Genomic DNA, 72,089 nt, shown 5'->3' on the forward strand with positions numbered 1-72,089 from the left:
CCTTTCTTACTGTAAGAAAATTGTTGATCAAAGATTCAGTGGTGAGATTTGAGCAAGGCTTTAGGGGAGAAGGTAGAAGAATGAGCAGGAGAATGTTTTGGAGGGACCCCACCCCAAACAGCTAGCCACTGCTCATTTCCTGATTTTGAAATAGGGAAATAATTTATATTGCCATATAAAGAAGGGAGGGTTCCCTTGAGACCATTCTGCCCAGAGTCTAAAATGGCCATAGAATGGGATTTTGCAGTGATTTAAAATCTTGCAACTCCTGTTTGAGCTGTGTGCCACAAAATAATGTTTTTCTCCCAAGCTTTGTGGGTACACATTCTTGATACACATTTTTGTACAATTTTCAAGTATTTACCAGCATGGGGGTGACACTCAGAAGCTTCTGATAGAATGCATCTTGTTTTTCCTTTCCTTTCTTTCACTGTGCAAAGTACCAGTCTTCCAAGGCCATGGAGCAATGCCTGTGAGTGGATTACTTGGAACAGTTTAGAGATATAGGAGGATTCTGGGAGGCAGAACAACAACTGGGAGATACACTTGGATTATGAATTTGTCAAGTATCTGGACAACGAGGTGCAAATCCTTCTGATAAGCACCATTAATATTAGCAGAGTCACCGGGATAGAGCCAGGAGCAGGCTGGGAGAGAACACTAGAGACAGGCACATGGATCTCCGTGGGAGGAAAAGTCAAGATTGCCCCCTTGGTTTTCATCTGTGCAAGCTGCCTGCAAGAACTGGAACCTAAACTTGCAACTCCCAAGTGCGTCTGCATCATCCCATGCAACTCAGAGGAAAGAAAATGACAAGGAGAAGAGTGTTCATGGGGAAGTCGGAATCGGTGATGCAAGCCCTAGCCCAAAAATTGCACTTCTCCTTCCTGATTTTCACTATTCCTCTCCCCTTTTCCCCTCAGTTTTCGTTTGCTGTCACAGCGGTACGTGCACATTTCCAAAATTCATGTTGTTATAATACCTTGATTAAGCCAACCACATCACAAAAAACTGTGGAAGCTGTTAAGATCAACAGCTTCTTCTTCAGATGAGATGTTATAGGCAGTGGGATGGAGGATGTTTCTCCTTCCCTGTGCATGTTCCTGGCCACCCGAGTCGTCATTTGAGGCCCACCTCCACTGGCCCCCACCAAATGGCCACTAGCTCAGGTGGCTATTGTACAGACGGCATCCCGTTTGTGGAATTGTGTGTGTATCATACTGATTTATATGAACAGATGCCAAACAGATGGTGTAAATTGGTGTGTACCCATTGCACCCGATGGCCTTCATGGCCCCTTCCAACTCACTATTCTATGATTCTATGAAATTAGGAATAAGTAGAATTTTAACAAATCATACTAGATTTCAGCATAATAGTGAAGACCAAGGGATGCAGTGGCACAGTGGGTTAAACTGCTGAGCTGCTGGGCTGGTTGATCGAAAGGTTGGCAGTTCAAATCCGCAGATGGGGTGAGCTCCCGTACTCTGTCCCAGCTGCTGCCAACCTTGCAGTTCGAAAGCATGCAAATGCAAGTAGAGAAAAAGGTACCACTTCGGTGGGCAGGTAACAGCGTTCCGTGCACTTCGGTGTTTAGCCATGCCGGCCACATGACCACGGAGACTGTCTATGGACAAAGGCTGGCTCCCTCAGCCAGGAAACGGAGATGAGCACCGCCCCCAAGAGTCAGGCATGACTGGACTTTAATGCCATGGGGAAACCTTTACCTTTTCTAGTGAAGACTGTGACAAGACAACCTCCATGCCATGGTGTTCAGCCTATGGTCCAGGTGGTAATTGTTAATGTGAATGAGTTGTTATGGTTTTAAATCAGAATTGGACCAGACAGCCCCTCAGACAGAGGATGCCTTCACACGGAGCACATGCTTTTAGCTGTCCTCAAAATGGCCACCCAAGTTTGGCTTCGTTTTGGCTGTTTGTGCTGTAGTGATTTTACTCTTTCTGCTGTTCTTATGTTGGTTTTTATTATTCACTGTTCAACTGTTTATACTTTATGATTTTCAGGTATCGTACATCACTGAGAGCTGCTTCACAGTAAAATGCGCACATACACACAGCTTTAAAAGAGGGCCAAAGATTGGCAGTGTGCCCTTATCTTATGAGAGGAGCAGTTGGGGAAATGCTTTGCTAGACTTGTGCTAGAGGCAGAAAGGCAAACAGACGCTTCAGAAAGTTCCTCCAGGGCAGCTGAAGCCGTCAGATTGTATGACTTATTTGGCAACAGCCACATGCAAGGACTGGTCCATTGGATCACAGGAGCGAGTTTCACAATACTCCAGGGCCTGACCCTTCTTCCCTTCCTCCTGCCATCAGTGGGGTTTGCACCCCTGCTTGTAGAATCCAGGGCCACGTTAATGGGCATTTTTGTTTAAGTCACACATGCAGAGGTTCTCGTGACTGACGTGAGGAGATTTCTTATTCAAGATAGGCCTTGCTTCTTCAGAAATTTCACCACCTCTTGCTTTTCTTCTCTGCTGCTGCTTGCATAGTGCAGCTAAGGACCTCGTCTGCCTCCCTCTGGGACAGAAGTAAGAGTAATCATGGTAGGAAATGTAGCACTCCAAAGCATTAACAAGTTGCTCCAAGTCTTGTTTCTAAACACTGATAAGAGACGGGCCCAAGAGGTAGCCTTGAACTGACGTGCCTCATGTTTTAAGCTGCTGCTATAAACTGCTGGGGCTCTCAAGATATCTAAGAAGATTTTTTGTGTAATCTCAGTTTCTATCAATGTTCTGAACCAAAGGGATGTGCCAGTTTCCTGAATCTGTCTTTGGTTGTGGTCATTGTCTCCTGGTGCTCCTAAAAATGTGCATGTCAAACAGTAGCTGTTAAAAGTGCAAGAGCCCTGAGAGGTGACTACCAAGGGAAGGGTGGCCAGGTGTCCTCCTTGACTGAGGACAGCCTTTCTAAAGGCTGCCCGAGGACTAGACTCTGTTTGAAGCCTTGCCTGTTTGAAGGGCTGCCCAGTTCAATTCTAGTTCAAAGATAAGGGACTATCAGAACTGCTGCCCACCCATAATTACTACCTGGATAGCAGACTGAATAGGCGGGCTCAAAAGACACCTGGTCACAGTCTTGCACACATGGTGAAATGTACCCTATTTCTATCTATTTGAATTGTACCGATTATTTGTAAATTCACATCAGTTTGCAGACATCAGCATGAGCGAATGTTATGAAAACCACAGTCTTCTTTTGTCTTCTTTTGTGGTGATGTATTCCTCCTCCTCCTCCTCTTTTGTTTTGTTATTTTGGCAAATCAGAAGCAGCTTCCTTACCGAAAGGGCTGAGGAACTGCCTTGAGATACAGCTGGCTTGATCGGACACTGAACATGGGAAGACGAAATCTGGTTCAGATAGAGAAAAGGAAGGTGTGTCAAGGTGAAAAGGGAAAAGAGGAGAGAAGATTGAAATGTATTGACCAGCGTGTGGTGGTGGAGAAGCGGGAAGAAACACCAGTATATGCCCTTTTGCTTTGCATTCCACTCCTGTCTTCTTGAAACACATTCAGCCCTTTGATCTTTGCTTGTTTCACAAAATCTAAAGGCCATCATTGTGGGTATGATGTTGGGTCAGGTGTAAGCACTAGTGCAAAGCAGGTTTCAACATATGCATAATTTTGGATCGTTCTGTTGGCACAACTGTGGCTCATCCAGACGTGTGTCACTTACAGCTTTGGTTCTGAACTCAGTTAAACTCACACTTCCCCATCTCAGCTCTGTGATCCTTTTAAATGGGAAAATGGAGCTGTGAAATCACTACGTGCATAAGTGTTTGAGTGTGTGCGCGCTTCAATCCTTCATGTTTTCTTGAGCTGTTATAAAAACAGTAATTTCCTGACAATCTGACACTTCAGCTTCTCACACCCAAAGACAATGCTTCAACAGCTGGCCTTTAAAACAAAATTGTGAAGTGCAAAAATAAACCAAAAAAGTCATGTGAATCTCTCTTATTTATTTTTGAGGATAAACTTGGTTTGGAGTAAGTTCTGGAAGATGGTCCGGGTCAGTTCTTGTTTATTCACACAGGCTCATGTCCATGCTCTGTACACACGTATTGTGCTTGGGACGGGGAGGGGAACGGCGAGCGCGCGCTCGGGGGCTTTCTCTCTGTGATCCACCAGCAGAGGAGCCCATGCGCTTTGCCAGCCATGGAATGCACTCTTGTCCCGAGAATAGCTGGACATTCTCCAGTGATAGCAAGACCTTCCTTGGGTGCAAACATAGCATGGCTGGCCAACCTGCAAGACTCCTCCGCCTGCACTACACCCTGGGACAACTCTGAACTTGCAGGCAATGTGACTTCACCATCATTTCCCCCTCTCCTTAGCTTCCCAGACATGCCTTTTCCAGCATCTAATGGAATGCAGAGCTTTTCTGGATCATAAAAGCGTGTGCTGTTTTTTGAGGGGTATTCCTCTGGTTGACCCAAGAAAGCTATTACAGCGCTTGGGAAAGCTTTGCTTGGGTAGGCTGCTCAAGCCGCATTCAAACTGCAACAGGACTGCAACATGTGGGTGTGTGGATCTGCAACAAGGAAGGAGTGGTTTCCCAGATGTTGTTTTTTCAGATAGAAGCCCCCTAGCCAGCACAGGGAGTGGCTGATGGGAGTTGCAATCCAACAACATTGGAAGGGCCACTCATGTATGGAAACAGCACATTCCAGACCAGGGTTGTTGGACGTCAGCTCTGCAAGCCGGGGGTCCCCGGAGGGCCTTCCTCCATTCCTGGCCGCATCTCAGCCCAGACACCACACTCTCTTTGAAGTATCTGCAATCCCAGGACCACGCGTGGCTGATGGGCATCCACAAACATTCCTTAAGAAACATGCCAATGGCAAGGTAATTTAATCAATGGAAACTTTTAGACAGGTCAGTGATACAGTGATTCTTGTCTCTCGTTACACCACAGGAACTCCTGTGCAAAGGATATCTAATACCCCATCACCCCATTTTACTTTCTACCACAGATTTCTACCTCTTAGACCCTGATCTTCCTAGGCATACTGATTTTGGAGAACAGGTCCTACAGCTTAGTCAGTTCGTGCCAGTTTTTACAGGCAAATTCTCCTGTGCTCTAATGTTGTGATCGCACTGGAGACATTAATGTAAAGCCGCTCGCATGCATGCAAGCCCACATGGCATGAGGGCAGGCTCCCTGAAGGAATGCCTGGTCTCATATGTACCAGCCGGACCCTGAGGTCATCTTTGGAGGTCCTCCTCAGGGGCGGCTTCCACAGGAAGTGAGGTGGGTGCTTACCAGGAAAGGGCCTATTCAGTTCTGGCACACCACCTGTGGAATGAGTTCCCCAAATGGGTCTACCTGGTGCCTACTTTATATTCTTTTCAGTCCCCAGCTTTTTAACAGCTTAGCAGTCAACTGTTAAACTTTATTTTTAACATTGCATTTTATCCTATACTGCTGTTATGCTTCTGTGCTGATTCAATTGCAATTGCTGTGCTTTTGTTGTTTTATGTTATTGTTTGTATCTTTTAAAACAGGGGTGTCCAACCCTGGGCCTGTGGGCCACACACGTGGCCTAGGATGGCTATGAATGTGGCCCAACACAAAATTGCAAACTTCCTTAAAACATTATGATATTTTTGTTTGCAATTTTTCTTGTAACTCTATAGTGTGGTTCTTGAGCATGAACTTTGTAGATTACAATGTTGTGTCGCATTGCCATGTAAAGTAAACATTGGTATGTTCTCTTAGGATTATTATGTGAGGATTTTTTTGCTTATCTGTGGTGGCGGATATCACAAAAATTATGCACAGAGTGGATGTTGTTTGGGTTTTTTTTTTTTTTTTGCTCATCATTTTTTGTTAGTATTTGTGTATTTAATGTATGGCCCAAGACAATTCTTCTTCTTCCAATGTGGCCCAGAGAAGCCAAAAGGATGGACACCCATCTTTTAAAACTTGTTAACCATGCAGAGAGCCTTGGCTAGTGGGTGGACATGATCCATCGGATGGATGGATGGATGGATGGAAGGCGGCGGCAGCCACTTCTGTATTTGCGATTGCACTTTTTCCTCACTGCTGTCACTGCAAAAGCTGTGAGTGTATCACTTCCATGTCCATCTACCATTTTCAGTGGGGGAGATCACCAGGAACTTACATCTCAGGGGAAAGTTGAGCTGCTCAACTCCATTCCCTCTAGATGTGTTAGTAAGAAGATTTGTTAGTTCCAAAGCAGCTCCCTGCAACCTGGTACCTTCCAAAATACTTGGGACTCCAAACTGGGGCTATAATTCCCTGCAGTCCTGACCATTGACCATGCTGGCTCGGACTGATGATAGTTTTAAATCCAGAACATCTGGTGGCAGCAAGTTGGGGAAGGCCACTCCGAACGATCACTGCAGCTTGCCCCGGTTTAACACCTTCCAGGTGTGATGGTTAATGGCCATGCTGGCTGGGGAGGAGAGCATTTCAGCGAGGCTGCATTAGCAGGTCTTGCTTGTGCCCATTGCCTGAGGGTGCTCTGGAGGCTCTTGCTGCAGTTCTTCTGCTTAAACTAAGCGAGTCTGACTTCATCTGCTTGAACTTAAAATAGACTTCATATACCACATGGATACGTGAGTGTGGGCTTTGCTACACAAGGCATTTATTGTGCACTCATCCTTCCCTACTTAGGGTTGTTGACAGGTTCTTTGTGACCCCACCTACCAGTTCTGCTGCTGGGTCAAAGCAGCATTTTCAGTGCTTTTTTTAAAACGTGGCATTTCATTCTGAAAATAAAAGAAAGTACGGTTTCCTTTTCTGCATGTGCTCTATTCCACTATGCCACAATCTCACCTAGGGCAGAGGAGGAAGAAAGAAGACACCCTTCATCTCGAGCACCAATCCCAAACCTGCATCACAACTAAAGTAGGCACAGCAGATTAACAGAAGAGTTGCAGCCTCTGTAGAAAAGCTCCACTTGAGAACAGCACAAAAGCCTCCCTGAGCTTTTCTAAAGAGAAGTTGGCCAGATGTGTGATACAAGAGTCACTTGGAAGAGCCACTGCTAAGAGGGAGAGAAAGTCAAAGATCATAAAGACAAACCCAAGATGCTAGACCAGAAATATAACTTTATTATGAATAACAGTAGCTTCTCGGCAGCAGCAGGACTCAAAACTGAGAAATAAAGGTCTCTGTTCTGCAGCAAGACAGACCAGTCCACCCACCCACACAGCAGCGGCAGCAGCGGCAGCAGCACTGAGAGCTTTTCTTTGAGGTTTCCGTGAGCGCAAGCTTCATGAGCAAACCAAAGCTGGACAGAAATGGAGGCTTTGCGTCTTTTCTCTCGGCTGGCCTCTTGCCTTTCATCCTCAACGTGAAGAATTTGAACTAGTTTCCTGATTCTTTATCCCTTTCCTCAGGGCATGGTCCTCAATGCTTCCTCAGCATGATGTTAGCTTAGGATTCCTTAGCAAGCAACATAGGAAGCTGCCAGGTGTTCCTTCACCCAAGCAAGGATCTCATGGTGGCTCTCCATAGAGGACACTTCCTTCCATCCATGCTGTGGTGCACCCCTCTCAAAAGCTTGGAGAAGGTCATTTGAAGGCCACCGGGCATGTGCTGCTACGTCACCCTAACCTATAGGAGATAAATCAGGGTGGGCAACATGCCCTCCAGATGTCATTGATCTGTTACTCCCATCAGATCTGGTCAGTATAGCCAGGGATGAAGGCTCTTAGTGGCTACAGCCTAACAAGGCTGTACAGCAACATTCCCCAACTGAGGGACAGATCGTTCGCTTCCCAAGGGCAGTGTATGTAACTGTGATGACCAGAAGAAGCCGAGAGGAAAGAGCCAGTTGCATTCCAGGGCAGCCTTCTCCAACTGATGCTCCCCAGTCATGTCAGACAACAACGCCCATCATGCCCATCATGCATGCCCATCATGCGTGCTCTGGCCTGATACACTGGAAGGTGGGGAGAACTGAGCAGTGTCAGAATCCCAGCGTGTCTGCACAGGCAGCCTTTGTACCTCAGTGGTGTTGCCAACTCCAGAGGACAAACATGGCATCTGAATGCTCACATTTGAAAGCAACCACGTGCATTGCTCTTCCTGATCATGTCTGTCCCGGAGCAAAGGGTTCATTAATTTCCTTCTCTGCAGAAATGAAAAAGGGGTGAGCAGAATGCAGCACAAGCCTTTCTTTGCTTGAGAAGTATGGAATCGATTTAGCTTCCTAAGTGAGCCCCTTCCTCTTTCTCTCCCATCCCCATCACCCTCCAAAAGCTAGAACGGTGCAAGAGAAGGGGCTGCCGCGCTCACCATTTCCTTTCTAGAAAGGCCTTGAGGCCAGCCTTTCCAACCAGTCACTCACTGGGTGTGTCGAGCCAGGACTCCCATCATCTTCGGCTAGGAATGATAGAGGCCTTGGTATGACATATCCAGAAGGTGCCAGGTGGGAAAGGCTGCTGTGGGGTTTCGCTGATCCCTAAGCAGAGCACTATCAGGAACTCTTTGTACTAGACTCTGCACAAGATGTGAATAGGCAACCAAAGTAACCCACAAGAGTACAGTAAACTCTGGGGCGTGCATCCAAGCGCAAGGCTCTGGGCATCGATCCGGTGAGGGCAAGGCACCTGCCCCACAGGAAAGCACATACCAGCATGCCCTCACCAGAGCAGAGGTCTTTGGCTGTGCTCACACTTCGAGCGCACCAGTAACTATCCTGGACCTCTAAACCATCTGAGCAGAGGTGATTAAGGGCTTTTCAACAAAAGGCATCTATCATGCTTCCGTCTTTTCCCTGCTCACAGTTGTTTATTGGTTCTTTGGGGAGAGTTGTGTGCCTCCAGCTTCGCTCCTGTAGCTAAACAGCACTTCCAGGGAGCTGTGTTTTTGTGTCTAAGAGTAGGGAAGAAGAGCATTTAATTCTAAATGTGAAAGAAAGCATTTTTCACTTGTGCATTTGTGCTAGTCTCCTTATACTACAGTGCCACCTAGAGGTTATGTAGTGGAAAAGCAGGAAAAGAAAGATCTGTGTAGTGCTTGGATTTTAATTCTGCAACAGAAGTGACATTGGGTACAGTGAGTTAACAGCCAATTAACATCCTTGTGTAGGAAAGCTCTTAGTACCTGGCACTGGCGGCACCTGCCAGTAACCATGGAAAGAGTATAAATCTCTAGGTAACACCACAGTACAAATGGTATATACTGCTTGTGTTAAACCTCATTAAGGAGTTCTGGACAGAAGTAGATCATGGAGACTTGATTTCCTCTACCTGCTTCCTACTATCATGATCAGGACCAGCAGAGTTGTCCCTGGAACAGTTCTGCCCCCTCAACTTAGTGCCATTAGGATGTTGGGACCACAACCCCCAGCATTCCTTGCCCTTGGCAATGCTGGCCGGGGATAGTAGGAGCTGAAGCTCCAAATACCAGGCTGGAGAAAACTGGCCTAGAAGGCATTAGCATTGTTGCCTGGTGTAGGGCGCCATTTTGGTTCAGGCTCTGTTGCGCTGCTTCTGTTCCCCCCACACTCACTTCACAGTATATTGCGCTGAGCTCCACAAATGAACAATTACGCAGCGAATTGCAGCCAGTGCTTATTAGTCAAGCATTTGCTTCATCCTGGAGGAATTCTTCCCAGACCGAGGGATTAGAATTGGCGAGAAGGTTGTTCCAATCAGATAGTGGAAGTTCTCTGTGACTTGCTCTGACTCAACTTATTGAAATTTTGAGAGCTCATCTTACCATCAGAATATTGCGTGGGTCGGCATGCTGAGGTTTGTACCTGTCTGAATTCACTTAGGAAACATGGTTAGAGGGATTCTTGCCATAGCAGGGAATCTAGAATGGAACCGTTCATCTCCCTGACGCTGTTGCAAAATTATTGGAACAAAACAAAAAAAGAGAAAAAGCAAAAGGAAAGTAGGGGGCTCAGAATGGTACAGTGATAAGTAGGGGGCATGAGTCATGCAGTAAATTCCACAGTGCAATTTGGCGGAAGCCTTATTTGGGGCACAAGGACTCAGCGTGTGGAGTGATTTTAATAAGGCAGCATCTCTCCCCTTTTTTGCTATTCCCCTTTGGGACTGCTCCCCCCCCCCCCCCACAGCCTTGCAAATTGAAAGGCCACATGGCAACAGCACTAAGTATGTTTACCAAGGAGTATTAACCTCTGCAGGACTTCCCTTGCATAAACATGCTTAAATTGTTCTGTGCATTTCACTAGTATTTGCAATTCCTAAAAAAATAGAAGGCATGGGAACACGTATTCTCTCCCTCTTTCTGGCTCTTTAAGTGGGACATTCTCGTGTGCAGTGTGCATATTAATTGCCATAACATGGCACTGCGTTTGCCTGGTTCATACCCCTTGGAATTAGTAGAAAAGACACTTCCACTGACTCTGGTTGAAGCTCCTAAGGCTGCAATTGTAGGCATGTTTAGGCAGAAAACACTCCTCTCATGCCCAGGATCTTGCCCTAAGCCTCCTTTCCTTTTTCAGTACAGTTAGTCATTGAAGAAGCCTCCCCCGGCCCCTCAGCACACGGGCAGCAACACAAGCCCTAAAAGAAACCACGCTGAAGTTATTGGCTCGAACGACACAGTGGCAAGTAGCCACTGGAGGAAGCCAATTTTGCAGTTGCACGAAAAGGCATCGGCAGGGTGGATGAAGGGGAGCCGGCTCCGTGTTTACGCTAGCTGATAATGTTGAGTGCGTCAATTAATGAGTGAAGCTCGTCTCGCACATTCTCCAGGGAGTGGTGGATCTTCTGCGGGTGGTCCAGGAGCTCAATGCTGTACGTGTACGGATCATACTTCACAGAAAACGGACGCTTGATATGTGATGCGTAGGCCCTGCAAGGGAGAGGAGGAGAAGCAAAGGCAGCTAGCCTAGATGGACCAGAAGGAAGGCAGAGGAAGGTGCATTGTGCCAGCCCATTTCCCCCACTCCTCTGATGTTTTGGGCCAGGGATGCGCAGAATGCAGATCTCTGGGTGGTTTGCTCCCAGCATTTCTGATCACTGGCCCTGTTGGGACAGGCTTCTGGGAGGGGAAGTCCCAAAGCCCTGCAGAACAGCTTTCTGCCCCCCCCCCCTCCATTTTAGATGGAAGCTTCCAACATCTGTGGCCATTGACCCTGCTCGCTGCTGCTGAGGAGAGCTGCATTCCAAAGCACCCCAAGGGGGGCTGCACTGGGAAAGGCTGGCATGGGCATTCCCATCCATCTTGGGATCAGACCTGTGGCTCCTCCAACACATAGTCTCCTTGCCTACGTTTTGCATTTAAAATACACATCAGTTTCAAGAAAGTTAATGTATCCTTCCCATCATTTAAAATGAAAAGGTGGGATTCTGGTTTTTTCTTCTGTAAGTTAAGTGGTGCATCTTTGAATATGAAAAAAAAAATTTTTTTACACTTCTAGTGATGGAGGAAGCTGCCTTGTACCAAGTCTGACTGGCGGCAGCTGTCCAGCCTTTCCAGTACCATTGAATCTGGGACCTTCTCCACACCAGGCTGACGCTCTGCCATTGGGCCACCAGTTCCTGAGACTTGATGGGATGACCTGGGATCTCCCTTCTGCAAGAGGAAAGCCCCTTGTTCCTGGAAGGTCCTTCTGCCCCCTTTGGGGGAAGCCCCTCCTGCCCCACAACCTCACCATGCTCAGCAGCCTTCCCTGACTCTCTGGACTGGTTCACACGATTTCCAGCATGGTGGCTTCTTAGCCATGCCATGTGGCTGCTTGGCTTAATCGCCCTTGCCAGCACAGCATACTGTGTTGCCTGAACATGGTGAAAGCGGGTCTCTTTGCCCTGGTTAACAGGCCATCCACGAGTCATGGGCTGTGTCTGGACTGTGGGTGGTTTGTTAACAATAGCAATAACCCACCTGTATTGAATTCCCACATCAAACCACAGGGATCGGAATATTCAAGGAGGCCGAAGGGGCTAGCATAGGAAATAGGAAGCAGAGGGTCTGCTTCCATCCGTGCAGCTGATGGATCCAGGCGTAGACTAGTAGCACTGACTATATCACAATTTTCCTTTATGCACATTACACTTAGAAACATCAAAACATAGCATCAGAGTGAGTCAGAAGGGGTCTCCCGGGCCATCTAGTCTGACCCCTGGGCCCAGCCAGCTCTGCTCATGACATGCCTACCATGTTCAGGTTTAGAAACTATCAACAGTTTCCCAAAATGGTATTATTCACTGACACTCAACATGGATGACATAACCATTCTATAAGGTACTGGCTTATGTCTAAGCAGAATCTTCCTAGGTTCTAGCCTACTTTTTGCAAGAAGTAGAATTACAGAACCCAGTAGCATCTGTGCTTTTGTGTGTGTGTGTGTGTGTGTGTGTGTGTGTGTGTGTGTGTGTGTAGAAGTCTGAAGTTCCCATCTATTGTCAGGAAGGAAGGACGGATGGATGGACGGACGGACGGAAGCTGCCACTACCTAGGGCTGAGCAATTACACCACAAATGCAACCTGTCTTGGCAACATAGATTTAGGAAGCAGTGCAGCAGCTGAAGTTCTAGCCTCCATTCAGCCATGACGCTCAACTGGTGACCGGGCCAGTCGCAAACTCTTCGCCTAATTGACCTCCCTGGGGTCTGGGAAGAGTAGAATGGAGAGGAGGAGGATCAGGTTCATTACTTAGGTTTGCTTAAAGGAAAAGATAGAATGTCCATGTGAACGAATAAGTGAATAAATAAATAATAAAGAAACGACAATGCTAATTAAAAGGAGGGAAGTGAGGGCTAGAAAGAGAAAAGTGGGCAGTTGCTGTCTGTCATACGCAGCACAGAGTGTAGAAAGCAAAGAGGCTGAGTTAGGTTGGGAAAGTGACCTGGAAGCCAAAGTCTCCCTATTATATTATGTGCAAACATACCAAACCAGACCTTTGGTCCATCTAGCTCAGTGATGTTAACTCTGGCAGGCAGCAGCAGCTCCCCAGGGTTTCAGGCAGGATCTGCAGCCCTACCTGCAGATGTCTGCGATCAAGCCCGGGATCTGCAATGCATGCAAATGAGTTTTGACCTCTATTCCTCCAGCCTCAGCTTCCACGGTGCACTGGCTTTTCTGATAGGCACTTGAGCAGGTGGAAGGGATTTCTCCTACCTCCCTTAAATAAAAACCAATTCCAGATGATGAAATGACAATCCTGACAACCCATGAAACACAGATTGTGATTAGCAAAATCTGTACATCCTTAAGCATGACCACGGAGGGTACCTGCTCATAGAAGGATGTGCTAGCCCATGAAAGCTCCTGTGGCAACAGAAGCAGCCATCTACCGCCTCATTGCTTATGTTATAGCCCCCTCTAGTGGCAAGTTTAATAACATTCGGCTGCAATGCATATGCAAAGGGAAATGGCCATCGTTCCTTTCCTGGCCTTTGTTCCGTCAAGGCCTTTACTTGTAGTTCTTATTGGCACCCGTATTTAGCAGACTTTTGGGTGAGAAGGGACACATTGTGAGGGGTATCCTCACCTTCTGGGATCCTGCTACAAGTGAGAAATAAGGTGGTGAGCGGATTCAAGGGGTGTGCTATACCTTACATGCAAGCAACATGAAGCCAGTTTGCCCCATTTGTGATAAGAAAAAGATTCTGCAAATAATGAAATCTGTCTCCTCCCAACTCCAATAAAGGAAAAATAGGAATATATGCAATATTGGCTTTCTTATCAAATCTAAACTTATTTCACTGCTTAGCAACATAGAATGCATAATTTATAAACAGTGTAATCCTATATATTTCTACTCAAATATAAGTCCCATTGAGTTCAGTGAGGCTTTCCCCCAGGAAACTGGGTGCAGGTTTGTTGCTTTACTTAACATATAACATTGTACTACTTGACATACTTATGATGCTTAGGGCCCAAGCCAGTGGGAATGTCTATAAGCCTCCAAATTTGCCTTTCCACTCCTCCCACTCGCCAAGTCAACTAGATGGCTAAAAGTGGCTGTTTAGCTGCAGTGCTTCAGGAGGGAAGAAAAGGACATGAGGTATCCTGGCAGCCCCAGTCTCCTCCCCGCACCCACCCCCCTCTTTTCCCCTTCTCCGAGGTTTCTTTTATGATGCTGAAGAATCATAGAATAGCAGAGTTGGAAGGGGCCATGAAGGCCATGGGGTCCAACCCCCTGCTGTTGCAGGACACCAGCTTACACCATCCCACTCAGATGGCCATCCAGTCAGTTTTGGAATGACTCTAGTGTGGGAGAGCCCACCACTTCTCTAGGCAGCTGGTTCCACTGCCTCGTTGCTCTGACAGTGAGGAAGCTTTTCCTGATGTCCAGCCTGAATCTGGGTTGTTGCAACTTGAATGGATTATTGCATGTCCCGCACTCTGGCATCAGCAAGAAGGGATCGTAACCTTCCTCTTTGTGACAGCCCTTGAGGTATTCATGCTCTACTCCAGGCTGAACATACTCTCTTACCTGAGCTTAGCTTTGGCATCGCTGAAGCTCTCCGATACAAAATAGACTGGTTGGTAGGTCTGATCTTGATAGGGTTGCACAGCGGTAGAATCAGGGTCAAAATCCCGTAGTTCTGGTTCGTCTGACAAAGAATGCTGAATGAAGAGTAGAGGAAAGCCAAAACGTTTTGCAGGAAAATCCTGAACATGACCACCCTGGATTAGTCCATGGGACAAGCTAAGTGAAGTGCTGACAAACCAGTCAAGTCAAAGTTATTTCTTCTCTAATTTTTCCAGAGTAAAGTTCTTTCTATCCCATTTCCACATCAGCTTGCAAAAACTATTTATATTTTATATCTGCATGAAAATGTGTATGGATTTTTGTGCCCATTTCTCAAAGCGTACTGATGCATGTTTGCATGCGCTTTTCCAATTGTACATATTTTTGCAGTTGGTGATTTTCTGCTAAGAAGAGGAATTCTTGTATGCACTTCTGTGTATACAAGAATGCACTTCTGTGTATGCAAGATACAAAATCTTGTGTGCATTTTTCTGTTTCAAATCAGTGAACTTTGGAAGATGGAATCAGCAAACTTTCCAGTGATGGAAACGTATGAATATGGATGCTTAGCTGCATTTGGGGGCTTGGTTTGTGTAAACTGGGAAAGTGGGGATTCATGCATGTACTGGGAAAGCAGGCACACTCATTAATCCAGTTTGGAGAAGAGTTGGGTGGAATGCATCAGGACTTACTATCAGCTCCCCATAGGAGGAGAGCAGACCAGCTCCATAGGCTTTGATCATTCCATTCTGCTTGCAGAGCCCAAACTCCACAGTGAACCAATAAAGCTGCAAGAAAAAGGAGATTCCAAAGGAATTCAGATACTCATTATGCTGAAGACTTCATTAACTCAACCCACACACCTCCGAGATGAGGGTTCCACCTGCTAATTTTTGCACTGAGGATGGCAGCTTTCCTGCTGAACTGCAGAATCTGCTTTAAAAATATAGCCTGCCCTTCAGAGTCATCAGGAAATGCGAATTACCTTATTTTAGGGGGTTTTCTAATTCATTTCAGAGGGGTTCCCCCCTTTCTTTGCACTCTAGCTTTGACATATTTGAACACTAGATCTTATTGCCTCATTTTCTGCTAGTGTTCAGATCTTCTGGGACGTCCCAACTCTTATCTGCCAGCTCTTTGTCATCTATATTATTTATTTATTTATTTATAAAATTTGTATGCCGTCCATTACTTCCATCTCTGGATGGCTTACAACATGAATTGGAATAAAATAAACTAACTATTCCATGCTAGCTGAAAATCCAATAAAATACAAACAATAAAATCCAATTAATACACATTAAAATATTGATCGAATAAAAAGGTCTTGACCTGGCACCGAAAAACATAATGACGGCGCCAGATGGACCTCTCTAGGGACCTCTCTGTGTAGCAGAGAGCACTGTGCCTTTATTATAGAGATCCCCCAGGGAGGGTCTGGGGGAAGGCAGAAAGGAGGAACTTAAACAAAAGCTGTGCTGAATTAAACCAGTGCCCATCATGTCCAACATGCTGTTCATGCTTTGTCAACCAGTTGCCTGTGGAAAGTCCACAGGAAGGGCACAACTGCTCAGCTACTGGCGTACCTCCAGCTGAGAAGGATGCTGGAGGTAGTCCGTAGCCACGGAGCCTAGAAGCCATTGATAGCCTGCTCTGCCATGAATTTGCCCAACTCCTTTTTAAGGACATCCAATTTGTGACCATCACTGCATCTTGGGAGGGTCGCTTTGAAAGCAAACATCTGAGCAATGATGCAGAGCGACGGGAAGTGTGGCACTGCAAGGTGAAGGCAGAGAAGGGGAAGGAGATCTTAATGGGAGGCCCCTTGGGAAGTGCTGGAGGATGGAGCATTCGAAGCTCAAACTCCTCCTGATGTTGGTTCCACAGCCGCTCAGCAAATGTTAGCTTCTTATTTACTCTTGTGAAAATGTGTACTAGCCCAAGCTGGATCCAGCGAGGAGGATTTAATATCCTCCCACCATTTTCTTTCAAAATTTGCACACAGACAAAACAGAAAGCAGGCTTTAAAAAAATGTCTTTAGAACTCTTTTTTAAAGTCTGAAAAAGAAATGGCATCAAGCTATTTTAAGCCTTTTGGGCTAAAAAGCATCAACCTTGTCCAGATTCCCCAGCAGGTGAAGTTTTTGGTGACCACCAGGCATCTTTCTCATTCCCCCAGCACAGAAAAAAAATCAGTTGGGAACAAGACTGGTGTATCTAGAGGTTGATCTAATGGAAACAAAGGCTATTTTTAATTTTTAATTCCACAATTAAAGCCTTACTGTTGCAAGTTTTTCAATCTCTTCATCAGTTGCTCCCAAAGATGCAAGTCCAATATCCTAGGAGGAAAAGGAAGAATACTTACTCACAGTTGATCATATGTGAGAGGGCATGCTGAGGACGGAGAAACTGGTGATCATTGTAGCTACAACATGAGCAAAATCCATTGAGAATAGCTAGCTAAATCTACTATCCAACTTCTGTGCCTCCCCTGGCCTGCTGGCTTCATCCTGTCTTACCACATCCTTCTCATTTGCAGTCCTGCAATACACTCCAACCGGGAAAAGTCAGGACTCATGTGTTCTCTATACCAGGGAGGGATAGAAGGCCAGTCTCTGGATGGTTTGGCTTCTGCCCGCATGACCAATATTCAGGAATACTGGGAACAGAAGTCCAGAACATCTATGTTCTGCCCATCCCCACTCCATGCCAGCTTTTCCCAACCAGATGTCCTCCTCATGTGTTTGACTACAACTCACATCATCCCCAGGCCACATGTTCTGCAAGGCTACTCTGCACACACATCCATAGCTCCTCATCGCAGCTCTTCCCTGGAGGATGCGAGGTCTCGGCAGAAATGCACTAGAAAAATTCCCATCAAGCATAGACTGAACTTGCTGCACATGGTGATTCACACCTTGCTCACCTGGGAAAATTGTGCAAAGGTCTTGTCTGCTAACATCGGTACATGTCCCAGAAGTTCATGGCAACAGTCGCTTTGCAGTGAGAAGAAACAGAACGAATCAGCTGTGGAGTCTGACAAGCAAGCCAGATACGAACAGTTTCTTGTTCAATGAAATGAAAGAAGTCAGGCAAATAGTGCTTACGGCTCTGGGGAATGCATGGGAGAGGAGGCATGGCGGATGTACTGTGTACACTGAAACACCCGAAAGGCCAAGCTGCTTAGGAAGTCGCGAGCAGATAGAAGACCAGCTACAGGTCGGAGCTGGAACCCAGTTCTCTCTGAAACCAAAAAACAAACACAGAACAGAACACCCTTTGGCACTGGCTGCATTTCAGCACTATTTCTTAGAATTGCACAGTCGGTCCCAACTCAAGAAATTATTTTCTGTTCCTAAACATGAGAGCGGGAGTGGGCAGGCTTAGAGTTAAGAAGAAAAGTAACTTTTCCAATCTATCAATTCCCACAGAAAAGAGTATTTTAAAAAGTTTGCAAACAGAAATGCCTTCCAAGCTGCTTTGGAACACCAAGCAGGTAAAGATTAGCTCGTTTGCAAGCTAATACTGTCCCTTTTATCTCCCATAAAGCAAGTGTTGACTCCTTGGGGACTCCATAGCAACTCTGAGTGCGGCCTTGCCTCACCTTGCCTCATCACACCTTGCTTCTCCCCACTCATTTTCTGCACCCCCATGTGGTGGGGGCAAAGATGGCTTCCCACCCCCCCACCGCTGTAGCTGGAATTTTCCACCCATAGCCATTTTCCTTCCAGACTGAGATATGCACCAGATTTCAATTTGTAGCAGACCAGGTGATAGCATCCTCAGCGCGACTTCCAGATTTTGGGGGCTTCCCTAGGCAGGATTCCTCCAATGCCTTCAGTGGCCCTTTCTGCCGGTGGGTCTCCCTTCTCACCGCCGTGGTCCCAGTTGCTGCCGCTCATCCTCACCCACATCATTGCTCCGGCTTTCTTGCCCGACCAGCAGGGAGCCAGGAGGAAGGAGCATCTGCTGCTCCTCCGTCTCATCACTACGTTTGCCTGCGCTGGAGCGAGAGGCTGCTGAGCAGGCCGGTAGCGCTGGGGAAGCGGAGGGGCGAGTCCGGCGGCGCTTCCCTGCTGGAGCATCACCCCCCACCCAGTGCTCAGCCTTGCCCACCCTTGACACTTCTCCCAAACTTGTTGTTCGGGGTCGCTATTTGCTTTGCTGTTGAACAAGCATATACTCCTAAGGGCATTCTCACAAGTCAGATATGACATTATGATGGAGCTTTTCTTTTTAAATGATTTGCCCATATCAAGTGCCAAAGAATCTACTTTTTATTTCTTTCTATTCAGTGGTCTGAATATACCATTTGGCAATGCAAGCTAACCTTGCCATTGCAATTGTTCCTGATTCTGTTGTAATATTACTGTTGTTATTAATTATATTTATATACCTCTTTTTTCTTTTAACCATCTCAAAGCAGCTTACCTCATTCTCCTCCTCCTGCTCTCAGTCTTATTCCCACAACGACAACCCTGTGTGGTAGGCTGGACTAAGAACCTTGACTGGTCCAAAGTCACCCAACTGGATCCATGACCAAGCAGGGACAGGAACCCAGATTGCCCAAGTCCCAGTCTCCCACACTTTAACCACTATACAACACTGCCTCACACTGATAACATTTTTAAAGTATATGTTATACTTTGCAATATTTATTTATTTATTTGGATGTTGATGTACCACCCCATTTCCATAGGCTCAGGATGGTTTACAAGAGATTAAAAACAGTTGATTTTTAAACAGTTAAAATTTAGACTAAAAGGAAGCCTATGAAATAAAAATAATCTGGGAACTAATCTAGAAAGACCTGCCGGAGGAGGTACATTTGTAACTTCTTCTCAAAGGTAGCAATCTGGGATACCAGTTGCCTTTCTCCCAGCAGGCCATTCCATAGTTAGGAATATTTTGAAGGATATCACTAGTTCGATATACAAACGATAAGATTTGGGGTGGGGGGTTCATGTAACTTCCTACAGGAATTTCCCAAGGAGAATCCACTTGGACAGGTCTCTGACCTACTGGGAGCTCAGCTGCAGGGTCCACTCGGCTGTAAAAGGCCTTTTGTTTAAAAGAAATACTTCTGGTTGCTGCTCAGGTGGTTTCTTGATTAGGGATGGGTAACTCAGTCCTTCTGCATTCATTAGAAAGTCAGTTCCATCCCATTATTTTGCATTTTTTTAAAAACTGAACAAAATGTATGTTAAAACACATACTTTAATGTGCTTTATTATAAAAGATGCATTCCATCCACAATTGATTTGTATATGCATTGTATAGCTTATTATTATTACTGTTATTGAAATCTGTATTGCAAGTTTCAGGGAAATGTGAAATCTGCATTCAGCATAGTTGCATTCTGATTCAAACCCTGGTCCAGATCAGCCTCACTCATGTTAGAGTTCTCAGACGAAGAGTTCCTGAAGCATTTCTGTTCCTGATAGCAATTTGGACATGTTCTCACATTGAGGACCCCTCTAGGGAGCCCCGCAGAGGCTTTCCACCAGCCTCATGGCAATGTTTGCAGCAACTATAATGGCTTCTTGAAGTTTGTATAAAGAGTGAAGGTGGCATGCTTGTTGGTCCATCCGTAGTGCTGTCTTCTTTAGCTCTTCTATGGGAGGACCTTTTAAAACCTCTTACAACCTCTGACCAAATTCCGTTTCAGAAGACTTATGGGTGGGCGGGACGAAGGGAATGGGGAGGAATCCAAAGCCCAGGGGGCAATGCCCAAAGAACCACAAAAAGCAGCAGATGTTGACATAAGACTTTCCCTGCTGGTGACTTGGGAGAGGTCTTTAGGACTGCACAAAAGCCAGAGCAGCCACCAAACGATTGTCATTGGGGGAACGAGGTGGAAAGTTGGGGAGCGGGCAGGCTATCGAGGGGGTCATGGAGGGGCAGCTTCTCAATCCTGGTTGGCCAGGGTGGTCCTGGGTTTGAAGTCCAGCACCAGTGCTATCCTAAATCCAGGTGCCCAGCGAGGGGGCGGGGGGGGGGCTTTCTGAGGCCTGCAAAAGATGTACTCAGCTCCTGAGTTCTAGCTCCTCTTTTGTACAAATTACTATATCACAGTGATTTAAACGGCAATCTATAATGATCCCATTTTATAAACATAGCCCTTGATCAAGAGCTGTGCTCCAAATGCAAAGCTTGCAGATTTGATCCTGGGTGTTATAATTCTCGGAGATGCGGAGAATGGGGAAGGCCCCTCTCTCCAGGGCCTGGAAGTGCCAGAGTTCTCACCCTTCAGGAAGCGGGAAACGTCCTCCAGCTGAGGAATGCTGTTTTCACTGTAACCGCTGTACCTCTCCAGCAGATGGAAGGCATCCAGGTGTTCCTTGCAGGCATGGGTGGGATAGAGACTCTTCAGGGTGCTGTAAACCTCCTTCCTTCAGAACGACAGAGGACAGTCACATCTCTCCAAGACATTTGCCCCTGGCATTCCCACACCCTCAGCTCTTTCCCAGTTTTCTCCTACAGTTAGGCTGGCCTTCACAATAAGGGTGTGTTTTAATGAGGAGAAGGATGATAAATTAATGGATATGATTAATGTGGAATAGTATTAATTAACAGAAAAGTAGAACACATTGATAAATCATGCAGTAATGCATAAATAATGAAAAACTGATTGTCTCAATCATGAAAATAGTGCAAAAGATTGGTGGGGGGGAGAGATTCCCCTTTTGAGCTCCACAGCCAATGGTCTACAAATGAATGTGAGATGAGATGCAGGAGAACTTATGGGGTACAGGTACACGTAACAGCCCACTAGAACATCTGGTTCGTTCTTTACCTGGAAGTGACTAGGAAGGGAACATGCATGCTTACCAGGTGGTGATCTCTTCTGCAGTATATTCCACTCGAGGAATTGGGTCGCCACTATTAGAGGAATACAGGGTTAGTCGAACCAAGAGGAAGGAATACACTATAATAACATATGCAGTTTTTTGATGGGGGGCTATAATGCATTGTATAACTAAGTCCTGTCTTTGTCCAGTCATCCCTGAGAGACATGGACACAGAGATTATCATATTCTAAGGGACAGAACAAGGTTTAAACAGATAGAATATGTGGAATTTGGAATCACAAAACTAATTGGCTAGCTAGACACAAGAAGATGGCACAATTTCACACTGTAGACCAAGCCCTGCCTTTTGGAACAATGTAAAACCCATAAGGCATATTTATGTGGGCTAAAGGCTAGTTCTGAAAGCTGGTTCTAAAAGCAAGATTCTAGCCATCATGGTTGCAGAGGTAAACTGAGACAAATAATTGTGGCCCTAAGTATTGAATAGTGAAGGATAATAGGAATGGGAAGAAAAGCCTTACTAACTTCAACATTATACCCTTTATCAGTGAGATTACACAGGGCACTTAAGGGAACATATGCCCTTCAGTTACCCCATAGCCCAATATCTGTCTCAAACTGGGCTTTTCGGGAATAGCAGCAATAGCTCTGGCATCCACAGCACACTGCAAACACAGTGCAAGAGAAAAAGCAAAGCGAAAGGGTAAAGGGTGGAGAGCAGAGAGGCCAGTAAGGACAGGCGTCCGCAAGAAATGCCACACAGTCCAGCAAATCTTACTGCTTGTAATGGAAAGCAATTTCTGCTATCATTTTCCTCCGTTGCCGATACGCTTGGTCTGAGAATCCCTTGGAGGAAAGAACAGAGTGAGAATATGACCACACAGTTTGCACTGAACAGTTTCAATCATGGCAGTAGGCAAGCCTTGGGGTTGGTTGCTCAAGGTGAAGATGCAGCGCTATATTCAGGGAGAGAGGTGAGCTGCCTCTTTGCCAGATGTGCTTGTACCCAGAATGAGCATGCCTTTGAAGCTGGCACTATATGCCTGCTTTCTTCCTCTTGAGAAAAGCCATAGTGATGGCATTTAACTCCAGTTAAGTTAAATCAAATTGATGACAAATATTCTAATATATGTTGGAGATGTGGTAAAGAGATCGGAACTTATAAACAAATGTGGTGGGATTGTAAAAATACACAAAAGATTTGGATTATGGTATTTAAGGAAATTGGAGAAATTTTAGATATACTTAGAAATGTCACCAAGAATGGTGTTATTAATGTTGATAGAAAGACAAGATATAAATGAAGCTAAGAAAGAATTGATTGTAAGTATGATAATGGCAGTTAGGCTAGTGATAGTTCAATAATGGAAACAGAATTGGGTTTTGCAAAGGCATGAATGGTATAATGAAATATGGAACATGGTAATTAACGATAAACTGGCAACAGAAATAAAAATTAAAAGAGGAATGAAAGCAAATAAATATAATGAAATTTGGGAAGATTTTGTAAAAGCAGTACTGCTAGAAGGCAAAGGCTGTAAACCCAGTCAAGATTATATGAACTTCTGGAGGGGATATGGAAATAATTGAAGCATATTATATATTATTAATTGTTATAGCATGTGAATGGTGGTGGCATTGGTCTCTGGGATGGTGGGGGCACTAAATTATTTACTTTTATTATTGCATTTTTGTTATTATTGTTGTGAAGTATTGTGTTTATGGTTTTTTTGTTTAAAAAAATAATAAAAAATGGGGGGATTAAAAAAAGAGAGAGAAGTACCATAGTTAACCTATGGCGCTGTAAGCAGGTGGGCATGGAATATTCCCAAAGCTCTGCAAGTTTTTATACTAAGCCTGTAAAAACATGTCAAAAACTGGAAAAGGGACTATCCAATGCAATTCCATCACTAAGGTGGATTACACTGGACCAGCACAGATGAACAGAACACCAACAGTGCTTTCTGGCTGGATGGCTTTCCCCAGAAGCCCATCACAAAAGCAAGTGCTGTTGGTGTCACACTAGGCATCGTTTACACTGGTGGTGTAAACTAGAAGACAGCTGAAGTGTGTTTGGGGAGGGAAAACATGCTGAGAAGAAGAGGAGTTGAGAAAGTAGAGTTCTTTACTCACTGGGTGATCCAGGTCCAAATCAGGGTCAAATTTGGTGACCAAGTGATGGCATCTATCTAACTCAGAGATTTTTCTTGGAAACCAATGAACTGCAATCCAAAGAAAGATAGAAGTGGGGTGAAAAATGAAAGGAGCCCCATCAGTACAGAAATAACGTTCCGAGCTCAATGTATTTGACTTGACTTTGAATGCCACTTGAAAGCAGCAATGCCAGAGGCTACCCATAGGCCCTTTGCAATGTGCATAATCTTCCATGTGTTGAGATGGGTGCAGTTCAGGGTTGCTTGCTATTTCCCAAATTCTTCTGGATCATGTCAGACTTAGTATAGCAAAGCACACATCTGGCCACTGGGAAGTCTACATTCCTCCATCTTCCTCACCCCTGGAATGAGATCTTTGGGTGAAAGACTCACAGCTGGAAAGTCTCATATTGAATAGAATTGAGGATATTCTATTTGAATAAATCTGGGATAAAAGCAGTCTCTCTCTCTCTCTCCCCTCCCCCCTTCTCTCTCTCCGTCCAGGAAGAGTACCCTTCCTAAAGGTGCTTTCTCCAAATATTTGTAATGCTACTTGGAAAGGGACAATTCTGGACAGAGGTTTCACCCATGGCATTTTCCCTCTCTATAGACAATCTCTGCAATGAATTGAAAAGTCAAGAGTGAAATACCCTCCATCATGTTTCATTAACCAAAGAACGAGTCCCTTACACTTGTCTTCTTTTGTGCTCCTGACATCTTCGGAAACCCTCCTGAGGGAACTGATGAGGGTGCTCAGATCACAGCTGTGGAGTTCACATCGCACAAAGTATTCCAGATCACTTGACCCCTCATGTACTTTCTTGGTGGGCCTTGTTTCCAGATGATGGATTTTGGCTTCAAATGTCTTCAAGGGGAGAGAGAAGGAAAGATTATAACGTAAAACAAAGCCTCAAGAAGATTTCCCACCAACTGAAATGGAATGAAACATTCAATTAAAAGTTTATTTTTGAGTGAGAGCAGGAAATCCAGAAATAAAGCTCCCCCATTTCCTATGCACCAATAATCAAGCATACAGTGGGCAAACTCAGCCCATTTTTCTTCCTTGGGTTGCTGTCTTCCTAAATTTGAGCAGGAGTTCTACTTCCATCATTGAAAAAAAAAATCACCAAGCCTTCCAGCATGCACAAATTATTAATAAAAGTGAGCAGAGATGATAGCCCATTGCCAACTGTCTGCATTACATTGAAGGAAAAGAAATGGCAACTTTGCAGTATTTTATGATAGGTTTTCTCTCAACCAATGTTCTTGGAAGGTTCCCAGTCTATCACATATATCGGAAGCATTACCATTTACAACTTCAGCCATCATACTGAGTTTGTGCCTGTTCACATTCTTTTCCCACCCAATTCTGACCAGCTTACACCAAAAATGAAACATTTAGGCTAAAATAGCAAAACTTGGAAACATGGGGCAGAATATAAAAATAATTGTAAGAGAAGAGAAGATGGTACTGATGGATGACCTGCCAGATTTGTTGTTGTTGCCAAAATGTCATGATGGAAGGGGACAGGAAGATTTCCCTGTGCAAGGATGTCCATTTTCTAAGGGTCAAAGCAGGCCTTACTTTAAATCTGTGTCTAGCAGCTACATCATTTTTCCTCTTTTTTCCTTTTTCTTTTGGTTTTCAGAAAAGGCACAGGGACACTGATTCCGATCAGCAGCAGGCACATGGGCGCAAAAGCACGGAGTCTAGCATGGGGAGTGACTTGCTTTGGATTAAGCTTTCTGCACCTACTCCAGAAGTTGGCTTGGGTTTTTTGCACATAGGCGCTTGATACATGCTTAAAGTGATGCCTGATTTGGCCCAAGGTGCAGCGACAGGCAGAGGTGCCCTGTGCATTCCTGCAAGCTTCTTGTAAGGCTTGGAGATATAATGTATACAGAGCCCCTTCAAAATGTAAGGGGAAGTGCTACATGGATGCTAACTAGTCTTGTGACATTAGTTACATGAAAAACAGCCACAGAACATTGCAAGCCATTAAAGGTTTATGTTCAGTATTTTTGTCCCGATATTTGCTGCAGCATTTTCTGTACAGTTTGCAAGCAGAGGTTCCGCTCTGGCCAAGGTGCTGAATGCAACATGTCACAAAGAGGCTGGAGCGAGATGTTCCTCCTCCCTCTTGAACCCCTCAGTGCTATTTCTCTGCAAAGCAGCAGTAGGAAGTGGGCAATTTGAAGGGCCACCATTTGGAGAGGGATGCTAAGCCTCCCCTGAGACCGAAGCTCGGCTGATGATGAAGTGGTCGTGATGAGAAGTCGGGAGGATTCTTGGAATAAGTGGTGGATGAGGAAAGAATTCAGAAGCTTTCCTTCCACTTAGTGCAAATCCATACAGCCATATTGGGCACAAAACGTCTTCAGAACTATGGGTAAATCTCCGGGGGATTTGCAGTAGATCAGCCAAGGGTTCCAAAATCCGATTGTGGAGCAATAGCCCCAGCGCAAAAGCTTTTTGTGGCTGAAAAAAGGACTGGGAAGACTGGGAACAGAAGTATTTTTGTGTGTGGAGTGATTTGTGAAAACGTTCCTAGTACTGAACAAAAATTCTTGGGCTGAGCACGTGTTCAGAGGCAGTCTATCCTTTAATGCTTAGTATATTGACTCACTGGCCTGAGTCACATAAAAATTAATTATAGGTGACATGTTTGGTGGGGTGGGATGATATTGTTGTTGTTGTTGGAACTCCGGGATCCACTTATTGGAACCAGCTGAAGAGTAGTAGTAGTAGTAGTAGTAGTAGTAGTAGTAATAATAATAATAATAATAATAATAATAATAATAATATCATCCCACCCCACCAAAGATGTCACATATCATTAATTTTTTACTTGTCTTTGAAGTAAACATTGGTTGCCTCTACTGCAAAATTCCTCATGGGGTCTCTTCTATGCTGAAAATGGACATCTCGTTTCTATTTTTTAATGAGTTAAACTAGTTTCTCTTTAAAGATTCAGTAGGGAAAAAGCCAAAGTTTTCACTGAAACTAAACAACATAGGCAAAAAGGGAACAGAAGGCCATGTCAGCAGCAAATTCAATTTAGCACCAGGTTTTCTAATGCATCCCTAGGACGTTGGCCCTTCATGGCGATCAATACCTTAGCATTAATCTGACAGATCTGATTGCATTACCGTTGCTTCAGTTGTATGTAATGTAAAACAGCAGAGTGAAGCCAGCCTCCCCACAGCCTGTTTCATCATGAGGCAAATGTTATTACACCCGTCTGTTTTCATATCTTGTACCTGCAGTGCCGGAGGGATCGGGGAAATGAATCTTTCACAGTGGGAGCCTGCTGTGCACGCGTGTTTGCTTTCCTTAAGCTCTCTTCATGATGAACCAAGAGAGCTTTTCAGCTCATGTAAATTTCCCCCGCAGGATCTGAATGCCATTTGGAGCTAGCGCTGTCTTTGTCCTCAAACAACTCCGCCAATGGATTTCTCCTTCGGAGATTTTTAATATTTTTAAATTGACTACAAAATTAGCTTAATGTGCACATTCACACATACACAATCATATTCACATTTGCACACCAATTGTAGGAGTGCATGCTTGCTTGGAAATATTTGGGAGTCTTTGATAAAAATTACCTCTAATTTTGCCATATGTAGCTTGTCTGAAATTTTGGAGCTTTTCAGTGCAGGAATTCTGAAAGAAGCAAGTTTCTTCCCACCTCTAGATTACGTTGCATTAGCTTTAAGGGTATTTCTTACCCAGTATTTTTATATAAAGTATGCAAGGATCCAAGGCTTGTTGATCAGCCTCATATTCGATGTAGTTTATTAACCTTTTCTCCCCACTTCCATCCCTTTCCCATAATTTTCTGCACAGGTTTATGACTGGAACACTGTGCAAGCCCAGAGTGGTCGACTGTTAGCTTCTGTGCGGCTCCTTCTGACCCAGCCAGCAGCACTTTTCAACCCTCTTCCCAGGCTGGAAGCAAGGGGCCTCACTTGCACAGGGGGCTTTCACAGGGGGTTTCACAGGAGACTTCTGACCTGAGCAAAAGAAAAGGTATGTATTTGGCATGTCTTCACTGTCCTCTAGACAAATGGCTCTGGGTGGTTCACAACTTCTTTTAATATAAGGAAGTGTCTAGCAGTAGAGCGGTGGATCGACTGAAGAGGGCAAATTAAAATTGAAGCTTAATCCAGACAAGATGGAGGTCCTGCTAGTAGGCGGGTTAGCCTCCTGGGTAGGTGTTTCTAGCCCTGTTCTGGATGGGGTTGCACCCCCCCCCCCCCCGCAAAGGACAGGGTGCGCTTTTTGGGAGCGCTCCTTGACCCTGGAATTCCAGGCAGTGGTGAGGAGTGCTTCAGCTTTGGCTGATCCATCAGCTGTGCCCCTATCTGGATGGGCAGTGCCTGGCAGCTGTGATCCATGCCCTGGTAACTTCCCGATTGGACTATTGTAATGCATGCTACATGGGGTGGCCCTTGAAGATGGTCCAGATACATCAACTGGTCCAGAATAGAGCCGCCAGGTTGTTAACAGGGACCGGCAGGTATGAACATATAACACTGGTCCTTTTCCACATACACTGACTTTCAGTTGAAGTGCGGACCCAATTTACAGTGCTGGTGATGACCTTTAAAGCCCTAAACAGCTTAGAGCCTGGTTACCTAAAGGAGCGCGAATGCCACCCTTGGTTGCATAGCCAGAAATGTGGCTTCTAGATCGAGAGAGGTATTACTACCACTCTACACAACTATGGCGTGCCCACAACTGGAGTATTGTGTTCAGTTTTGGGCCCCTCATTACAGGAAGGATATAGCCAGGTTAGAGTCAGTGCAGCGTAGGGCCACAAGGTTGGTGGCCAGTTTGCAGGGGATGCCATGTGAGGTGAGACTGAGGGAACTGGGTCTCTTCAGCCTTGAGAAGAGGAGACTCAGAGGGGATCTGTTGGTGACATACAGGTATGTGAGGGGATGTCACACAGATAGGTAGAGACCTGTTCTCCCCTGCAAAGGAAGGCAGGATGCACTCCAATGGAGCAAAGCGCAGGGAGCCAAGGTTCCATTTGGATGCCAGGAAGCACTTCCTGACAGTTGGGACCCCGAGGGTGTGGAATGGGCTTTCACGGGAGGTGGTTGAGGCCCCATTGGTGAGGGTGTTCAAAGATAGGCTGGACATGCACATGTCATGAGCGGAGCTAGCTGGAGCTGGGGGTCAGACTAGATGGCCTGGGAGGCCCTTCTGACTCACTCTGTTTCTATGTGCCTGCCTACCCCTTAAGATCTGGGGCAGACAGCCTTCTCTGAGTGCCCTCCCTGAAGGAGATTAGGAGGGTAACTATCTGGTAAAGTGGTGCTGTCACTTTATTCTTTTCGGTTCCAGGCCAAACCCTTTTCATTTTCCCAATGTTTTAAGACCTGACAGTTTTAATTGGGGTTTTATTATTAGTTAAATTTTAGGATGCTGTGTTTTAAATTTTTTACATTTTGTATTGATAAACCATCCTGAGAGTTCGGTAATGGGACAGTCTACAAAAGTTTTAAATACATACATACACACAAGGGGCTCTAGGACTTCTGAGTGTACCTAAATAGGGGGCCAACATGAAACCCATGGGCCAAGCAGGGCCTTCCTTCAGCCTTCTCCATTCAAGCAATAACTGACAGGCACTTAAAGGCCTTAGAAGGCCTGACTCCCACCAAGGCTTTCTAATTCCACATCCTGGAGAGGAAGGTCTTCTAAGAAACACAAGTAAAGTCCTGCTGGATTAGAGCAAAGGCCTACCCAGTTCAGTACCTTTTCCCCCCTCATTGGTCAGGCCTTCCCATAATGACTGCAGAACATGAGAACATGCCTTTCTAGCACCTTCCACCAAAGTGGTTTCACTAAACTCTTCTACCTACAGGGAAAGAAGACAAGTTGTATACTTTTCATTGCTTGGTGAGAGACATACATACTCCTGATTCCTTACACGTGATAAGGCATCACTTGATATGAGTGAATTTGACTCCACATAATAATTTGTGCAACAGAGACTTCATCTTTCCTTCAACTTAATTTCAGATACCTACAACCAGGTGAATGAGGCTGTCCTTTATCACCATGAAGCGTCCCCTTGGCTTAGCCAAAGAGGCAACATTCCCTGCTCACCTCAAATACTTTAAGTGCCCGGGATGGCAGCGAAGCCTTGGATCCCTTGAGTGTGAACAGGAGGTTCAGCATGGCCATTCCATCTTTCTCTTCAAAGACAATGCTTTCAGCCAATTCGGCAGCCTCAGAGGCCGCTGCTGCCGCTGCCGCTGCTGCCTCTCTCTCCTTTCTGGCATCTTCAATGAGGCTCTGTCGTCTACCAATGAATTGTGGTGACTGCAAGAGGAATCCATGGAAAGAAAAGAGTTGTCATCCTGTCCCAGAAGGCCTTCTTCTCTTCACATCTTTAAAATTTGTCTAAATAGAAACTCAAGAAGTCTTTGTAGAGAACCAGCAAAGCCCAGTCACCACAGACTTGAAAGACTTCTATTCATATATCAGATCAGCCAGTATCAGCCTGGATGTTCCTGAGCAAGCCTAATCATCATTCAAATCCAATCATGATCTCCTATGACCCTCAGCTAATTAGTTTACTGTAACTGTGGAGCTGCCCATCCATTTTGCTTGAGATGATCTGTAGCTTTCCATTGCCTTGTTAAGTGCCTGAAAGTTTAACGAAGCATTTTTGGTTTGGTTTGCGTGCATTTATAAGTGCTTTTAACAAGAAGACAATAATAGCAACTCCTGACTCGGCTTTCAGACACCCAACAGGCAGCTGAATTCAAAAGCACTAAGGGAGGAAGTCGTAGTTAAGGCCTCCGTGGGGCTTCCCAGACAGCTCCGGCAGCTGGAGATGCTTGCAAGGACAGAAGGGGGTGCAAAACATAAAACAAAGGCCATGCCTGCCACCAGCACCTCACCAGCCATCCCCTTACAGTGACGTAAGTACTGCCCCCCGAGAAATATCTCTGAAAATCCCCACGAAAGAGGCCTCAGATGACTTCCTCCGTCACAAGGAAACAAAACGAGCAAGTAACTTTCTGGCACAGCCCTGCTAGGAGCAAATGTGCAGGAATCGTTTGCACTGTTAGTCCTGTGTAGAACAGAGTCATTGAAATGCATGGCATTTCAGTTAGAGGAACTTTGGTTGCAGGCCATTGGATACAATCCATTCAGAAGCCCAGCTCAACGTTTCCCAAATTGTACAGTCTTAGAACTGCAGTTACCAGAGCCGAGGTGGCATTTTGTATTCTGCACATCCTTTGCATCGTCGTTGTGCCAGTCGGACTGGGGGGAAGCACATACACACACATGTATCCCCCCGCAAGCAAACAAACCCCAGAACAGAATGATTTCCAACTGAACTAAGTGGAAGGCAGTACAGCCAAAATCTAATAACAGATACTGCCTTAAGTAGCTTTCAATAAAAATATGATACCAATCTCTGTTCCTGAAATCCTGCCTGACATGCTGTTTTTCAGGCTGTGATTCTAGGCACATTTATTAGGAAGAAAATAGAAAAACATCACAACAAGACAGCCATGTCACAAAGTCATAACACTGAAGAAGAGCAAGTGGATTCCATTTCAATTGAGCTTACTTTCTGGTAAATGTATCAAAGGAATTATGAAGTTTTGTTCTGCCATGCTTTTTATGATCTTACTGCTCTGCTGCTTATATATGTTTTGATCTGATGTGGCATTTATGATCTATGCTCAGTTTATATTTTCAACATTTTAATCATAAGCTACCTTCTGACAATTGGTCCTAAAATAAATAAAATAGCGTTAAATAAAAGCTCTCATTGGTGATGCAGATCTTTTCCCTAAACATCCCTCCCTGCCAACTGAATTGCATCGTTCCAGTGAGGCGTGAGAAGCTCAGCCTCAAACATAATCGGCTCCCAGTGACATTGCTCAGCCAGTTCTAAGTGTGCAGCTCCGGGTGAGAACGGAGGGTCTGCGGATATGATGCAAAAGGAGCCTGAAAAGATCCCATTTTGCTGGGTAAGTTGGGACTTCTGTTTCGTTTGCCTTTGGGGAAAGGAGCATGTCTGGGAACAGACAATGGTTTTTAAGTGAATCGCCTGCAAATCCAATCAATTATTTTTTCCTGCTCTCACCTCCACCCACCAACCTGGATTTGAAGCACCAGAAAAACTTGTGAACTTGTAAACTGCAGTGACAGAGCTGAGTGCACAAAGAGTGCCTGTTCAAGATCACTTCTGGGACAATGATGGTCAAAACGTCTCCGTCATGCACACTGCTACTATTGTGCTGTTTCCTTGATGCCTTTGTTACTGCTGCATTTGAGGATAGCAAATAACTTCAGGAGAAACTTCAGTGTTTCATATATACATACATGCAAAAACAACCTCCAGTCCTTGGTGACTTTAGCTGGATGTAATTTTCATGTCCATCTGCTCATTTGCCATGTAAAATGCCACCTTCCACTTCTCATACTTTTCATAGCAGCAACCTTTTAACATTCTTCCTCAACCTGGAAAGTTTTTAAGGACCTTCCACACACATTCAGCGGACCCATGGCTCAGTGGCAACTGTTTCCCAGGCACACTTCAGCCAAGTTGTAAACTGAGCATTAACCTCTTCATCTGGCATCAGCTGCTTGAAATGGCCATGTGGTTTGGAAGGAATGCCGTGTGGTGGCACAAATACATCAATTCATTGATTGCATGCCGTTCTCGGATCAGATACCAAATAGGCAGGATGGGCGTGTGATTTTCAAGCAATGTGTTCTTGTTCTATGCATGGTCTGTGTGCTACTGTTGATGCCGTAAGTGGGGACAAACTTTGAGAAGGGCAGGCCGTGACCCATGGACTCTGTGTACCGGCTGGCTGCTTTGTTTGGGATGCTGCTGTGGAAAGCACGGTTTGTAGGCTGGGTTTGGATCCCAGCCCTCAGTTGAGCTGGGGTCTGTAGGTGTCCACTGCTGTCCTCCTGAGGAGGGACATACCAGAGGCTCCTTGAAGGGAAAGGAAAGGGGGACTTGAGTCTGTGCTCTCGTCCTGGTGTCCCCACTTTGCCAAGCACGTGTGTTGTGGGAACATAATCAGTCACCCGCGTCATGATTGGCGAATGGCGGAAGGGTTGCCAGGGACGCTGCAGAAATGCGTTCTGGGGCTGCCGTGCTCGTTCTCTTAGCATTGCTTTGCTTTCCACTTTGCTGCTGGGATAGAAGAGGATTGTCTCTAGAAGAGGAGTCACACAAATACACTCATGTGTATTTGAGGCTACTTGTTTGGCAGCAGCATGAAGGAGATGTGCATACAAGTATGTGCACACAGGGCTTCTTTATGTAGGAGAAGATCCTCAAATGGCCAAGAACCCCCCCCCCCCCCCTGTGGAGAAGGCGCCCTGTGCAAATGCATCCGGTGCACACACCCCCTCCTCTCTTGGGCGAGAAATGGAGCCTGCTGGGTTGTGTGGCCGGGACGCAGCTCACACGCAGCAGGTGTGTCCAGCGGGCATCATCCCTCCTCCGGTCTTGCATCCAGTGATGTGTCAGCCCCCTTATTGTTTCACTGATGTAACACCAGTGAAACTAAGGCATCGTGGCCGCCCATCTGTGGATCCATAGCGTCATCTTGGCCAGACAGGGAGTTTGTTTTCTAGAGCCCACTTTCCCCATACAGTATGATTTCCTTATTATCATTATCATTATTCATTTCATTTCAACTCTATACTGCCCATAGCTGAAGCTATGCCAGGCTTTATGCTGCAACATTTCTCCCTTGCTTAACATTTGCAGAAACCAGAGTGTAGATAAACCATCCAAATCTGGTGCTATCCAGATGTGTCGGACTATATCTCCCATCAATGGTGATGCTGTGTGGGGATAATGGAGTCATAGCCCAATGCATCTGGTTGGCATCAAATTTGGGATGACTGGTATACTTCACATGAAAAACCAAAACGGCCACTCCTCAGTTCTAACCAAATATTTATTTATTTAGTTATTTTATTTAGAAAATTTCTATGCCGCCCCATTTGCCGAAGCCTCGGGGCGGCTCACAAAACATCAATTAAAATATAATACACTAAAAATATAAAACGAATTAACAATATAAATTGTTGATTGTTGATTGTTCATTGTTAATGCACATGCATGCACACACTCCAAAAAAAAAAAAGAGGGGGAGGCATATGCCACTGTTTAAAGTATGTGGAAAGTTAAGTTCCCAGGAGTGAGAGGTCAGATGTACACAAAACATTCAATGCAAAATTGAGTAAAGGTATACAGAATTGCTTGTCAATAGAAAAACACTTGGCTGTACGCTTTGCAAAATGGCGAAAGTGTACCTATTATGTAAATTCACCTTTTCTTGTATGAGTTATGTGAAGAAGGAGGTAAATGTCAAAACGCAGCCATGACATCATGTGAAGGAAGTTTTACAGGTTAGAATGAGTGACTGACTGCATCTGCAATAGTGACCCAGAAGATGGGCTATGTGTCTCTGGAACTCATCATGCCCATCACATAACAAGCTTCCCCAGCTTCACCAGCAATTGCCCACAATCTGGACTGCAAGCAGGGAAACTGAGGAAGTAATATCCCATGTGATCATATGACTAAAGGGCAAAGAAGGGGAGAATATTCACCTGTGGCTGCCAGCTCTCATAGAAAGTGTAACTTTGAGGCTGGATTCAGACTAGATAACCCAAAATACGGGCTGAGTATGGGTTATTCTTGAGATATGGGTTGCTGTTGAATATGAGTTATCATGTTTTCTGAACCCAGTTGAGCTAAGTTGTGCTGGTGTTATCGACACAAACAACCTATGAAAAGAACTCACTGTTTTGCACTTGGGTTGTGAACTGTGGGTTGCTCAGCATGGTTTTCAAAACTTATTTTCAGATTCAAAATGTTATATCAAAAGTTCAACATTTGTCTGCCTTGAATTCTGTCAAATGCTGACTCTGTCTGCATAACATTTTGGTTTTAAAACTAATGCTGAACATCCAATATAAAATGGATATTTGCATACCTGGAGAATATTTGAAGAAAAATCACGATCATTATTCTCCGTGTAGAAAATGGAGAAGAACCTAACTCTGCTGCAACCGTCTATAAATTTGTCAGAACAACATGGAAACTGCTTAATCAGTTCCATCAGATTCAAACTATGGTGAGCCTAAAGACTTTATCTAAAAGAGCCAAGTGTGGTGTGAACAAGGTTTAGAACACCACCCTAAATGATCCTAAACTGGGAGTGAGTCCTGTTGAAATCAGGGGCTTATTTCTGCGTACACGTGCATCAGATTTTTTCTGTGATTGTGTATTATTGTTGTCTGACACAATAATTCTAATCATGTCTGTGAGAAGTGATTCTCTCTGCTTTGACTGGCACTTGCTGTTTGAGTGTGTTCAAGGTTGTGACATAAAATTCTGTTGGTTTAATGGTTGCTTTATTTTAAATGTTATAAAGTGTTAAATTGGCTAGTAATCAACCTTGAGTCCCAGGCATGCAGAAAGACCAGATAAAAATTAAGCATAAAAGAATTAGAATTATAGTGTGTAAGGCACAGGTTTTGCCCTGTTCTTGGAAGGAGGAACCTTTTGAACAGAGTAGCAATCAGGGTAAAGGTGACTGTAAGTCAGCAGAGAATGATGGAGTCCCTTATAGGTTGCATTTGCAGGTCCAGTCCTAGTGCCAACTGGTCTGCAGATAATGCCATGTCTTTGCCAGATTTTGAGGCTGCTCCTTCTTTGATCAGCCTGCTTTGCATCCTCATAACTGAAAGTGCTACAGTCCCACCCTCTTCCATGAATATAAATTCCATGATTTCTTATATCAGCATTAGTATTTGAGGACAAGGATGTCATTCCCTCAGGAGGTAGATTGATGCCTGCCACAGTTAATGCAACTAGCCCCAGAATCAGCCCCCAAATCAATGTGGCATGCCAAGGGTATTTATCAGGAATGCAGCTAAGGGTGCAAGGCAGCAAAAAGTCCAGGGATGCCCAGCATTCCTGAGTTTGAGGACCTAGGTGAGAAAGGAAAAACTGGCAAACTTGGGTTCACATCCATGCTCACCCACACACCTAGCCTGCTTTGCAGGGGTGTTGTGAGATGAACATGGGCTAGCTTTCAATGTATCCTTTGAACTCCTCGGAAGAAGGTAGAGTTAGGGAGATGTGATTGAGCAGCTACTTGATTTACATTTCAGGTATCCTAACCTGGTGGCTTGGAAACTTGCTTGTTATATCTTTTGACTGTAGTCTCCATCTATTGACCTTTTTGTGCCAGTGAAAGCAAGGATCAAAAATGATCCTCTGATGTGTAGTTGTAAACCACATAGAACTGATTAAGAAATGAAGAAGAGGAGTGAAAGAATTGAAGAAGGAAGAAGGAATTGAACTGCAAATGTCTGAAATTGAAGTTAGAGCAGGTGTTCTGACTTCCATTGCACCTCTGAAGCTTCTATAAACCAGAATAGGAAGCTCCCTTTGGTGTCCTAATCAATCATTCTTAAAAGTTAAAGAATAGTCTTAGAAGAAATGACCTCCAGTATCTTTCATACAATTCCCTTCTTTTCCTAGTCTCTAGAATCATGCAGAATAACCTGAGAATTCTTTTTAAGGGAAGCTTGGTGCTTTTGAAAGTAAAACATCATGCATCCAATTAAACCCCAAACATTGAGACACACCTTTTGCATTTGTCTTATTTTAATTTTAAGGAAAATAAAAGCCACCATTTCTTCCCTGCTGCTATTCTCTCATGAAAATTAACAGCAGGGCTAACGGTGAGACCCAAAGAGCTAGTAAGGCTCTCAGAATTAGCTTTTGCTGGTCAGGTGGAAGTTCTGATGGCGTAGATTCTCCTTTGTTGCAAACTGCCTTTGAAATTTGTCCTGGATTTAAAAGCTTCTTGCCGCCCAAGTACAGGGCTGCCTGCTGTTTGGGCGAGGAGAGTGGGGGAGTCTCTTGAACAGCCCTGATGGAACTCATTTTATGGCTATTTGAATCCTAGCCCTGACTAACGCAGTATAGAACTGTCATTCCAATGTCAGAGAACGTGTGATTTCCACTGCAGGTTGTAAAGGCGATGATCCAAATTGTGCGTAATGGGCTCCGCATGTGTGTGGTGGGAAGACAACATTGACTGGCTTCCTGCAAGCATTGAATACCGTGTGTTTGTGTGGGAGCATCACATGCAGCATGAACAAAGGGCACGGTATGGAAGGGAACAGAACTGACTTTCACAAAGGAAATCAGCAGAATTGTAACTGCAGTCAGCAGAGATGTTCACCCAAGGAGAATCTGCCTGGACCTTCTTTTATCTAAAGTTCAGGAGAAAATAAGAATTCAAAACATAGGAAACTCCCTTATGTTGAATCAGAACTTTGGTCCATCTAGCCCAGTAGTTTTAACTTTCCAGGGTCTCAGGCGGGAATTTTTGAAACTTTCCAGTTTTAACTTTCCTAACTTCCCAGGGTCTTAGGCAGGGATTTTTCCAGCCACATCTGAAGATGCTGGGATTGAATCTGGGACAGTGTATACAGTAGGTATGTGCTGAGTTAGGTTCTTGTGCAGCCCCCATTCATTTAATTAGGGGTTCTGCAGAAAACATCCCAGAGGAAGCCCTCCGTGTGTCAGACCACTTACAAAAGCTGTTAAGAAGGCAGTGTGGATCACAGACAACTCGCTGAGAATCTATCCATGTGCAACTTCAGGAAAGCTATATGTGAACATAAAGATGCTGAAATCTACCATCTAAATGCCGAACTGTGCTACTCTGCTGTAAGAAAAGATAGGCAAGCCATTCCTGATTCCACACACCTTCTCTATTTTTCGTATTCTGTGCCAGGTTTTATGTGGATATCTGCATGTGTATATTTTTGCATATTTTGTATCATTTTTTCCTCCTTTAAAAATGCATCCACCCATTGACTAATGTGCACATTTTTAAGGGACTTGTGCATTTTTCTTTTCAAACATGCACATTTCATTGAGCATGCTTATTTTAATTCCATAGAATTTTACAAATTCTGAAATATATGGAATATACCAAATGTACGTGTTGGTTTCTGGGGTATGCAGTTTAAGACCACTGTTTGTAATACCTCGCAGAGCAGATCTTTCACACATCCCTACATGGTGCGTGATGTTGCTGCAGTTGCCCAGCAGCAGCAGTGTCCACATGGCGCATGGGGAGAGAGTTTAACACAGAGCTGTCCAGAGCATGGTCACTACAAATTTTGCACCCTGAAGCTTGCATTTGTTGGAGAAGGCAAGCCATCCAGGGCATCAGTACGGCATCCCTCCCATGGCAAACAGCAAGTTCTTAGAGAAAAGGGGCAATTTTCATTTGGGCTACAGCAGAGGCAGAAAACTTATGGACACAGACAGAAGAAAGTCCTGGACCTCCCCAGCATTTCCCAGCCAACATTCCCATCTGCTGCACGAGGGTGTGTGGACGCACACCTGTTGTACATGCATGGTCACTGTGCCCTCAGTCCTGGTTCCCTCTCCCTGTCTCTATTCAACAAGAAACAGTCAAAGAAGCAGGCAGAAGGCTTGTTCACACAGGCTTGCCCACCCATCACTCAGTTCCTTTGTGCTGGATGGACAGCAGCGGAGTGTGTGAACAGAGTCAGTTGAGCATACAACGAGTTCTGCTGTTGGCAGAAGACCTTTGATGACCATTCACACATGTGAGTTATTGACTGAAGCAGCAGTCACCGAGTGTTAAATATGCATGTGTGATACATCCTGAGGTCTCAGTAATATATTCATTTATTGATGTCATCTTTCTACTGCCTAATGGTTGAAGGGCTCTCTTTTGGAGAATGTGCTAGTTATGAACTATGCAGGATCTTACCAACCAAACTGAAGAATTCATGGCTATGAATACCAATGATGTCGTACTCCCAAACTGGTTGGCAATATCCGCATAGCCCTAAACTGGCTCTGGGAATTTAGCTTAACCTGGTTTAGGTATATCACACTCATCTTCATCATATGTCCCCCTCTGTTTTATCCTCACTAGAAGGATAAAAGGTAGGTTAGGCTGAGAGAAGCTGGAGAGTCACAGTCCCCAGGTGCATCTTAGCCAAATGAGGACTATAACCTGAATCTCCGTATCCCAGTCCAGCATTCTAACTACTGCACCACACGGCTCTTCGTCAAGCTGCCGTGGGTTTTTACGCCCTCTTCTACTTGCATGTCTACTGTACACAAACATCTTGAGTTAGATATGAAAATTTCCCACCACAGTAGGAGAAATGATCTGATCACAAATGGTAACATTTAGCAAGTTGGTCTGGTCATTGTCTCGTGGGATTGATGGGAAGGGAAAGGAAAGGAAAGGAAAGGAAAGGAAAGGAAAGGAAAGGAAAGGAAAGGTCACTGCTTTTGATGATACTTGCAATAACCTCTCAGTCTGATGCTTCAGAATTGAAAGACCTGCAAAGTAACTCAGCTTTAAATAACAATAATAAAAATACATATCGTGACATTATTCTAGTCTGAGCCTAATTCTTCTCATTCTTCTTGTCAGCAACCCATCATTGCCATTCTATATTATTTTTCTTTAACATCTTATTTTTGCATATAGAAGGAACGTACTCTTTTTCTTTCTCACCGCCAGCTGCATCGCCCTTGTGTACAAATTAGCAGCACAATTCTTAAAACTGTTCTAGTGGCTAGTTTTGTCCAGCCTCGGGGTCCCCCGTTCCCAGAACGATGGGCTAGAGATCACGCAAGATTTCTTCTCCACCAGCCTGCCTGCCTGTCACTGCCAACCAGCTGGAGCGGCATGGTTGGAGGTGGCAGGGCTCAGAGGGGTGAGGAGGGTCTCTTCTTACCATGATGGCCTCTGCCTGCTTGGAGTCCAGCTCTGAGACCGCCCGCCGGAAGCCTTTGGCTGAAGAACTCGAAGAGTTTGGGGTTGGCATCCTGGCTGGTGCCCTGGCTCAGCATTCAGCTTTGCCTTCCCTTCTCTGGCTGGGCTTTTATAGGGCAAGTCTGACGTCAAAGACCCTTTCTGATCCCCCTCTGCCCACCTCCCTCTCTTCAGCCTGAGGGAAGGAAAAGGGGAGGGGGAGGAAATGCAGAGGAAAGGAGCACTTGTGTCCCATTAAATCTAATTGCGGCAAAGATTGCAGGCACCCAGCTTCCAGGAGCCTCCTGCTGCTTCCTCTTCTGGACCCCGACGTACCTGCGAGGTGACTCTCGTGCCGTGGGCTTTGCTGCAGCTCACTCTTCCTCTGGGTCTGCTGTGTGCTCCTTGTGGCTCAACTCCAAGGTGTGCATCTCCACCCTGCAAAACAACAGCAGAGAAGGAGAAGATGAAATATGCTGAAAGGGGCAGTTCCCTCTGATCGTAGGAGTCTAGAGATAGAGAGGCAAAGAAAGGGGATTTCAATAGGTCTGGGGGTCAGTGGCCAGATTTCGCTGGGGAGCAGGCTGGGGCACTCGGTGAGATCCTCAGTGGCACCGAGCATGGAGCTTCTATCCACAGCACTGGCCAGTGGGGTGCAGAGCAGTCTGCCTCTGATCATCCACAGCTGCACAGGAGAAGGAAATCAGGCGCTGACAGAGCCCAGGAGGGCCAAAGCTGGGTCTTTGTGAAGTGCATATCCGGGGCTCGTTCCTCCTGATGCAGTGAACTCCCAAAGACCAGATCCCTGATGCAAAAGGGTGTTGCTCAGTTGCTCTTATTTCAGCAGGACTGTGCTGCTTTAGTGCTTCTGAACATACGGGCTCACTTCATGATTGACGGCCACTCATCCTCCGTGAAGAAAAGGTGCAGCCAACCACACTGTTGGTAAGGCTGACTCAGCCGTGGTCACCACCTCCCCCCCATTCTGGGTTATGGAATGCAATTATCCAGGGAACTTCTGGGCACCCATGTTTATTCCATTCAGCACCAATATAAGGCTTAAGATCTCAGTTCCCTGATGGAATACATCCATCTGTGGGTGTCTGCCCATGCCCTCTGGACATCTCACATCCTTACCCATGTGCCCCTTCTTTCTAACATTCAGAGGAAGAGGCCATCATTCAGTGCCAAGCACATGCACTATGTGCATCAGTGCGCAAGTTCAACCGACAGGTAGGACTGGCAAAACCAAAGCCCTGGAGAGTCACTGCCAGACAGTGTTGACAATGCTAAGTGAGTATAAGGCATTTTTCTATGATCAAGAAGACCAATCATCATGAATTGGATCCATATTAGTCACACTTAGAGCAAGCCCATTGAAATCAATGGAACGTAAGTGAGTCATGACTGAGATCCCATTGATTTCAATGAGTCTGTTTTAATTCTGAGTAAACCTGGATCCAATCCAGTTACTGGACCCTTATTACTGCTAGGGAAGCAGATGTGCCTGGTAGTTCCAATTAAACAGAACATGGTGCATTCATGGCCTTTTCTCAGTTTTTGATAGCCAGGATAGTGTAGTGGTTAAGAGTAAGGGACTGGGACTCAGAAGATCGGAACGCTGGGCCACACTCAGCCAAGGAACTCCCTGGGTGACTATTCTCAGCCCACCCTGCCTCACAGGTTTGTTGTTGTGAAGACAAGATTGAGAGGGGGAGACTTGAGCTCCCTAAACAGGAAAAATGGTTGGATATAAATATAATAAATAAATTTAGTTTGCACTATTGGAACTTGTAATGACTGAAACAGAACTGGCCGCTCACATGTTGCTTCTGTGAATGTAGGGTGTGGTGAAATCCTGGAGTTGGCCCTCAGTGTAGGTGGCAGGCCTCTTGTCCCTTCTATTCCACAATCTTAGCCTTTCAGCTGTTATCGCCCTATCAGCAGCAAGAAGGCCATTAGCAACTCTGATATTTGCATCATGTAGATACCTCAGCATGTCTCTTATCTGTCTATCCATTCAGTGCTCCTGCCAAGTGTGATCTGAGTATTTGATTAAGTAGTCTTCCTCTCCATGAAGTGACACAAGCTGGTAACAAGAGTTTGAAGGGAATTATGTATGAAAGAAGGCCACCCACTCTTTGTTCTTCCAACATCTGAACAAAAAAGATGGTATCTGCAGGAGTACAGGAGTACACACATTAAGGAATTTATCTGATGTGGTTTGTGAAACAAGAAGAAAACAGAAAACAACCCTGAGGGACTGGCTTAGCAGAACCACTCAAAAGGAAGAGAAACAATTCAGACTGTGCTCAAACAAAGGGCCAAAGGAGATAAAAGAAGTGGCATTATCAAGTACAACAATGCTAATCCTTTGGATGGCTGCTTTTCCTTCAGAGCACTGTGTAAGAGATATAAAAGAGAGAAAAATAGGATAGGAGTGTTCACATTTAGGCCTTCCAGGCATTTCCATTATGATTTTGTATCTTAAAATGCTGTAATACATGCCTTCACTGAAAAACTTTAAACTGGGGTTTATTAACTGAAAAGGCTTGGGAAATGACTTAACATTCCATGAATTTGCAAGCAATCAGTAGACTTGTAGCACAAGCAGTATTTCTTTGAGATTCCTGGTGGTGCTCTCCTGAGAACTGTCACTGCACAATATCTAGAGTAGCAAGCTTTCATCTACCTCCTCACCTGTAGCTCCTTCGACAAAAGTTTGGTTTTCACCTCTTCTGGTCCTCCATCTTGCCACCTCGCAACCACTGGGACTGTTTGTGTTAAGAAGTAGGTCAATTGGTAGGTCTTGGCATGTGAAGGAAAGACCTCAGTGTTCTACCCACCATCAATTCTTTGCTGACTATAAAAATCCCAAGGAGCAAGATGGAGATTTTGAAGACTGGGTGAACCATGCCGAGGCCATTGTAGCAGATTGGGAGGTTATAAAAATAAGCAAGTCAGCCAGGCAGAAAAATTTTCAGGACCATGGACAGCTCCCTGGCGGCCAACATGCTCTGGCAACCGCCAAGGCAAAATGCAGTCAGACGTAGCTAGGTAGGTCCTGAAAACCTCTTTCAAGACTCAGTGTGGCATCAAACTCTTAAAGAGCTCATGATCTGATTAGATACTGTGTTTCTAATGTACGTATTTCTCAACCATTTTTCAAGACCATACAGTGGACTTCTCAAGACAGTTTACAACATAAAATTTGCAGCTGAGTACAGTAGACTCTCGACTATCCAGTTCACGACTATCCGGCCTCCATACTATCCAGCCTAGTTAAAAAATAACTATCAATGAACAGTAAAATAAGTTTAAATACTTTTTGTAAGAATTAAACCTACATTTTATGTTAATGTTTTGTTTATTTTAAAAGTGTATGTATTCATACTGTACAGTGTACATGATTTTGTTTCCTGCAATTAAGTTAGACATTATAAAATTTATCTTAAAATGTGTACAATATTTTTATCCTTGGACTTCCTTTTTCTGTAATAAATTTTTAAAACGTACAGTGAAGTACGTAACAAACATTTATAAAGTACTGGCCTGTACTAAGAGGTCAGAAAATATGAATAAGAGCGGGTTTTGGTATAAAAAGGGTGTTTTTAATGGTATGAGTGGGGTAGGAAGTGAGCATTTATAGAACTCTGGCCTATCTGGCTTTTTTGTTATCCGGCCTGCCCTTCCGCCACATTAGGCCAGATAGTTGGGGGTCTACTGTATCAAGAAGTCCATAAAAATCACAAAATGCTGATAGCATATTTTATACATGATTCTTGGTAATGATATGTAAACCACTTGGAAGATTTATTATATTAAGCAATATCTAGAATTATTCTTAAAAATGAAATTAATTAATTTGAAAGGCAATTTGAAATGAACCTGTCACAAGAACAGCACATTAAAAACTTCAATTGAAAGCTAAAAGAAATGGGGGGGGAGGGGGGGTTTACATAAAATCAGCAACAGATGGCATCTCTCTTGGGAGCATGTTCCACACTGAAGAGTCCATCTCTTGAGCCCGCCAGCCTACCAGACTTACAGGCCTTAATCGTGTGACAGCAACGAGGTCTTTAAGTTACACACATGGCTGTCAGGGACACTAAGAATTGTAGTAAAAATGTATGGAGGGCACCATGTTGGGGAACACTGGCTCACATGATTCTTACCTCTTCTCATTTTATCCTCAGAACAACCCTATAAAATAGATTAGTTTGAGAGATACTGCCTGGTTCAAGCCCATCCATTTAATTTTATGATTGAGTAGGAACTGAATGAGTCACCTTCTGATTCTAGTCCAACATTAAAACTGCTACCCTAGCCTGGTTTGCAGGACAAAGTGGGAAGTAGCCTGAGGAAGTGAAGGTTGCTGGAGACCTTAAGCTGAAGAAAAGAGAAGCCAAGAAGAAAACAGGACAGGGACAAAATAACGTACTGCATAGCAATAGGGAGGCTATGTGCAGTTTGTGCAGAAAGGACTGTGAGCGAGGAATCAGCCTGAAGCCCTGACAGGGTGGTAGTATCTTCAAAAGTTATGTAGAAGTTGAATTCTGTCTGTTGTAGCTTCTGCACTCAATACCATGGATCCTCAAACTACGCCCCACAGGATGGAGCCAGCCCGCCATCACCATCCACCTGGCCCGCACTGCTGTTCGCTGGCCATGCTTGCTGCGCAGGCGGGGAGGTGGTGGCTCGCTCGCTCGCTCGGAGATGGTCTCCAAGCGAGCAAGCCGCTGCCACCACCTGCCTCTTGTACACGCGCGCTTGCCGCTGCCTCACAGCGCAGGCGGGGAAGCGGAGACTTGCTCGCTTGGAGATGGTTTTGGATTCGCTGAGAGATCTCCGAGCAAGTGAGCCACCGCTGCGTGTGCCTGATGCCGCCTTGGGCACGCCCAACGGCAACTCACCGGCCCCTTCCTCCAGGCACCCCCACCTCACTGGCCCGCAACGGTCACTGCAGCCTTTCAGCTGGCCCCCTATTCAAAAAGTTTGAGGACCCCTGCTCTATTCTGTAGAGCAGAATATTTTTGGCAGCATCCCTGAGATCCAGTGTGTGTAGAAGAATAAAGCAGATTGAATTCAGAAACTGAAGGATTTGGCAAACATTACTGTGCCATAAGCAGTCCCTTGGCTAAGCAGTCAAATGTATATACACCATGACCGATCAGACCAGGCTTCTAACAGAATGAAACCACCACCACCACTACTACAGGACATAATGAACGTGCTACTCTTTTTATACAAAAAAAGTTCAATCTAAAATGAAATTTATTTGGCTGCTATACAACATTCTTCTCCACTTGTTTGCACCCAAGGCTTTCTGATGTATCCAGAATTAAGTCATGTTTGATGTAGAGCAGGCAATTCCTTGGTGACAGCAGTGGCTGTTACTGCTGCATATTCTCCTCCTCCTCCTCCTCCGTTGCTCTTTATGTGACATGTTTTTTATGAAGGAGGGCAATATTCCTGTCCATCTGTGGGCCCAGTGCAACCTTTTCCATATGTAGCTCTGTATGTATGCAAGGGATCACATTCCCATATTAATAATCTGCTAGCCGTATGGGTACTGGCACATAGCAGAGAGGTTGGATTGTGCTCAGAGATTTAACAGTAAGGTCATATGATATGACCAGTAAAGCCCAATATTGTCCTTGCATTTTATTGAAGGCTATAGAGCACTTGTGAAGATGGTGACTATTTGCTGATGATCATGTGAGGAGATGAAACCAATATGAAATATCACTGATGGGGCTCAGCCTTCATGCAGTATCTCTCTGCAACTCGCTTTCTCAATCAATCTCTCTCTCTCTCTCTCTCTCTCTCTCTCTCTCTCTCTCTCTCTCTCTGTTTCCTATAATCTTGAATAATCACAGTCTGTCACTTGAAGTAATTACAGCACATTTTAGCTATCACTGTAAAATAGTGCCATTCCCCCTGCACAACATCAATCAACAAAACCTAAAGTGATCGAGTTTAATAACCCATAATGACACCTCACATCTTAGCACCACCAGCAACCTTTCCTGGACTTGAGCAACAACAAGAAAAATAGAATGAATCCACCTTGCTTCCTGAACGTCTCAGCCTCTCATTATACAGCGACTCAGATGCTGGCTGCAGACGGCACAAATGGCACATTCTCGTGCTATTTCATTGAAGCTTTTGGGGACACTCCAAAGTGGGAGATTTAAAGGTCGCCTTCAAAACCCATGTTTTCCCTGCAAGCAACAAACATAGGTTGTTATTCATAGATTTTCTTAAAACCAAAAGTAACCTCAGAAGACTCACTTCTTCTCAACCCCTCCAGGTGTTTCCCTTTACCTGTGTGGGAAAAGATGTGGGTCTGGGAAAGGAACCAGAGCTCAGAGGTAGACCAAATGCTTTGTATGCAGAAGGTTCCAGCAAGATCAATCCCTGGTGTCTGGTTTAAAAGGTCAGGAAGCAAGTGATGGGAAAGCTTTCCGTGAGAGACCCTGGGCAGATGCTGCTGGTCTGGAGGCACTACAGCGGATTAACAGTGCCCTCAACGGAGCTTTTCTACTCAGAAGTAAATGTTTTTTCACAGGTATGTGTGCACTGATTTACAGCATAAGGACACAGCTTTAGGCATGTTTACTTAGTAAGAAGTCCTACCAGTATGATTCAGATGTCTGAGTGCACGCAGCATCAAACCCTGGACGGTTCAGTCATCTGACCTGGTAGAAAGTAGCCCGTGTGTTTCCTCTCTTTTCTGTCTCTGTGAGAGAAGCAACTGGAAGAATGTGATACTCGGGAGTGATATGGATTGCATTCCGCTTATCTCTGCTTCTCTCCATCACTGTCCATTGAATGCAAGGGTCAGGCTGCCTGATTTACTTTGATGTAGGGGGTGTGCAAATTAGCAAAACTAGAGCTTGCCCAGTTCTCCCAGTTCCATCCCAAAAGCTTGTTCCATCTCCAGTCCATATCAGATCACATGTTCCACGTGCAAGATAACACAGGTTGTAGGGGCAGCAAAAAGGCACAAGGAACTGCAGTGAAGTTTGTTCTGCTCCAAGACAATCTTCTGCAACACTCTTAGTGCAGAGTATGATCAGGGACATCTCAGAATGTGTTTGGTCTGATTTCTAGACCTCCCATTCACACGTTATAATGATAGAAATAGTATCATTTGAATCATTTACTACAGCACATCTCACCATAGTGGGGGAAAAACTGTGACCAGCTGATGGGCATGCCTGCTCATTTGCTCTCCAGATGCTAACGGATGTGTTGCACAATAAACAGACAGCATCTTCAAATGGAGGACTGTTTTCTGACAGAGGTTCAAAGAGGGGACAGAATCCATAAGCAAGATAACTAAAGATATAGAGAGAGATCCAGTGTGATGTAGTGGTTAGAGCGTGGGACTGGGACTCGGGCAATCTGAGCTCTAGTCCCCATTCAGCCGTGGAGCCAACTGGGTGACTTTGGGCCAATCACAGACTCCTACCCCAACCTACCTCACAAAGTTGTTGTTGTTGCAGGGATAAGATTGAGAGCAGCAGGAGGAGAATGATGTAAGCTGCTTTGGGGTTTTTTAAATTAAAAATTAAAAGGCAGGATATAAATCTAATAAATTGCAAATAAATAAATCTACCCATATCAACATACAACCAAAATGTTTGTTTGTTTGTTTGTCTGATTTGTATTCTGCCCCATTAGCCATAAACAGGCAGCTCACAACATAATAGCATTTTAAAAATGATTAAAAACACTGCAATTCAAAATATACCCAAATGTTGCCAAGAGACCTGGAGTCTTCTGTGCTTTCCCAGCAAAATGTTAACCATTTTAAAATTCATTTTTTAAAATCTCAGCTCACTAAAGGAGAGTACTGAATGAACATTTCATATCCACCAATACAACCAGGTAGCAGCACTACATAACATTTGTTTTTTATATTTTGTTTTTATGTTTGCAAATACCAGTGTCTGTTATGGCACTTAATGCAAGTTGAGAGAGTCAAAACAAAAAACTGGACAAAGACATGGTGAAAACTCCATCTCAGGAACAGAATTGCTATTGTAGCAATTAAATTCAAGAAGGACCAGCAAAAGGGCAGCAAGAAACAGAAATGTTGAAAAGGCATATTGATGATTCCAGCAACAGTGCCAAATTCATAACAGTGATCTCCTCTTCAATCAACGTGGAAGCACTTATGTATAATTTGGCTTTTCAAAAGACACTGGCAGCAAAGGGACAGATGGGAGGAAGACAGAATCGAGTGGTGATGGCTGGATTTGGAACACCATTCATTTTCCAAATAAATCGAAGCACAACCATTTTTAAATTGAGCCCATTCCAGAGCTTGGCTCCATTAGAGCACAGCAGCATCTAATAGGTTTCCCACAAACACCCTCATGAGCCAGGACCATGAAAATGCATCCAGTGTAAGCATTATGTCTCCAGAATTGTCAACACCAGATTTTTTGCTGCTTTAGGTAAATTTTTGCATCTGCTCAAAACGCCGTCTCTGAGGGCATCCTCACTAAGCAAGGCATCATACAGCTTCCACCACAAGCAGATTTTCCATATGGCCACCAGCAAGCATTAGGGAAGTCTTGTACCAGCACTGAGACAGCCCACAGAGTGAGGGCCAACATGTAGCTCAGGGCCAAACTTTATGTCACATTAAATGCACAGAACCATAGAACAGTAGAGTTGGAATGGGCCAGAGGGCCACTGGGTCCAATTCTAAGTTGAACCATCCCTCTCAGATGGCTGTCCAGCTGCATCTTGAATGCCTCTAGTGTGGGAGAGCCCACGACCTCCCGGGGTAATTGGTTCCACTGTCATACTGCTCTAGCAGTCAGGAAATGTGTCCTGATATCTAACTCAAATCTGGTTTCCTGTCTCTTAAGACCAGGGGTCCTCAGACTTTTTCACCAGGGGGCCAGTTGAAAGCGGCTGGTGCTGGGCGCGGACCGGAAAGGTGGTGCCGGCAGTGCGTGCAGGCTGGCGCAGAGGCAGGGCGCACGGTGACTCGCGGGCAGGCGCACACAGCGAGGCGAGGTGCAGGTGCGCATGCACCATGAGGTGGACACACGAGGCAGTGGCTTGCTCGTTTGGGGATCGTTTTCTCCAAGCGAGCAAACCGCTGCCTCCTGTGTGCAGGACGAGGTGGACGGTGGTGGGTGCATGCAGCGGGTCCAAATGGGCATGGTGGACCGGATAAATGGGCATGGCGGGCCGGATCCGGCCCCGGGCCGTAATTTGAGGACCCATGCTTAAGACCACTATTCCTTGTCCTGTATTCTGGGATGACCAAGAAGAATCTCTGTCCTTCTTCTGTCCTTCCTCTTTCAGGTACTTGTAAAGTGCTAACCTATCTCCCCTCGATCTTCTCTTCTTCAGGCTAAAGAGGCCCAGTTCCTTCAATCTCTCCTCAAAGGGCTTTGTTTCCAGTCCCTAGATCATCCTTGTTGCCCTCTGTACCCTTTCCAGCTTGTCTGCATCTTTCTTCAACTGCGGTGCCCAGAACTGGACACAGTACTCCAGATGAGGCCTGAACAGTGCTGAGTAAAGGAGAACTAGTACTTCACATGATTTGGAAGTGACATTTCTATTGATGCAGCCCAAAATAGCATTTGCCCTTTTTTGCAGCCACATTGTATTGTTGACTCATATTCAGCTTGTGATCTACCACAACCTCAAGATCCTTCTCCTTTGCACTATTGTTGAGCCAAGTGTTCCCCATCTGGTAGTAGTGCATTAGGTTTCCTGTTCCTAAGTGGAGGATTTAGCATTTCCTCCTATTGATTTCATTCTGTTTCTTTCGTTCTTTTTTCCAGCCCAGTGCTCCAACCTATCAAGATTATAGAACCACAGAATCATTGAGGTGCAAGGGGTCATGAAGGCCATTGGGTCCAACCACCTGCTCCTGAAAATGCCCAGTTCTCTCAGTGTCTCTTCATAGGGCAGTGTTTCCAAACCCTGTATCATTTTTGTTGACTTCCTCTGGACCCTTTCTAATTTTTCTGCATCTTTTTAAAATCTTGGTGCCCAGAACTGGACACAGTATTCCAGGTGAGTTCTGACTAGTGAGGAGTATAGGGGAACTACTACTTCTCTTGATTTGGAAGTAATACTTCTCTTAATGAATCCCAAAAAATTGCATTTTTTTTTTTTTTTTTGCATTTCCCTTTATGCAACTGCATTGCATTTTTGGCTCATATTTAGCCTGTTGTCCACAGTAACTCCAAGATCTTTTTCTTTTTGTTCTGTTGAGTCACATATTCCCCATCTTGTATTGATGCATTTGGTTTCTTTTTCCTAGTTGGAGGACTTGGCACTTGTCCTTACTGAATCTCATTCTGTTGCTTTCAGCCCAGTGTTCAAGTTTATCAAGATCACCCTGGATCTTCATTCTTCATTTATTCCACCCAATTTTGTATCAGCTGCAGATCTGACTATCTTTCCTTGTACTTCCTCATCTAAATCATTAATAAAGATGTTGAAGAGCCCTGGGCCCATAACTGGGCGCTGAAGCACCCCCTAGTTACTTTCATCCAGTTTGAGAAGGTGCCATTGATGAGCACTCTTTGAGTCTGATTTAGCAGCCAATTTTGGATAGTTTTTCTATCTAGCCTGCTTTTTGCTAATTTGCTTATCAGAATGTCATGGAGCACTATGTCGAAAGCTTTGCTAAAGCCAAAGCAGATTATGTCCACAGTGTCCCCTTTGTTCATTTGGGAGGTTACCCAGTCAAAAAATGAGATAAATTAGTCTGACAGGATTTATGTTTGATAATTCCATGTTGGCTTGTGTTCATCACTGCATATTCTTCAAGATGCTTCTAGACTGATTTTTTAATAATTTGCTCCAGAACTTTTCCAGGGATTGATGTCAGACTAACTGGTCCGTAGTTCCCAAGTTCATCTTTTTTCCTCTTTTTGAAGCTAGGGACAATGTCAGCCATTTTCCAGTTGTCTGGCACTTCTCCTGTTTTCCAAGATTTATTGAAGATAATAGCCAGGGGTTCTGAAAGTTCCTCTCCTAGCTCTTTTATAACTCTGGGATGGACGTCACCTTGAGTCTTCTTTCTGTCTTCTAGGCTGGCCATCCCTCCCAGTTTTGTGTCAACTGCAAATCATTCTCTGCAGTTCCTCATCCAAGTCATTAATGAAAATGTTGGGGAGCACTGGGCCCAGGACTGAACCCTGTAGTACCCCACTTGTTACCTCTCTCCAATTTGAGAAGGTGCCTTTGATGGGCACTCTTTGAGTCAGAATCTGTAGCCAGCTTTGGTTCCACCTGATAGTTGTTCCATCTAGCCCACTTTTACCTAGTTTGCTAACCAGGAGATCATGGGGCACCTTGTCAAAAGCTTTGCTGAAGTCAAGATAGCTCATGTCCACAACATTCCCACAGTTATCAGGGAGCTTTCCCAATTTAAAAAATGAAATCTGATTAGTCTGGCAGGATTTGCTCTTGAGAAATCTGTGTTGCCTTCTAAGTAATAACTGCAGTATTTGCAGACTGACTCCTCCAGAATTTTCCCAGGGATTGATGCCAGACTGACTGGTCTGTAGTTCCCAGGTTCTTCTTTTCTTTCTTTCTGGAAGATGGGGACAACATTATTCCTTTGCTAGTCATCTGGCACTTCCCCTATCCTCCATGATTTATCAAAGATAACTGAAAGGAGCTCCATAGTTCCACAGCTTCCATGGGTGCAGAGTGTCTTTAGTTCTTCTGAACCAGTCACTCTTTTCCTAGGAGTTTCCTCCTCATTTTCCCTCCCTCAGGATTCTCCCCTTCTTCCCCACCTTGCTGTTGTACTTCTTCTTCTGTACTAGCCTTAGCTGTTGTAGTTCCACTGCTCTCTCTAAAAACCCTCTTTTACTACCTTGAGGGAGGACACTAAGTTCTCTAGTGCTCACACATTGTCTTCTAATAGGGCTACTAGCTTGCACTTGTTTCACATGTAGGCCATGTTGCCCTCAGGCAGGAAAACAAGCATTGCACAGACGTTGCAGGTCACCACCCCAGGGAGTCTTCTGGGTCCATTCTTTCTGCTACCTTTTCGATTCTAGTTTGCTGGGTGTGTTGTGACAACCAGTGCAACCCCATACTTTTAATTTTAAAAAACCTCCTTCAGAGCTATAAAAAACATACGAGCAGAACAGGTAGTTTGGCCTTCGGACAAGGTATGGAATGAAAGGGAACCTGAAGCGTAGGATTCTGTACAAGTTACATTGTGGGAACTTGGTTCCCCACACCCCACATCCCACATGCATTCCAGGATCCTTCATGATCATCACCACTAAAAGAAGGCAAAGCCCGAACAAGATAGAGCAAGGCAGACCCTGAGTTCTGGAGCTGACTTGGCGCTTAGCCATTGCCAGAGCCCTAGACAGGGTTAGAGGTGCTGGTTCAGAGGGCCAGGGGTAGACTTCAGGACCATGGCCAGCAACCCTGCAGCTGGGACTCTGGGTGAGGGAGTTGCCTCAGCACTGAGTTGGAGCAAGACTCTGAACTTCGGTCTTTATTCCCTTGTCCATGCTGTCAGCTCACATCCTCTGAGTGCTTTGCTGGGCTTGTTAAACATCCAGTGCCTTTTACAGCAGCCATTGACTTCTAGGTGGGGGAGGATATTCCTCATCCTCCAAGGAGTCTGAGGTCTGTTTATCAGAGAACAATGGCAGAGCCTGCCTCCTCCGCTATCAGAGGAACGGATGTGGAGTCTGATGCTGGAATGAAGTCTGGTACTTGGATGGGCCAGGGAATGGATCCATCTCTTCCTCAAAGCTGCTACTTGCAAGGATTCTTGGTTTGGGGCTGTGGCAATAAATGTGCATGCATGAACACATGCTGTGCCTGAATATCATAGAAACATGGAAACAGAGCAAGTCAGAAGGGGCATCCTGGGCCATCTAGTCTGACCCCCAGTTCCAACTGGCTCCACTCATGACATGCCTACCATGTGCATATCCAGCCTATCCTGGAACACCCTGACAAACAGAGCTTCAACCACTTCCCGTGGAAGTCCATTCTATACCGTAGGGGTCCTAACTGTCAGGAAGTACTTCCTAGCTTCTAACTTCCATATCACACCTAATGGATGCATTTATCTGTGCATATGTCTGGATGACATGCTTTAGTACTTCCAGCCTCTTTTTACAGCTTAGTCCAATGATTTGGTTACAGAACTTACTTGAAATCTATATTTGACTGGATGAATGATTTTAGCACAAGGTTTACACAAAATTCTTCTAAAGAGAATTTGTTTTCTTAATTCCAGTATACCCCCTGAAATTTTCCAGCTTCCCCTGTTGAGAACTTTGAGCAAATTACCAGTGTGCCAAACAATAAATGATGTTCCATATGTGTTACAAACTCATTCGTCAAACAGGCCTGTCTGTAAGCAGCTGTATTGTGACAAGGGTGATTGCAGCTGGCTTGCTCCCTTGCTCTCTCCAGTGCTCCCCCTCCTATTTCCTCTTTTAACTGCTCTTCCCACCTTCCCCTTCTGATTGAGCAAACTACACTGGAGTGCACTAAAGTCTGTTAAATATTTTGTAGCCTCCAGGGACTTTTTAAAATAACCATATAGCTTTTGAGACTAGCAAATATTTTGGGGGAGTGTGGCTGCTGCTTGGTTAATTGGAATCAATATCCATGCTGAGAAACTGAGTGATAGAAAACATACACATTGGTACAAATATGAGGTGATGAAAGGTGAGTCATGACCTCCCCCCCACCTGCAGTGGAGGGCAGGATGCGTTCCAATGGAGCAAAGCTCAGGGAACCAAGACTCGGGGTGGATGCCCGGAAGTACTTCCTGATGGTTAGGACCCCTAGGGAATGGAACAGGATTCCACAGGAGGTGGTTGAAGCCCCATCAGTCAGAGTGTTTAAGGATAGGCTGGTCATTACATGGTAGGCATATCCTGAGTGGAGCCGGCTGGAGCCGGGGGTCAGACTAGATGGCCCGGGAGACCCCTTCTGACTTGCTCTGTTTCTGTGTTTCTATGAGTACAGAAAGCAAGCAAGCATCCCTGCTGGTGATTTCTGTAATTATTTGGTGAGAGGAACATACTATTCTCTTGCAGTACTCTCAACTGTGAAATGCACCAGGAAACACCATGAATAGACCACAAATTGGTGGTTGAAGCATCCCTCTGCATGCAGGAACAAATGGCATGCCTAGCTCTTGCTGCAGGTGCAAATGAAAAAGGACAGGGTCAGGAAAGGAGCGCCATTTCTCCATTACATATAGTCCCTTTCTCAGTATTGGTTGCATGTTTTCCTTCCCCGACAGCACAAAATTATGTTGTTGAAATCCATGCATCTCCTTTGCCTCCCACCACTGTTTCTGCTCCCTCTCCCTTCCTCTGAGCCGCTGTTTATGGCAGAAGATGTGCCTCCCCACTGTGGTGCGAGAATGGCACAGGGGTCTGAACTCGTACAAATATGCCTTCCAAGTAAGAAAGTCGTGGGTTTAGTCATAGTTGGTTAAATATAGAACATTTTACGCACAACACTGAAGGCATGTCGTTGAGGTGATGCTTTATGTCAATAGAAGTAAATACAAATCAGGATGGGTCAAAGCCTCTGTTGGCTGAAAACATTCTTTCCAGAAGGGACTAAGTCAAGCCAAGCAGTTACACCCTCTCAATAGGCATGCAGAGCTGCTGGCACTCTGGAACCATCGCTGCTTCTATGGTATATTGTAAAGCTTCCTAGAGAACTCTTACCGTGCAATGTAGAAATAACGCAATTCAGCCTTTCCCAACCTGCAGCTGCTTCAGTGAAAGTGTCTGTCTGCTGCTACTTTGGGACACTGCCTCAGAATGGTGCTTTTGCAGAAAGAGGAAACAGGCCGGGGGCCATCAGGTGAGAGCCCACATGTCAGGGAGAAAAGAAAAAACAGGCCAGAAGGTTTCTGCAGCAGCTTGCAGGAAGGACAGTGCCACACATGGCGACCTTATCCAATCTAGCTCCCCCAGATGTTTTGACTATGACTCCCACCAGACCCAACCAGTGGTCAGGGCTGATGGGAGATATAATCCCAAATGTCTTGAGACATGCAGATTAGGGGAAGTTGAAACAGAGAATATAAATCAAGAATCTCAGTCAAAGGAAAGAGTATGACACAGGAATGCCAGCCACGCAGCCCAAACAAGCCCTCTGCCTGCTGGTCTCTAGGCACCTTCAGCACCTTTGCGGCTGGAGTCAGCCAGGGTCCACCTGCCTGGCCAGGTGCACATGAGCCAGACAGAGGAACAGGCTGCAGGTCTTGCAGGGCTCTGGGATGGATGGGCAGTCATTTGTGCAGGCACATTTTGACCAAAAGTCAGCAGAGCTGCTCAGGTCAGGAGGTGCTTCCTGAGGCATTGGGGCGGATTTTCCCCACTTAGCTACCAGAAGCACCCTTGCTACTCATAGCCTTGATACAATACTGGGCCATCCCTGTGTCTTCCTGAGGCTGCCATAAGGGGATGTGATGAAGGCACCCTGTGCTTAGAGGTCACTTTTGACTCATTTGTCTGGCCACTGTTGGATCTCTTGTGTTTTGTTTCCCTTGCCTTTGTTTTCCACTCTCTCTCCTGAGGATGCACTGTTTTGGGAGAAGACAGATCAAGAGGGTCCACACAAGTGACTTATGATAATTGCAGGCTCTCAACTGCTCAGCGAATCTAAATTCCTCCCTGACATTTCCAGTCCAAGGCTCCCACTGACTCAGCTGCTGCTTGTGATATTTAAACAAGGATTATCTTGTTTGCAATTCTTTTCCTTCAGATCATAAAGGAAAGTTATTTTAACAGTTTTCTGTGATCTCCCTTTGGTGTCAGAAGCATATTTGGGCCAGGTTGCTGCCAGAGCTCCAGTTTGTTCATCACTGAATGGGGCAAGCAACCGCAGCACAGGGCTTGATTCCCACCACCAGGGTCAATCGGCATGGCTTCTGTTGGAGCTTCAGCGACAGGAGGCAGTTTTGTGAATGCTTCAGCTTTCCGTGGTTCAATCCACTTTTCAGTCATGCCCAGGAGACCGGGAGCCAATTCTTGACAGAGATCAGTGCATTCACAAGAACTGGAAATCATTTGAGCTGCCATCCAATCCTAGCAAGATTTAATAGGTCTAGAATGTCATGGCTACATGCAATCTTATCTCTCCGAACCAACTAGAACTCCAACTCAGTCACACACCTTGATAGCTATTAACTTATTTGGAATCCTTGCCGTCTAAAGGCCAAGTTCCCTTTAAGTGCAAAGAATGATTTACTTCACATTAAGTAATACTGTATCCTGAATTTAGCTCTAATTCAGTTTGGACATATTATCTCTCTTATCATATATATGGTTAAGGATAAATAACTTTGGAGGCCCTTATAAGGGTAAAAAAATGTAGTATCATTTATTTTAAAAAATAAGTACATCTTCAGTGTGTCTTCCCATTACCTTATAGAATTCATTGTTTTCTTTTACTATTTTTGAGCTATTACATTTTCAGTGCAACTTCATGCATGTAATTATATGCAATTATATGTGATCCGTGGCTGGCTGAAGCATCCGAGGAGTTGCAGGACGTTTTTCCATGCAGACATGCTTGCAGCTGTGCCTTTAGACTTCTTGGCTTTGTGCATTTCATTAACTCTCTTCCATTCCATTTCCTCCGGCGTGGTTCGATTACCTTTTTCTTTGGGAGTGTGTGTGCCAGATTAAAAATTAAATAATATCTTAAAAATGGTCAAACTGCTGGTAGGACCAGAGGGTGGGGAGGCTAGGCAGAGTTGCTTTCCACTTGAAGAGACTTTCCTGCTTCTTTCCATTTTATTTATTTATTTATTTAGAATATTTATATGCCATTTTTCTGTTGCGTATCCCACCACACTGAAGATGCATTTGGCGGTGACCTGGAAAAGGGTTCTTGCAGTAGTTTGCTTGATGTTAGTATGATGGTTTCCCTTATTGTGCTGTTTGGTTTTTTAATGTGTATTTTTTTAAAAAAATGCTGGACATTAACGCTGAACAACAGGATATTTTTTTAATACAAATAATAAGCACAAATGGAATGGAGACTTTCGAAGGAAGCCGGCGTGGACAGTGTCATTACATAGCTGTGTCACTAGGAGGCACCAGACTCTGGAGTTTCCTGGCACAGTGGCGCCCAGTCCATAGAAGTCCGTGCCCCATCCTGCCTTCTGTAAGTGCTCTGGCATTTGGTGAAAACATGCGCCCAGAAACTCATAGGTTGGCCCTGCTCGGGTTTTTATTTTGATTTTATTCTGATGCAGTTTTGATACTTGTGTCCTATTGTATGTTTTCAGCTTTTTACTGAGAACTTTCCTTGATAGACAGCATACAAATGATACAAACAAATAAACCACCTTATTCTTCACTGCTGATGGTTTAAATGACTCCTCTTCCATGTTAACTTTTGTCAATGTGTCAGGACAAAAAGATAAGATGCAGGTATTGTAACCATACTTCTGGTTGTTAACGGGTATTTTAAAAGCTTATAAAACATGTTCTTGAGATCAATTGCTTTGTTCTAGTTTATTACTTTTGAAACATTCTAATTCCAGAATCAGGATTTTCAGCCTTGTTCTGGATCTTGAAATTTTGTTGTCTCCTTTCTCATACTGACCCTTAAAAACGCACCTTGGTTGAACGGTCAAGCCCCTTCCTCAGAAACATGCCATCATGGAAAGCTTAGAGGACAAACTAGTCTGGAGCAATTTATTTTTGTACTCCAACAAAAACAAAACAGCACCAGGAAGCTCCAGACACCACCCAAATACAGCTAAGCCCCATGGCTAATAACTAAACTGTACAATGGCTCACTGGCTTCCTTTCAGTTTGTGCTCATTATTTTAATTTTTTTTAAATCTCCCTTGCCATTCGGCATCAATTTCCAGTGTTTTTAATGGGAATTTTAGAAATGCCACACTCCACAATAATGGAAATCATCATCATTAAAGCACAGCTAAATACCATACTTAAAAGCTGCATAGGAAGCTGGTCTGATGGTTTTAAAGGACTGAGAGAATAAAAAAGATCTTGCATAGCTCTGAAATAAAATGGTGTGGGGACCAGCTGAGTCACATCAAGGGAATTCATACCTGGATGGTGTGATGGGGTGCCCAGCTTCTCTGAATAAGCTGATCTGCTCCACGTGAGAACTTGAACTGGTGACCATGGGGACAGGTCTGACTGCGATTGCATTTACGAAAAGAACAATGGTATTGCCTTAAAAATAAAAGGGATCTTTTTAATCCTTGAGAGAGCTGATAAGCCATGAGGATCAGGTGAGGCTGGCAAAAGGCTTAGTAGAATATTATTGTTCCAAAGTTGTTCTAAAATCATGGCAAAGGTCACTTTCAGACAGATCCAAAATATCACTAAAACTAATATAATCTGAAGAAGTGGAGAAACAGTCAGCACTGCTAAGATAAACAAGAGAACTTTTCAGAACCCGTTGTCCCTCTAGAAGCACCTCAAAGGCTGTCACAAATGGGGAGGTCAGGATCTCTTCTTGCTGATGCCAGAGTGCAGGACTGGCACAGAGTAATCCATTCAAGTTGCGACAACCCAGATTCAGGCTAGACATCAGGAAAAGCTTCCTCACTGTCAGAGCAACACAACAGTAGAACCAGCTGCCTGGAGAGGTGGTGGGCTCTCCCACACTAGAGACATTCCAGAAGAAATGGACAGCCATCTGAGTGGGATGGTGTGAGCTGGTGTCCTTCAACAGCAGAGGGTTGGACCCGATGGTCTTCATGGCCCCTTCCAACTCTACTATTCTGTGATTCTGTGACAAGGGTAATAACTCATACCTGGGTGATCTAAGGAAGACCTGAGGTGTGACTAAGCTGGAGCAGAAGAGTCCAGGCTGGATCATGAGGCCTAATTCCACCAGCAGAAGGAGGTACCTCGTGGAATGGGCCTTCCACATCCTCTCTTCCCCTGGAGCTTCCCCCTTCCAAGGACAATCCCCTGAGCAGATCTGGAGGGGGTGTGCAAGGTGGCAAGGGAAGGAGAAGACGTGGAAGTCCTTCCACTGGTGGAACAACAGATCTGGATCCAATCCCATCCACAGCAACTCTCTGACTACTCTGGCAAAAAACTCACTGGAGAGAGTCCAGTTTTCTGTCTTCCACAGTGGCCAACCAGATTCTTCCTGGAAAGCCCATCGTAGGACCGAGCCTGCTCCCACTGTTCTGGTGTTCAGAAGCATGCCAGTGCTGGAAGCCTACTTGGATCCTGGAGGCAGTGCTTCATCCAGGCAGCTTGCTTTTGCTCATCTTTGGTCCCTCTGCCGGCAGAGCTGCACTGCCAGCAGCAGGATGCGGGTGTGGCGGTCTGCCAGGGTATCCACAAAGACGCTGCACTGGCCATTCTGCAGAGGCAGAGGCTTATCTTGACATAGGCCAGTGTAGCAGCCTGTGCATCGTGCCCTGAAGCCCCACAGCTAGATTGTATCTTTAAGCACTCATTTATTGCTTTAATCTGGTTCGAGTTATTTTCCTGCTGTTCTTGTATTATGTTGCATTTTATTCTAGGCACTGTGGGAGCTCTGGGCAGCCGCATGGGGTATACATTTTCTGTATTCATCTTCATATTAATTGCTTTTGTATCCGTTTTATCTCTTGTGAGGAGCCCAAAGTGGTTTACATAGTTCCACAACAACAATCCTGTGAGGTAGGTTAGGCTGAGAGTTAATGCCTGACCCAAAGTGACCCAGTGAGCTTCTTGGGTGGGTGCAACTAGAACCCAGGTCTCTTGGGTTTCCAGTACAGCATTCTGACCGGCACACCACACTGGTTCATCATCATCACAGTCACCACCACCACCATCATCCATCTATGACAGTGCAATATTAAAACAAAATAGGTATGTGTCAAAATATCTCCTAGTCATGGTTTGGCTCTCTCAAGCACAGTTATTTGAATTTTCCCATCATCTCCGTAAACAGAGCCAAGCCAACAGGGTGGTTGTTATTGTTTTCTTTCTGTGCTGAGCACTCTTACTGACAAATGGTGTGATGATATCTGTACATTTAATAGTGCTGCAAGAACAGGGTTTGGACAGGAGATGGTTAAAGCGGTTGGAAAGGCTGCTTCTCTTCCCTGACAGGAGATGCTCGGCCCTCTTCTGTTAGGGGGAAAGGACAGGTCAATGGCCTAGAAGGCTAGGTGATGGTAGGAGAAGGTGATTCATCCCGACCACCCCCTCCACCCGAGAAAATGGGCAAGTGGGATGTGGCTGAAAAGCTAACAGAGTATTCTGGGAGACAAACTGTAGTTCCAAAAAAGAAAAACAGAGAACCATGTGTGGAGTCCTGTAAGGGGACACCATCTTTGAGGGGCCGAGCTGACAATCCCTGGAGAGCCAACGCAGGGCCAGGGAGTTCCATGTCTATTCCAGTGTTCAAGCTGTGCGTCCACCTATGCTCAAGCTGTACTTTAGCAATAAGCCTCACCTACCTCACCTACCTCACAGAGTTGTTCCTGTGAGGGTAAAATTTAAGCTGCCTTGAGTTCCACACAAGAGGGGGAAAGTTGGGATATAAATGAAAATACAATAATGATAGCAACCAATCAGGCAATCAGCTTGAAAATTACAGAAAGGTGGAGATAGGCAATCTAAGACCACCTGGATATTTTGGACTATGACTCAACTGCTCCATGGCTGGTGGTTGAGGATGATGGGATCTGTAGCTCATGGTCTACCCCTGCAATGAGCATCCAGCTATCCCTTTTCAAAGAAAACCAAGCTCAGGTGAAGCCCTTCACAACTGCAAGTTTCCATTGCTTGGAGAAGCAGCAGGACCTGACCACACAATCAAAAGTTAGATGCTTCTGAGGAGATTCATCGAGTGATAGCTAGTGGCTAGATAAAAAGATGGGGCACCGCTATTTCCCGGACCAGGGCCCATATTCCAGTGGCCTCCTGCTTAGCCTCCTTCCTAGGCTCTGCTTGTCTCTCCCCAGGGCTCTCTCTGGCTGTCCACCAGCTCTCCACCAGGTGCCATCCATGTCCACCTCAGCTTTCCAGTGCTTCCAGCTTGGCTCGCTGTCCGTGCCGTACCTGGTGAAGCACTCGTAGAGGTGCAGACCAGCAAGCTTATCGAAGCACAGGAAAGTTTTCAAGCAATTGTTTGGGAATTCAAAAGTGCCAACTTGTGCCTGAGGACATGAAGTCACAACGTGCTCCATATTGTTTGTGCTATATTGTTTCTTCCTTGTAAATCATCATTAGAAGTGGCCCTCCATTAGTGAGCGATTGGGGAACTGTTTATTTCTGAAATTGGCAGAGAAAGAATCATGCAGCCGCTGCCGAGGAGCAGAATCCTGATAAGTGCTCGGTATAATTTCCTGTGCCCTCAATACTGCCCCGTGTGCCCAGTGTTTGGCGGACTGCGACCATCACCGTGTTTTAGATTCCCAGTGGAAATCAAAGGATTGAGATGCATGAAGGGATTCTCCAGTCTCCGTAACGAAGACAAGCAGCCAGGGAAGCTACAGAGAAAGTAAAGCAGTGGAACCACCAAGAAAAAGGGTTGTAGGTGCAGCAGGGGGTGGCTCAGAAGAGAGAGTGAACTTCTGCTGGATGAGCTTTATCCCATATGTGAGATTTCGAAAAGAGAAGCAGCAGAATGTTTCACTTTAACATTCATTTTCTCTGAAATCCTATTGATGGAATTAACTTCCAGGTATGCATACCTACCCACTACAGCCTTATTTTTATTCCCAGGTTGCCATCCAGTGAAAAAATGTCCAAGTGACAGCAGGCATTGCCCCTGTACCCCCATAACTAGTAAATAAATATACACACTGCCTCCCTTTTACATTTCCCTGGTGCTTCCTCTGGGGAGAGCTGAGACATAGTAACTGTCTTCTGGAGTTTCTGTCCTGGGCATATATTTTTCCAGCAAGTCAACAAACAAACAGAAATGTGGCCAAATATTTTTCTGCTTTTGTTCTGTGATGGAGGATTCCATTCCAAAGAAAATGGCAAAAACCATTCCAGCAAATTGTTCAGCAATTTGGAAATAGTATAATGATCCAGAAGACCATGAGGCATTCCTCCCCAACCTGGTGCCTTGGCTTACAACTCCCATCATCCCTGACCATCTGACATGGTGGATAAGGCTGATGGGAAATGTAGTAAAAGTATCCATCATGGGAAGTCCACCATAAGCCATGCTAACCTGTGCATTGTATTTCTGTACCTCAAAGAAGAGAATGATAACCACCCCACCTCGACCCACCCAAACAAAAGGGCAGAGGACTTCTCAGGGCAGCATGCCAGGAGGCCGAGACAGGGCAAGCCCCAGGTTCCAGGAGGCTCTTAAGGAAGATGCCCTCCTTGGTGCCCCGTTTCTCCTTTACCACTGCCACCATATTTGCTTGCCTTCTTCTGGGTCCTTCTTCTACTTTACAGGACAAGATGTGTGGAGAATCGAGCAGGCTATCAAACCTCAGGCCAGCAGGCCAAATTCAGCACACTGAATGGAGGACCCAATGCAGCCACCCAAGTTCCTCAGAGGGCATGCCCACTCCTCCCTGACCTCTGGTTGTTTGGTGGTTTTCCAGTGGTTGAAAAGTCTCTCTGAAGGGTTTGTTACCAGCAATAAGAGCTCTAAGCTAGAATATGCTGGTATTTTTGACTCTGCCCTTCCTCCTTTGGACCCTACCCACCACTGGAATAAAGACCGTGGAAGAAATTTGGTTGAAAGGAAGTCCACACCCCAGAGCATCTTCTCCTGTTACTGTCCTCTCTTGCTCTCTCTCTCTCTCTCTCATACTGTGGGCAAATAAGTAATGAGAGCAAAGAGAAGGAGCTGCAAAGCCAGGGATTTCCTGGAATTGGTGGCCAGCCCCCTGCTTGGGTGTGGGTCTCAGTGGGTGCCCCAAGTGCCAGAACCTGATGCTAGACTTATGTATCTGGCAATGAATACAGCCAAGAGACTCAAAAGCCATCAACAGACCCATCAAGCTGGGAGCTCAGTAGCGCCAGGGTGGAAATTGCTAATTTTAGTGATGAAAATGTGGCTCCCACCCACCTTGTCTGTGTTCCACAAGCCTTCGTCACAATGAGAGAAACATGAAATAGGCCAAGCATTCAGGGTGGGAGAAGACTCACAGGATCACTGATTTAAAAACCGACATAGCTGACATACCTTTCCCTGAACTGTCTCACAAAAGAAAGAGTTTTAGCGTTACCTCCAATGGAATAGTGGTGGGCATTTTTTAGCTTACTCCTATTGCTGGAATTAAAATGCCCTTTTATCGCATTTGTCCTGTTCACCAAATGGAATTCCAAGGAAGAATCATCACTCACAAGAAAAGTAAGTGCCCCGAGGACTGCAACTTTAACATCAAGTAATATTGATGGAAAATGGAAAACGAATCCAAACCGAAATGGAAATGCAGGCCACATCCGGTGTAAGTCAGAGGGCGCAAGCACACACGTCAAGGCACAGAAAAACAAGGAAGTGGAAGTACTATTTCCTCATCACAGCTCCTATCACACTGCCACATTCAGTCTAAGCAAACAGAGCCCTCAATGAAGGTACTTGAGTGGTCCCATCGGAAGCAGCATCGGACAAATGCAGGCCCGGTCGGTGGTTGGTTCCTGCAGCCATTGACGCAACTCCTGCTTTCACCGAGCAGGCTGAGCACAAAGGGCCGGTCTGATCGGAATCAGGGCTCATCTGGACTGCATCAGGGTGAAAGGGAAGGGCCTGGCAAAGAAGGTCAACAGAGCTTGTCAAGTATCCCGTTGCCATGGTGCGCTTCTGCAGCCTTCTGTTTTCCGGGCACTCCTCTCCATTTCTGCCAGTCGTGTGTGTGGGCTGTTGGAGGGCCACGCAGGGTGCTAGACGTGAGGCTGGAGAGAAGGCAGTGGAGGCCTGAGCCATGCCCATTCAGAGTTCACCCGCTTGTTCCTGAGCTTGAATGCCGATGTATGGAAGGGAGGCACTTGGGAGGAAATTTCTCACAGGAGCCCCCAGATGTTATATTGATGGGGCAGCTCACAGCTGTTCTTGGCTCCAGTCAAGCGCTCCTGTTTATATGTTCCGAGTGGCCTGAGATCAGCTCATAAGGATGTCCAATTCAAAACAGGAGGGTGCGGAAAAGACAAGAGCATTTCCCAGCCTTCCCCAGCATGGTGCCCTCCATATGTGCTGAAACGCAATGCCCGGCATCCCAACCAAGCAAAATCGCCTGCACTGGCTTGTACTGATGAGAGTTGCAGTCCAGCACATCTGGAGGATGCCAGGTTGAGGACAGCTGATCGAAAACTCCATGGGGAAAGGAGGAGGGAGTCCCTTTGAACTGACCCCCCCTTCAGACCCAGCGTGGTGCAGCGGTTAAGAGTGCCGGCTTGGGAATTAGGAAATCTGAGTTCTGGTCCCCACTCAGCCACGAAACCCACAGGGGAACTTTGGGTCAGTCACTGCCTCTCAGTCTAGGCCAGCTTCCCAGGCGTTTTGTGGAGATCTCATGGATTCAAATGTGCCAACCAGGAATCCCAGTGGGAATTTCAACCCAATATGCAAGTATCCTTGCTACCTGGCCATGCAGAGCATGAAAGGGGGCTCCGCCATACTCCTGGGATCAATTGCCATTCTGCTGTGATCAAACACATGCTCAAGAATAATGATACTTTTTCCAATCCCTCACTCTTGTGGTGCTTAATTGGACCAAGCACACCAAGATCTGGACCCCTTGTGTCCTACACCAGGTTGAGGCAGATGAATATTTCATTTGGTCCTCACTTCTTACTATCAGCCCACCTAGGAGTAAGTGTTGAACCCAGTTTCTTCCAGCTCCCTTAACCAGAAGGTCAAAAACATACAGTGCACACTATCTTCCTTAATCTTAAATGAACTTAAATTGTCATCAGGGTTCAACTTGATGGCCTTATAGACCCCTTCCAAATCTACTATTCTATGAATTTTATGGCTGCTTCACATGTTACACCCAGGCAAATCCAGGTTTGCCACAGAGGGCCAAACTACAAGTTACATGAAATGCACTATTGCATTTAAATAATGTCTCTTTGAACAGGAACAGAAGAAAGAAGCGAAGCGGAGAGAAGCAGGCACTTGAGAAGGGTAGAAGAAGGATAGGGAACCCTAATAAGTGAGGGGAGGAGGTTTAGTCCTTTCCCTGATGTCGCAGTGTTGACAAAAATCCCTTTGCCAAACAAACGGCATCTTTAGGAGAGGAGACTATGGTCAGAGAGGCCACAGAGGATGAGCACAGAGTAGAAGGTTAAGGGGTTCCTGCGCACTCTGGTCCCCGTTCCAATTGTTTTGCTCCTTCTAAACCAAAATTACATCCAGTGCCATGACATATTTCACAGGACGCAGTATTTGCCCGGGGACTGCAGGCAATCCTAGCTCCCTTGCAGGAGTGTCTGACAATAGGCGTGTTTCCTGCATCCACACTTTTGAGTATTAGGTGTACACTAAAATCCTGCAAAACAATGTGAGAGAGGTGGCTCAGGCCTAGGGCAGGTTGTTACTTCCCTTGTTTGTTTGTTTGCTTGCTTGCTTGCTTGCTTGCTTGCTTGCTTGCTTGCTTGCTTGTATAAACTACCAGCACAATTAAGAATAACAACAACACTTTCTATCATACTGCTTTTAGCTTCTTTTTCAGATGTACATTCTCTATAAAGTACAGTTTGAATTTCTGAAGCTGAATGACATTAATATTGATGTGATTACTTTTTAAAGGTTTGCCTTGAAAATGTCAGCAGGGGAAAACATGCCCATAATTTGCAGCTTGTCGATAGATCTTTGCAGAGTTTTTAGCCACACTCTGAAAAGGACAGGTTGTTGCTGATTGCACAGCGCCCGTCCTCCCCTTCTTGCGCTCTCTTGCTTCTGCCGCCGCTGCTGCTGTTGTTGATGTGCTTCTTTCCCTTTTTCTCTTAATTGGTGTTAGTCACTGGGCTTGTTAACAGATCCACATCATCACGCCAATTACGGCTTTCCACAAATGTGTTCTCACTGAGCTGGGCTCTGTAATTTCCACCCCTCTTCCACATCGGTTATTTCCGTGACATAAAATGCTTGATGATCATCTGTATAAAACAGCTATACTGACAGGTGGCCAGGAAAAAGCAAGTGAAGAAATGGCAGTTGTGGCAAATCCCTTTGGCTTCAAATCACGGCATCTGTGCTCTCAGAGCAGGCGTATTCATTTATTTATTCATCTATAACATTTATTTATATCCCGCCTGTTTCCAAAGATGGAGGCGAGAGGGTGGACCTTGCTTCTGTTGACAGCGACTTTCCCTCAGGGGTAATCTGCTGAGCACCACATGCCGCTGGTAGACGGGATCAGAACCAAGGGTGGGGCCACCCCTTTTCCTCCATATCTCCCTGCCACCCATCTTCTCATGCTCTCTTCAGGGTCATAAGTGGCTTCCCACCTCAGGAGTCCCATCTCTAAACTAGAAAGCTGAGGGCCCAATCTGGACTCCAGGGGCTTCCCATCTGCAACCCATGGTGGCCCCTGGCTTCAAAGACTTGCCTGATGCTAGAATACACCTTCATTGTTTTCTCTTGAGCTAAGCTATAAGCCAGAGACTTGCAACGGACCATTCTTATGGGCCACCATCCCCATAATCCTTGACCCATCTCTATGTTGCATGTGGCTGATGGATTGGGAGTCCAACTATATTTGGAGAGCCACAAAATCCCCATCTCAGCTATCAACAAAGGACTCTTTTACCCCTTTACTGCCTCTCGCATTGGAACATTGAGCAACACTGAAACCTGCAACTTCATCATCACTGTTTTTTTGTCTGGAGTGTCCGGGGACAGAGTGCCAATCATTGACTCTACCTGCAGGGCCACATTCCCTGTCCAGGGCTTGGTGCTGCCACCGTGCAAGGTGTTCCACTCCCAAGTAATGGCTCACAAACGCACCAGCGTTATCATCTGCACAGGGCTGGAGGCGATGCATTTCTCAGAAGCTTGAGTGACTTGGGCTTCCTGGAGCAATAAGGAACCGGCTGAGACAGGTTCTTTCAGTAAATGCCAATTTGCCAAATGAGTTGTAGGCTGTATTGTCTTTTTAAGGCTGCACAGTTTGCTCAATAAAGTGGCATGGAAGCGAGCACGGGACTGGCCACTGTACCTGGGTCCTAAGTACTGGGAGAGCCCGCCTAGCAAGGAGGCCTCCCTGTCTCTTCCCCACTAATGACAATGCACCTCGTTTCCATTTAATTTGGATCCTGTTTTGGCCAAGGGCGATTTGCTACAAATGCCAGCAACGTGAGTCCCAGCCTCTCCCTGTCTACTTCTGTTTTACCCACCTGCAGCCCTGGAATATGTCAGAGGCAGTGACGGGGAGCAGCACAGAGCCTCTGCATCCTCCCCCCCCAACACACACACACGTCTCTCCTGGGAACAGCAGAGGTGTCACCGTGCTCCCCTCCTCTGGTCCCCCATCAAATTGCCCTGTGTCAGCCTTTTTCCAGCACAGCTGACACGGCCCAGGGTGGAGCAGCAATAGCACTGCCCATTCTTGCTCAGCTCTCCCCTCCGGGCCTGGCATTTTCTGCACTTCTGACCTTTGCAACTGGATCATACACACCAGCTCAGTTAGCAGCCACCTTATGCCCTGTGGTAAACAGCAGCTTCCTTGCAGGCCAGGAGGGAGAGGTCGGGGGAAAAGACCTGCAGAAGTGTGGGTGGTGGGTAAATTCTCTCTTTCTAGCCACGTGCCTCTGAAGGGGGGTGGATCTCAGAAGAGGGGACAACACAGGCAGCAGGAAAGCAGAGCTGGACGTGCTTTTCCTCAGGACCCTGGGCGTGGAAAGTTCGTCTTTCTCAAAGAGGGAGATCTGCAAGATAGTGGCATCATTTAAACACATTCATTTTTCAGTTCTGGGTAGCATCTGATGTGCTGCTGGGAGAAAGGAAATATTCACTCATACGGTTGCTTTGCTTATCTGAACCTTTACACAGAATTGCCACAGGTGGTACTTTTCCTAATTCACAGTCATTTGACCCCCTCCCATACTTTACTTCCCCTCATCCCTGTGTATGCATATATAGCTTACATACATACATGGACACATACATAGGCTGTCATACATCAGGAACATCATAAGAAGGAAGACTCCACTGGAGAAGGCAACAATGCTAGGGGAAGCTGAAGGCAGAAGAAGCAGGAAAACCAATAAGGAGATGGATCGATTCCATCAACGAAGTCACAGCCTTGACTTTGCGGGGCTAAGCAGTCTGGAAAGGACTGAAGATTTTGGAAGGCCTCATTCATTGGGTTGCCATAAGTCACAGACAACTTGATGGAAAGCAACAACAAATGCTTGTTTTGTGCATGTGTATGCGTGGGTAGGGATGCAGGTGGCGCAGTGGTTTAAACCGCTGTGCTGCTGGGCTGGTTGACTGAAAGGTCGCCGGTTCGAATCTGCACAACAGGGTGAGTTCCCGTTGCTCCGTCCCAGCTCCTGCCAACCTTGCAGTTCGAACACATGCAAATGCAAGTAGATAAAAAGGTACCACTTCGGTGGGAAGGCAACAGCGTTCCATGCACTTCAGCGTTTAGCCATGCCGGCCACATGACCACGGAGACTGTCTGCAGACAAACGCTGGCTCCCTTGGTAGGAAACAGAGATGAGCACTGCCCCCTAGAGTCAGGCATTACTGGACTTCACATCAAGGGGAAACCTTTACTTTTACCTTATGCATAAGAGAGAGATGGAGAGGGAGGGAGGGAGGGATATCGATCTGCCAGCTGAAGATATGTTTGAAGAAATGGTATCTACAAAATCTCATGGCACAATAAACCTTTTGGTCCTGTAAGATTTTCTATCGTTTGCTTTCATAGTAGCTACAAGCCCTCATCTTCTTTCATCCAGCACTCAGGGTCTCCTCACACATCTGTGCTGTTGTTTAATCGGATTGTAGATCGACACATGGTAGAAGTACAAAGCTGCCTCTAAAACTGACAGCCCATGTCCCATTTCTCCTCCTCCGTGGCACACAGAACTTCCTGCTCTGATGACACGCACTGCTGTGGATTTCCCTGGCCCCACCAGCAGGGTCCAATAATGTGAGGCTTGAGCAAGGGAACAGCCAGAGCCCTCCCCAGCATGTTAGCAGGTTTGCAGGTTACCTGTTGCCAGCAAGCTGCAGAGCTACACTTCTTTCCACCCACATACTCTTTCTGTATCAAAAAGGGCTCTATGGGCAATATCTAATGCAGCACTTGATGCCCCAACTGATTCTCCTGCACCCCACAGATTCTCTTCTGCAAGTGGTACTCACTTCTTATGCAATGGATCTAGTGCTTCCAGGAGCAACCTGAAACAGCCAGAAATGTTCCTCTCCGGAAGGAGGTGGACTGGCAGAGCTTGCATAAGGGAAACCCTTGTTTCTGGAACAAGGAAGTTTGGCAGAGCTCACGCACGGGAATTCCAACAAGCTGCCTCTAGCAGTTCTGCTTGTTTTGGTACTTTCTGCAGAAGTGCTAAATTCGCCTTGCAGAAGCAGTAGGCCCCACTTGTGGAAGGGAGTTGGTGGTGCTGGAGTGAATAAGCAGGCATAGCAGCCCACTGGATGCTGCCTGAGGGATGTACATGAGCAGAGCTGCCCCACATGACAAGGAACACGGCTCCATCCGTGAACAATGGACAGTGTAATGTTGTCAAGCTCCCCATTTCATACTGGAATGCTGGAAACTTGCAGTGTTTCTTATAGCAGGTCATTTCAGGTGTCGATGATGGTGGTGACTACAAGAACAAACACATGGACTGCAGATCGTCACTCATTGGGAAGGCATGATGAGGGATCAAACAAGTGTGCAATTCCTCGGTGAGTATACATTCGGCAAGAAACGTGTGTGTGGTATGAAATTTCCCTGCAGCAGGCAGTGGCTCAGCATGTATAAATTCAGGTAGTCAGTTCCATGGGTAAGCTTGCTCTTCATTTTCTGTAAGAACATAAGCAGAGCCCTGCTGGATCAGATCTAAGGCCCATTTAGTCCAGTGTTCTCAGCAGCTGCTCCGAAAGGCATCATGACTGAACTACCCACATCTGTTGGAAAGCCACCTAATTTAGTGGCCATCATCTCACCACATCTTAGGAACATAGGAAGCTGATATATGTCCTTGGTCCATCAAAACGGTGGTCTACCTAGCCCAGTTCAGTGAGCGCTGACTGGCAGCAGCTCTTCGGGGTTTCAGGCAGAAGTTTTTTGACCCTACCTGAAGAAGCTGGGGGTTCCAACTAGAACCTTTAATATGCAGCGCATGTGCTCTGCCGCTGAGCTATGGGCCATTAATGGATTTTACATAATACCAAGAGGCAGTTCCTTTTCTCTAGTAGCTCTTGCCATTCAATTTCACAGCCTCTTTCGCATCTCCACAGCTTCTAGTAGTATGAAAAGATTTTCTCCCACTCTTTTTCTCCACACCGTGCATAATTGTACACATCTCTGTCACATCCCCACTAGACTGCCTTTTTTTCCAGCTTAGAAGGTCCCAAGCATTGTAGTCTCTCCTTACGGGAAATGTGCATCAGTGCTCTGATCATCCAGATGGTTCACTTTGGTGATCCAAGATGTTTATACCTTCCTCTGTACATAGCTTGTGCATGAAATTTCTTGTACTTTTAAATAATGGACAGTCTTGCCCAGTAATGTTTCTGTAGATGTTTATGTGCTGAGTTTTATAGCTGTATTAGAAAGTACCCAGGGAATGGGATCATTAAAAAAATAAGCAAAGAAACAGAAACAACATACAACCTGAGGAATGAAAAGCCTTAAATTATGAGTGTTCAGTTTCTTTCAGACTAACTGATTTAGTTTCATAGCAACTCTTGTGTGTGTGTGTGGGGGGGGCACTATTTCAGTGATGGGCAGAACCAAAGGAAAAGGGGTGGAACCCAAATGCCAGTATCTGCTGTTAGTATTTTTAAAGCTCTTACCACCAATCAGTAAGCTTTAGTAGAAGTACAAAGATCAGGTAACTATCAGTAGAGGTTGGGGGCACAAAGGAGCAATCCATGGTGCTGGACCCCCAACCCCAACCTAGTTTCAGCACCATGGATAGCTCCTGAGAAGTTTTTAACAACAGCCTGCAGCGGATGCACCACCCCACCGACACTGGAGCCACCAGTCTCCACTGGAAACCACCCATTGATCAGCAACTGGGGGAAAGAGGTGGTGGGAGTGCAAGAAGAAGGATCTTCTGGGGAGCAAAGGAGAGCCAGACTGGATCCCCAGGAGGGGTGACTTTGACCAATGGTCTTTCTGCTCAATACTGGCACTTTAAATGTTAAAAAAATACCAATAATCAGGATTTGGGTGCGTCGTGAGCTGAAGTTCCTCCTTCAAGCAATCACCAGTCACAGTTTTCCTTGCAATTTTCTTTATTGCTTCTAAGAACAAACCACCCAGAACTGATCTCTAAGCATGCACAGAGCATTTTTAAAAAACACAAGCTAGTGTTTACCTCCAGGAACTCTCCTTATGAGCATGCCTGAGCCCCATCCCCTGGGAAGCAGCTCCCTGGAGGCAAGCACACCTCTCTCTGCATGCTGCTCATTCCATTGGGTCTCTCATCCTTGCTGACACCTCATCTCAGGGTTGACAGCAGGGGCCTGGCCTGCAGCCAGGAATTCCATGGAGACCCCTCCACCGGCTGTGCCTCTTGGCCAGCCCCAGGAACAGCCCAGCTCAGCGAGGCACCTGACCACATAAACTCCTCTGCGTGCATCTTAGAATCGTGCCCTAGCTCGTCTTCCTAATTCCTGAAATATTCTTTATTTTCCAGTTCAGAATCAGTGTCTGGAATGCAGCCAGCAGTCCATGGGAATGATTGCTCAAAGCCCCATCCCTCTTATGTCCAACAGGATGGATGCTTCTACCTTCTTTTCAGCCAGAAAACTAATGCTTATCCCAAGGCATCTGCCTAAGCATGCAGACAGCTTCCTCGTGTTTTCTATTTTTTAAGAATTGCTTTGTAAGACATGGCTGTAACACAGCGGTCCCTCCATAACAGTATATAACAACAGCTAGTTAATAGTGGCATTCTGATTCTAAGAGGTCAAGAGAGCAGCCACATTTTTCTTTGCTTTTTTAATACCCGTGTATTACTCATCCGTCCGATTAGAAAGGGGAAGAGAATTTAACTGGCGAAAATGTCAGCAATCAAGAAACTGTAATTGAGCCTCCAGACAGCACTCCAATATGCTATGCACCTGCTGTGAAAGGCAGGCAAGGGTATTGATTCGTTTTTGTCCAGTGGTCTATAACTCCTATTAGCTGTTTGATGGGTGTTGGATGGGCTGCACTGAAGGACTATGGATTATTCACATCCCGTTTGCATTCTAATGGTAAAGGATGCTTCTGGAAACTTTCAGACCTCCAAGTAAGAGGAAGGTGGTGATATCACTGCTCTTATCGAGATGAAAATTTGGAAGGGGGCATGGGTGCTTTTTCTTTGAGGAATGTGGCCTAGGGTGGCTGGGTGGCCTCTTTTACAGAGGGCAGTTCTCTTCTTGATGGCATCCTCTATTTGAAGGGCTGTCACGGCCCATTCCAGTCCATAGATAAAGAACCATAACAGCATTCAGCTGTTTGACAAGAGACTAAACAGGCAGATACACAGGACCAATCTGTCCTCCCAACTGTGGTGAGATATACTGCATTTTCCCATGAATTATAATGATGATTAGCAAATCTGCATCTCCACATAAACATTAACAAATGTCATGCAAAGTGTTGTCCCCATTTCTTCTCTTTTGACTTGTTTTGTCAATTTCCTCTTTTTTTTTTTTTTTTTTGGCTACCCTGTCCTGGGACCAGA

The 72,089-nt window shown here is 45.5% G+C and overlaps 1 protein-coding gene across 1 annotated transcript; it reads right to left on the minus strand.

The window, feature by feature from the left end:
* Positions 1-10,659: 10,659 nt before the first annotated feature.
* TH (tyrosine hydroxylase) lies at positions 10,660-39,331 on the minus strand. Its single transcript, XM_044425847.1, has 13 exons — positions 39,242-39,331; positions 29,534-29,749; positions 24,103-24,277; positions 23,393-23,481; positions 22,038-22,105; positions 21,279-21,329; positions 20,694-20,839; positions 17,555-17,690; positions 17,374-17,443; positions 16,730-16,786; positions 15,140-15,235; positions 14,409-14,542; positions 10,660-10,819 (listed from the first exon to the last, which is right to left on the minus strand). The coding sequence occupies exons 1-13, from the start codon at positions 39,329-39,331 to the stop codon at positions 10,660-10,662; spliced, it is 1,488 nt and encodes a 495-aa protein (XP_044281782.1).
* Positions 39,332-72,089: the final 32,758 nt, after the last annotated feature.

This window comes from Varanus komodoensis, unplaced genomic scaffold (assembly GCF_004798865.1).
Source record: "Varanus komodoensis strain SLA01 unplaced genomic scaffold, ASM479886v1 scaffold16, whole genome shotgun sequence".
Classification (NCBI taxonomy): domain Eukaryota; kingdom Metazoa; phylum Chordata; class Lepidosauria; order Squamata; family Varanidae; genus Varanus; species Varanus komodoensis.

Excerpts from the sequence above, each read along its gene's own strand:
- TH (XM_044425847.1), bottom strand. The coding sequence starts at position 39,331 with ATGCCAACCCCAAACTCTTCGAGTTCTTCAGCCAAAGGCTTCCGGCGG. Across the intron at positions 17,691-20,693 it reads CGTTTCCCGCTTCCTGAAGG|AGAGAACTGGGTTCCAGCTC; the intron begins GTGAGAACTCTG and ends TTTTGGTTTCAG. Across the intron at positions 14,543-15,139 it reads CCTCCTATGGGGAGCTGATA|CATTCTTTGTCAGACGAACC; the intron begins GTAAGTCCTGAT and ends CTCTTCATTCAG.